This window comes from Leptidea sinapis, chromosome 20 (assembly GCF_905404315.1).
Source record: "Leptidea sinapis chromosome 20, ilLepSina1.1, whole genome shotgun sequence".
Classification (NCBI taxonomy): domain Eukaryota; kingdom Metazoa; phylum Arthropoda; class Insecta; order Lepidoptera; family Pieridae; genus Leptidea; species Leptidea sinapis.
The window spans coordinates 6,903,930-6,976,018 of NC_066284.1; the positions used below are offsets into that span (position 1 = coordinate 6,903,930).

Consider the following 72,089-nt stretch of genomic DNA (forward strand, 5'->3'; position numbering starts at 1 on the left):
CAAAATGAGCAACAAGCTCCCGTATAGAGGTTTATGCAAGCAGAGCATTAGCGTTTGCAAGAGAATCTTGAATCTCACAGCCACTTTGTGGAAACAATTACCGGCTGCTGTTTTCCCGAACCGATACGACTTAGGGACCTTCAATAAAAGAGCATACTTCCACCTTAAAGGCCGGCAACGCATCTCTTGACAACTGTTGTTGCGGATGTCCATAGGTGGTTCCATCACCACTCTCTATCCCGGGAGCCCTTAGCTCGTTTGCTCATACAAAAAAAATACAACGATTTATGTCATAGATACCTTCAAAAACGTAAAAATTCAGAGCGGCACAACAACTGCGCACATCATCTTGAGACATAAGATGTTAATTCTCATTTGCTCAGTAATATCACTTGCTACGGCGCTCTTCAGACCGAAACACTGAAATGCTTACACATTACTGCTTCACCGCAGAAATAGAAGTCGTTGTGGTACCCATAATCTAGCCGGAATCCTGTGCAAAGGTGCCTCCCACTGGTGAAATAGGGGATGATATTTCGTATGGAAGTCCAAGCAAAGTCACGCCTAGCTGTCAATTCGTAATTGATCATATGCTTATAATTTAGGAAAGGATGAATAAACAAAATTAATTAGTTTACAAGAATGTATATAAATAAGCAATTTATAATGAACCGCAGCAGTTTGTTTATGTATTTTATTTGCAGTTTTCTAAATCAATGCTGCCTATAGAATTTTTAAGCAAATTATTACAAATACTAGGACTTAAAATTGGTAAACTATTAACCATGTGACAATATTCGAGACTCAAGTCAGTCTCGGGCCAGAGTTTGGCGAATCACCATCTCCTGAGGATGCCTCGTGTATAGGCGAAACACGTGTCGAATTGTTTGAAGACGAATACTGGCGGAATTAAGACCCAAGAATACTCCAAACGTTTAGATTATTATGGATTTCCGCAAAATAACGACTACTTCTAAAAATTGACTTGACACTTATATTATATTAACTAATACATAAGAGCCTCTACTGCCCAAGTTATGTTATGTATAAGTGTTTGAAGTGGGAAAAAATACATGTAAATGTGAAATTTTTATTTTTAATTTTAAGTTTATTTAATGTTAAGGTCATTTTTGGAGTCGGTGTCAGCAAAGGTAGGTTTACAGCTAAATTATATACATAGTTGTAGGTGAGATGTGCTTGTGCCGCACGCGCAACGTGACGAGAGGCGCGGCGGTATGACACCGTTTCCAAAAATTACATTTACTTTTTAGTGCATATAATATCTATTATTTTGGAATTGAGTTTTTTTAAGGTTTTTGTATTTTTGTTAAAATTTTGTAGATGGCAAATTTTATGTAAAAGTAATTGTAATTATAAGATATAAATTAGGTGTTCAACACACCAACAATTATTTATCGATTGTAAACGAACCCTACGTGGGCGACGTGGCAGGGCGCACCTCATCTATAATTTAGGGTCCTCCAATAGATGTGCTCGATCTATTGCAGTTTATTGCAGGTACAGATGTTAAATTTGAAGAGAGTAGTTACTTATTTATGATGAACATTTATTGTCAAACAAGAGCTCACTTTAAGGCAATCGGCCATAATCAAGATGTTATCAGACAAAGTATCATAAACTTTACAGCAGCTAATATTGTTAATAATATAAACAGGCACTCACTTTAAGGCAGGTAATATTATTGTTTTAATATAAACAAGCATTCATTTTAAGGCAGGTAATATTATTGTTTTAATATAAACAAGCATTCATTTTGAGGCAGGTAATATTGTTGTTATAATATAAACAAGCACTCATTTTAAGGCAGGTAATATTGTTGTTATAATATAAACAAACACTCATTTTAAGGCAGGTAATATTGTTGTTATAATATAAACAAGCACTCATTTTAAGGCAGGTAATATTATTGTTTTAATATAAACAAGCATTCATTTTGAGGCAGGTAATATTGTTGTTATAATATAAACAAACACTCACTTTAAGGCAGGTAATATTGTTGTTTTAATATAAACAAGCATTAATTTTAAGGCAGGTAATATTATTGTTTTAATATAAACAAGCATTCATTTTGAGGCAGGTAATATTGTTGTTATAATATAAACAAGCACTCATTTTAAGGCAGGTAATATTGTTGTTATAATATAAACAAACACTCATTTTAAGGCAGGTAATATTGTTGTTATAATATAAACAAGCACTCATTTTAAGGCAGGTAATATTATTGTTTTAATATAAACAAGCATTCATTTTGAGGCAGGTAATATTGTTGTTATAATATAAACAAGCACTCATTGTAAGGCAGGTAATATTGTTGTTATAATATAAACAAACACTCATTTTAAGGCAGGTAATATTGTTGTTATAATATAAACAAGCTTTCATTTTAAGGCAGGTAACATTGTTGTTTTAATATAAACAAGCATTAATTTTAAGGCAGGTAATATTATTGTTTTAATATAAACAAGCATTCATTTTGAGGCAGGTAATATTGTTGTTATAATATAAACAAGCACTCATTTTAAGGCAGGTAATATTGATGTTATAATATAAACAAACACTCATTTTAAGGCAGGTAATATTGTTGTTATAATATAAACAAGCACTCATTTTAAGGCAGGTAATATTGTTGTTATAATATAAACAAGCACTCATTTTAAGGCAGGTAATATTGTTGTTATAATATAAACAAGCATTCATTTTAAAGCAGGTAATACTGTTTTCATCGTGAAATAAAAAGATGGAGAGATTAAGCCCCAAGACTGATATGTGGAATCAGCACCTAACGACACTTACAGTACTTCAATTGTGAATTATTCTGTATTGCTTCCAATTTTATGTTGTTATTTATAATATTTTTATGAAAAAAAAATTACTATGCTAAAGATACAGCCGTGTAACTTGTTTGTGTATTATATATGAATGTTACTAAAAATAAACGTTTGTATTTTGAATTCATTTATTGTAAACATATTATGTCAAGTTTGTAAAGAAGGTATCGCTGTAGTTTTTAATTCTCAGTATAAGAATGGAGTTGCGTATGTGATGTGAGAGAGCCGGGCTACGGGTGCGGAATAGGCGAGGGTTGGGTGGACCAGTGGACCACGAGCGATGCTGACGTGGCTGACGGTGGACAGCGGGCTGACGAGGGCGACAGAGCGCTTCTTCAAGAGGTGAGCGCCGTCGAGAGCCTTGGCCGTGTAGTGAGCCGCGCGGTCCAGGTTGACGTCGAGAGTATCGAGGGGCCTGCCGTCAGCAGCCAGGATGTCGGCGGGCTGGCCGGGCGCCAAGGACAGGGGTCCCCGGTAGTTGTAAGGCTGGAGCAGGGGCGTGGAGTAGGCCAGGGGGGCGACGAGTGAAGCGTAGGGGGTGATGAGTGTGGACCGTTTCTTCAGTAGGTGCACGCCGCCGTCCAGAGCCTTGGTGGTCAAGTGCGCCGCGCGGTCCAGGTTGACGTCGAGCGTGTCGAGAGGGCGGCCGTCGGAGCCCAGGATGTTGGCGGGCTGACCTGGAGCGAGCGAGAGAGGTCCTCTGTAGATGGAGGGCCGGTAGAAGGGCGCGGCGTACGCTATCGGGGACAGCCACTGGGCAGAAGCCGCCACCAGCACACAGGATAACACCACCAGCTTCATCATTGTGACAGGTTGGTCTGTGTTACTCTCGAGATCACACTGATGCTTTCACGATTGTGAATATCGTTTATATACACGCCAACTTGTATCATAATACTATTACTAGGGCGTCACCGGAACACACATATTGTTGACCATGAAGGGAACTACTTTTGATAACAAATAAAGATCACTTACTTGATCAGTGAATTCACAACCGCACATTCAAGACCACTGAAAGTTCAAATCGCTTATTATCCAGATTAACAAATAATTATTAAGTAAACAAAATGCTGTTTCATTTTCAACCAACTTCAAAAAGCGCCTCCTGTTCTCAATAATGTATGTACACTGATAACGCTGAGATTAATAATCCGATTTACATTTTTTTAGTCCCAAAAAAATTTGATATGGTTTGGCCCAGTACTTTTCATTTTATGAATATTTTTGTTTACGTGGATGATATAATTAGAGTTTGTGGACGGTTTTTAGGAGTTTTCATTTAATTAATTATATATTATTATTAAATATCATATGTATATATATATATATATATACACAACCCGTGTCCCGATAAATGGGTCTTAGGCTACCTGTCATTCAAAGCTAACAAACGTTCTTCACGATATTTCAGCGTCTCACAAGAACGTGAAATAGATGACAGAAAAACAAAATATCTTATAACTATATTTACAATGCTATGAGTCTATCGGTTCGGAGTAGTGTACCAAGAATACTGGTAGCACTTCCGCGTTGGATAGCTAGACTGATCCGATGACCGAAATAGCTGCCAGCGCTTGAGTTTCCAGCCCTATATGCAGTCGAAGCAGCAGCCCCAGCACCAACTGACGTAACTTGGACATGAGAAGGATGGCTCCTTCTCACTCTGGCGAGTGTCGACGCAAGTAGCGTCCCACACCAGCGCCCTTCCCCTTGCCCAAGCCACCAGTGCAATTCAATCATTCTCTTATAAAGAATTTTTACTTTATAAATATTTTTTAATTATATCTAAGATATCTTAAATAGTCTGTAAACTATATTATTGTAACTTTATTAAAAGTAGATATTCAAAGTATTCGTATTATGGTGTCATCCATATACGACTGAGTTCACATAAAAGAAAGCTTTGTTATTAAAGACATATGACTACCTGGCTACATAAGTCGTTTTGTTCAGAACCATTTGTCTTGGATGTTGGGGCGCCCTAATAATACTGGCGATTGGTCAAAATTTATCGATTCGAATCGAATGCCATCACATTCTGTATATGTGACGATCATCCTGAGTGGCGTCTCGAACAACAGGAACTTACCACAACTAATCGGTACTCTGTGCAAATACCAAACTGTGGGATATAGTTTGTATGAAATTGTAATGTTTTATGATTAATATAACTGCTCTTATCAGTATTAAATATTAATTAATAGTGAATATTACAATTTGTTTTTCTGTAATAAGTTCTTCTGCAATAAGTTTACAAGCATTATCACGGTTGGCTGTCGTGCCCTTTTAAAGCTATGAAATTGAAAATATTTTCGTCAATTCTCAATTCCGAAAAATATGGCGTGACCGTAACATCTCACGAAAAACTAAGATGAGGCTAGTCAACACTCAAATATTTTCTATCTTTAGCTATGGGGCTGAGACATGGGCACTAAAAAAAGACAGAGATCGGATTTATGTCTTTGAGATGTGGTGCTGGAGGAATATGCTTAAAATCCCATGGACAGCATTCCGCTTCAACCAATCCATCCTTCACACTCAAGCTGTAAAAAACAGACTCTCATCCATCAGCCTCCGTAGAATCTTAGAGTTCTTTGGACATATCACCAGAAAAGATAGCCACAACTTCGAACAACTGATCGTCTGACCAAATCCGCACATCTTTGGGTACCTTCATGACGCACTGCACGTAGCTAAAGACACACACAGATGGCGAACTATTGTCAAAAAGTTGAATTAAAAGGAACATACCTAACATAACATCCTCCATGTTTCGTCAATTTACATGCAAAATATGTTATCGAGTTGTCTACATAATAGTTATTGACCCATTAAGAATACCTACTTCCCTTTAGAGATAGAGTGCTAAATTCTAGTATTCATTACTTACTGTGAATTTTAAGTGGAAATTCTGCCCAAATACAGTGATTACAAGAGTTATCAGAGACTTTACTTCCAAGTGCTTTGAGAATTGAGAACATTTCCTAGAAGTGAGACTTTGTGGAGATAAAGAATTATTACAACTGTCATTTTGGTACAGGCTCCATACTAATGCTTAATTGTACCGTAATTGTTACTTTATTTAAGAGGCGCAACGTGTATTGAAAATGAACGGTCTTTAAAGGGAATTCTCACAAAACACCCACTTTTGAGACTTTTTTATAATGTGTGCAGATAACTTGGCAACTGAACGCTTAGTGGCCAAGGTAAACAGATCTATCCTTTTCCGCTTACTTTCATTTCAATAACCTATTTACGGATAGCATTGGACTATAACTAATAACAAACTATATTGGACATAACTATGGATAGATAAGATCTTGTCATTTAACGGTGATAGCAATTTATCCGTTACTAGAGGTACGTTATTAAAAACGGCCGTAAATTAATACGTCTAGATAGACTATGACAGCTGTGAAAACGTTGAAAAAATAGACTATAGAACTAACCTCTATTTTGAGCAATTCACGCACACTAACACAAAGCGTCATACAAATCGCGGGTGTGAGTCGTAGCTTGTCAAATAGAATTTAGCATACTTAATATACGGACTAGTAAAAAAAGAAGGACTCCGCGCCGTGATATTAGCAAGTAAACCTTTATGGTAGCGTGTGTGCGGTAACGGGGTATACCAGTTACACAATTTTTTCTCTCTTAAATAATTATATATCTACAAATACTTTCATATTATTGTTTTCACACTTTTTCACAACGCACGACGGCATTTTTAAAATATTTTGTTGCGACGCAAACTGATCTGTCACAGACGATGGCAAATCTCATAATGGCGGCCGATCGGTTTGTATTAGTGTATGCGTGGGGCTATGTATTTACACGTTTACCGGCTTGTTTTGGTGCCTCACTGTTTTGTAAGGTGACACGGAGTCCTTATTTTTTTACTCGTCCCTGACTTAATGTTGCAAAAAGGTGATCAAACATAATATGTTAAGTCACAACTTTTGCAGCTTAGTCAGAGACTAATTACATCTTCTATATTCTGTTTGCAAATTAAGGCCTACAGCGATAAGAAATGGTATTGTTTAATTACTTAAATATTATCTACTTTGTACTTTGAATTGTCGGGGACCCAGTGTTCTGTGAACGGCTGCATCACTTGGTGTTGCGTAGAGACGTCGCGTCATTGTGTGTCTTCTATCGCATTTATCACGGGGAGTGTTCCGAAGAGCTGTTTCGCCTGATTCCTGCCCCCGAATACCACTTTCGCACGACAAGCCACAATTAATAATTAGGATATCATCCCCACCATCTGAATGTGTGGCAGTACTTCACAGTGCGGTTTTCAAGGAGCTTTCTTCCACGTACTACAAAGCTGTGGAATGAGCTTCCTTGTGCAATGTTTCCGGGACGATACGACATGGGTACCTTAAAAAAAGCGTACGCGTACACCTTCCTTAAAGGCTGGCGACTCTCCTGTGATTCCTTTGGTGTTGCAAGAAAATGTGGGTGGCGGTGGTCATTTAACACCAGTTTAAAAAAGGCCAATATTTACAATGATATCTACTGATAATGGCTGGACCAGCCATCGCGTCATGCTCGTTAACGGGCGCTTATTGTAGTGCCTGGTCGATGCTGTCTATTTTTTTATGGAAATGGACTACAAACGAGCGAGTAAAACCATATGGGTCACGTTCACTCAAAAATCACAAACCATGACGGTTCTATGTCAATTCGAAGTATCTTTTACAATAAAAGGGCAATTTCGTACGTTACCTACTATCTTAATGATAATGCATTATTGAGACGATCTATTAAATTCTTTCAACCGAATATGCTCAAACTCTTGTACCAATCTAATATGGTCATGAAAATAAGGTGCAAATGCCGTGTTAAAACCACTTTTACAACTGCTAGCAATATATTTTGTATGTTCGTTGGTGTCAAATCATGCAACTTAATTTTAAATCTGTTATCTTCAACCAAATAAGCTAAAATTATAAATTTCTGCTCAGATAACGGTGATAATATATTGTTATTACAAGAATGGCATGGACTAGGATAAAAAAAATTGCTGATTTCTCTGATGTTGTGAGATAATGTGGACAGCGGTGATCACTTTACTTCAGGTGAAAAGGATTTGCAACACATAAATGAATGATTTTGTTTTTTTTTATATAATGAATATTGTATATTATTTAATCAAAACAAATCTTATAACTATATTTACAATACTACGACTACATAAAATTAAAACTATCATTACGTGGAAGCGTACCAAGAATACTGGCAGCATTACCCCGTTGGATAGCAAGGCTGATCCGTTGACCGAAATAGCTGCCAGCACTTGGGTTTCCAGTAGCCTTATTGAGGCGCGAAGATAGTATTTTGAACATTCTCCGCGCCTCTGGGCCCCACGGGCCAAGTGTCTCGACACCAAACGGCACAAAGATGTATGACTCACTGAGACCAACATATTTGCGACGCTTGCTGTCTTCGGCAGTCGAAGCAGCAGCCCCAGCACCAACTGACGTAACTTGGACATGAGAAGGAGCCAGAGTGTCGACGCAAGTAGCGTCCCACACCAGCGCCCTTCCCCGTGCCCAAGCCACCAGCGTCATTCCATCAGGACGCTTGCCATCGCGGCGGGTAATACCATTTGGCTCTAAAACAGCTGGTATATTAAGAGCGGCAAATGCCCTGCGGATGACTTCATTAATGCTGGCGTGACGACTGATACGGCCTGCCGATTTTAGGCAGGATAACCCGTGGCGTCCAAGAGCATCTACCTGAACGCCACATCTACATTGATGTGGTTCATTCAGTTTTATACCTAGCCGGAGTGATACGCATATTGACAATGTCATATTGTCAAGTAGCGTTCCAATCGGCGCAGAAGGCAAGGCTTGTAACCAAAATCCCGACTCATTTTCTGTCACGGCCAAAAGACGAGCACGCTCTGTTATGTCAGTAGATGAGATCAAAAGATCATCAAAGGCTGACTTACAAAGAAGTGCGTCCCATGCTTTTTGACACTTTAAATCGTCTGGAAAATTTTGAATGTTTGCAATATTTAGCCAAGCATTTTTAGCTTCGTTCAAATACACAATCTCTGAGTTACCTGGTACATGATTTACAATTCTAGTAACCAAAGGCTGCGCACTATGAACTGAAGATAGAAATGCTGGTAAGGCAACGCCCGAAACTTTGCGAGTACCCAAACCACCAAACCGTATCGGTAAAGAGGCTTGAGACCATGCACGATCTGTAAACGCGCAATTCAAAATGGTTTCTAAAATATTTTTAAGTGAAATATCAATCACATCAAGCAAATTTGGAAATTTCCATAACGGGCTAGACCTTAAGAGGTACGTAAATTTTGGAACAAATAAACAAGACCGAATAATAGTTAAGGCCATATGAGAATTAATTAAATGAATTGTTCATAAATTAACAGCACAAATATAAATAATTCCGTGTATATTTAATTAAAGATGCCGGTTTTATTGGTCAGTCTGACTGCGCTCAAAGTTGGCTCTTAATGAGGGAATCCCTCAACCTCTAAAAGCAGACAATTTGAATGAATCTCTTAGCTTTGTTTAGAAAAACGAGTTTACCAATAGGAGGCTCCTTTGCACAGGATGCCGGCTAGATTATAGGTTGCCACAACGGCGCCTATTTCTGCCATGAAGCAGTAATGTGTAAGCATTACTGTGTTTCGATCTGAAGGGCGTCGTAGCTAGTGAAATTACTTTGTATATGAGACATAAGATGTTCAGTTTCATTTATCCAGTAATTTCACTAGCTACGGCGCCCTTCATACCGATACACGGTAATGCTTTCACATTACTGCTTCACGGCAGAAAAAGTCACCGTTGTGTTACCCATAATCTAGCCGGCATCCTGTGCAAAGGAGCCTCCCACTGGTAAAATATTGGTAATAAGGCATTTGATTTTATTATTTTTAACACTGTTTTCTCATTAAGTATAGTGTCTTAAGTTGTACACAGACAATTTTCTAAAACTTCAGGACAAAACTGAACTTAAGTTTAATTTGAATGGAAACAAGGTTTTCTTATTTAATTTTGCAACTGTCATGGTACCAACGTTGCTCTTATAAAAAATTATCTCTATGTATTAAAATTTGCTATCACAGTACCCAAGTATAAGGTTGGTTAAAAACCTTTCAATTATTGAAAGATTAGCCCCCTTATTCATAATAGTCTTATAACTTAAAGCATTGCTAATTCTCACTCTGTCTTCTTCTATTGACCTCAGTTAGAATGAGAAAAAACACTCCTTAGCGGCTGTTTTAAGTTAGCGGACCATTATGAATAAGGGGGTAAATATTTAAATAATATTTTATTTTATTTCCCGTATGATCAATCAACTTGTCCCATCGCCAGATTATCGTTGAATTTTGGGACACTTGAATATATACCTCTATATATTGTGGGTTGTATTAGTTATTAACCGACTTCAAAAAAGGAGGAGGTTCTCAATTCGTCGGTATGTTATCGTTTGATAATTCTTTTTTTATTTCAAAGCTGGTGCTTCCTGAGTGGTCCCATTGTAATTTGGTCCAGATCTGACAGTGGGATGCATGAGAAAAATCATAAAAGTCTTAATTTTACTTATAATACGTGTAGCAACTTGAATGATAAATTTACGAATAACTCAATATCGCGCCGACGGATTTTGATGATTATTTTTTTATTGGAAAGGATATACTTCAAAGATAGTTTGGTGAGAGTTTGGTTAGGTTCTGATTACGAAATCCGTGGCAAAGTAACGGAACTCTTCAATTAAGCGCTTACGTTCATTGTTGCACACAAAAATTTAGTATATCTGCACATATTTAGACAAGTTGTTAGTTAGTGTACTTCAAATTCACTAAAAATCAAAAAATGAAAAATTTTTAACAAAAAAATAACCGACTTCAAAAACACTACTCCAAAACAATAGATATAATATGCACTAAAAAGAATAAAAACAATTGCGTATTTTTATACAATCTAATTCTAGTTACGATAATTATAATTTTTGGAGTCGATGTCATCCAAGATAGGCTTGTAACTACATACATAGTTATAGGTGAGATGTGCTTGAGTCGTGAGGAGGTGAGAGGCGAGAGCGGGGCGCGGCGGAAGGACACCGATTCCAAAAATTACAATAATCGTAACTAGAATTAGATTGTATTAAAATACTCAATTATTTTTATACTTTTTTGTGCATGTTTTAACTATTATTTTGGAATAGTGTTTTTGAAGTCGGTTTTTTTTTTGTTTTTTCTTTTTTAGATTTGATATTATAATAAGAGATATGTTATATTAATTTCATCAGTAGGTTGGAAATTAAAACAAATAAGATTTTGTTTTTAAAGTATATTACAATGTGAATATTATTTACATCAGCTAATTTTCAATTGTTGTAGTTTCAGTAGATGCGACCATAGGGAGTTGCGTATGAGATATGAGAGAGACGGGCAATGGGTGCTGAGTAGGTGATGCCGGGGTGGACCAGTGGACCCCGAGCGATGCTGACGTGGCTGACTGTGGACAGCGGGCTGACGAGGGCGACAGAGCGCTTCTTCAAGAAGTGAGCGCCGTCGAGAGCCTTGGCCGTGTAGTGAGCCGCGCGGTCCAGGTTGACGTCGAGAGTGTCGAGGGGCCTGCCGTCAGCAGCCAGGATGTCGGCGGGCTGGCCGGGCGCCAAGGATAGGGGTCCCCGGTAGTTGTGAGGCTGGAGTAGGGGCGTGGAGTAGGCCAGGGGGGCGACGAGTGAAGCGTAGGGGGTGATGAGTGCTGACCGTTTCTTCAGGAAGTGCACGCCGCCGTCCAAAGCCTTGGTGGTCAAGTGTGCCGCGCGGTCCAGGTTGACGTCGAGGGTGTCGAGAGGGCGGCCGTCAGAGCCCAGGATGGTGGCGGGCTGACCTGGAGCGAGCGAGAGAGGTCCTCTGTAGATGGAGGGCCGGTAGAAGGGCGCGGCGTACGCTATCGGGGACAGCCACTGGGCAGAAGCCGCCGCCAGCACACAGGATAACACCACCAGCTTCATCATTGTGACAGGTTGGTCTGTGTTACTCTCGAGATCACACTGATGCCGACTGATAAGTGCAATCGTCTTTTATACTTGCATCATATCGCTAATGAAGGGCGTCACCGGAATACATCGTTGACCATGACAGGACTACTTTTGTCTCAGTGTGACAGTTTCATTATGTATCGGCCACTTTTAAATCTTTATCTTAAGTTATATTTATGAGCTATTTAAATTACTGCACTAATAATATCTCTTGCAAGTATTTTGTATGTGTTGAGTTATTTAGCAACATGATTGTTATTTTATTTTAATCTAGTTTATTTACTATTTATTTACTAGAAGTATTATATTTCTTTGGTTTTTGGCAGTGTATAAGAAGTGCATTTTTGGATTTCCATATCCGGCTGTGTATCAGCGGGTTATATCTCATTAAGCACAATAGTAAGATAGCAGAAGTTTTGATCGAGTACATAATAATACTACCCCATAATAACATTAAATTAAAATAAGTGTCTCAAGTTCCGAATTAGTTTAATTCAAGTCCAACAGACATTCGGATCCACACCCATTATCTTAACCAATTAAAACCTATTTGAACTGTACTGGGGCATCACACAAGGACAGTGTCATAATATGCCTAAAGAATGATTCACGTTACACCGTCAAACAAACAATGTCAAAAATAGTATTTTTGTAGTGTAAACTTCTTTAGCGGCGTTGAGCACTTTTCTTAGGATGGGTATAAAATGTTAAACTCGCGCGCAAAATTCGTAAGACAGCCGTTGAAATTATGGATGAAAGTTGATTTAGCTGAGAAATAGACTTTACATTAAAAAGTTTATCTAGTAGTAGTTGAAAATAGGTTCGGTAGGCCATAACAATTATTCGATATTTTTTTTTCGATTTTCTGTTCAGATATTCTTATTATCGCTTCAAGTATCTATTTATAGCGTCGCTCCTTGTGAATATTGAATGCTAGTAAGTGTTATTTTAGTATACAATTTATTAAGTGATTCCTCAACTTGTTGCATGTATTTTGTACACAGAGAATGAGTATCGTGAGTAATAAAATACTGTTTAAGTTGTTATATGATTTGAATGATGGTCTGGGAGTTTCTTATCAGTTCTTCTCCCCATGTCAAAGTCCCTTTACGAACTGATGTAGTTTCATGACATTTACCAAGTGTTGTTGCAATATGTTATGCTATTGCCCTATGGTAAATAAATATATTTCTAAAACTATGATAGTTTAATTTAATATCAAGGTTAGATCATTTATTAGATTATTTTCATATTCGATTTACTTGTAATTTCTATTCCCTATACTCTATTATTTGCAGCTAATCTAACACGCTCATATCGCGTGTGGGTGGGCGCCAAGTATAGTGAGAACACAGAGGTACGATGCGGGGTTCCGCAGGGATCCGTCTGCGGACCTGTTTGCTACTTGATGCACGTTAACATCTTGTGCCACGTGCTGCGCCATTGCTCATCACACACTAAGTTCGCGGATGCCTGTGCACACTGTGCGCCGTTACATAATACGTATCTATAATTATTTAATAATATAGTGAGACTGTACGATCCCTCACTCAAACCTTCTAGACGGCTTCAGAGGATAATGTATATTTATGAAATTGTTTTTATTATTATTAATTAAGAAATAAACAATAATTCTGTGCATTTATGGTACTTTTCAATATACTATATTATGATAAATGTTATGCCACAATAACGAAATACCTAATTGACACAGTAACGAAAGCTTTAGCCAGATCTAAGGACTAAACACCTAAACTCCTGGATTTACTATCTAAACAAGAGAAAATAAGGTTAACTTGAAGTTAGAGGTGCCTAGACCCGAATTGTCTATCACATAGAAGACCGAAATGCTCCAGGAGCAAGAGCTGAACCTGGAGCATATGAGCCATTTCGGATTTTGTGAAATCGCAAGTCTTGAGAGTACATATTTCTGGGCTGTATTGGATGCAATACAGAAGGATATGGTAGAATCTTGATTATTTGTGACAACTTTTGTTTTAATTTTCCTTTACTACCATGGCGTTTCTCGCTTCAATAGGGCAACTGGCAACTCAAGCGCTGGCAGCTATTTCGGTCAACGGATCAGCCTAGCTATCCAACGCGGAAATGCTGCCAGTATTCTTGGTACGCTTCCCCGTAGTGATAGTTTTAATTTCATATAATCATAGTATTGTAAATACAGTTTTATTTTGTTTGAATAAATTAATTAAAACCAATGTAAATAAAACAAAAATGAAATTTAAAACTGTAACAGTTTAGTAGTTATAACAATAAACAATTAAGATATTTTGTAATTAAGCCTTATAAAATTCTCGCTCGAAGTTATTTTCGTTATTGCGTACCCAAAGTTGCACTATTTTTCGGAATTGTTTAACTACCGAAGTAGTCAAATTATTTCGCATCGCATTTGCTGCGCTTATATTTCTTGCTTTGAGTTTTACAGGGGATAACCCAGGCGAAACATCGTAAACTAGAAATTTCATGTGAACCCAGACATAGAAATCAACCGGCGTTAAGTCCGGACTCCACGCAGGCCATGTAAAGTGTGCTCCTCGCCCTATCCAACGATTACACGCAATATGTTGTATCACAAATGTATTGCGACGCTGATCTTCTGTGACAATTAAATTATAACTTTAAAATTTTATAAGGCTGACACTAACTACAACATAACTAAACATAATGACAAACATACGTATTAAAACATTAAAATTGTGAATAAAACACTCATACATTGATTGATAAACGGCGTAGCGGCACTTTTGAACTTTTTAGAAATTTAGTGAACTTTCCCACTCCAATAATGTTCATTGTGGTAGCTAGTAATCCTATCTTAATCGAATTTAGACAAATCGGTCCATAGGACTTTTCAAATAGATGCGTCTTCCAAATCTGTATTTAATATGAATCTACAGAATGTAACTTTATAGAAAAACTTGCACATGAATATGAAGGTAGGGATAGAATCCTTCATTACGCACTGTAGACCACGCTTTATACTGTGTTGCAGAGAGTCGTACGGCGACGGGTGTTTGTCGATATTTTTGGTTCATCGAGAAATTATTGCTGGCTAATTCTTCGTAATCAACAACATGGACTGGGGTCTTCTAGCATTAGTTGGTAGACTCTGAACAATACCAGTTTCTTGGATTTTTGATGAAGTTGCTATTTAACCGTTTTTAAAATTCAGAAGAAAAATTGATACTTTTTTTTAATTAACCTTGGATGTTACAGTTTTGACTTTTTTTGGCTAAAAAAAAAAACATAATAATTCAAAGGTGGTCTAATTTTACATACTGTATATGGGGTTAAAATTATAACAAATAGTAACCCCTATCACCTCCTAAAGGAAATAGGTTGATTTAGCAATCGTGCTGTATTTGTGACGGTTATTGGATCTCCTGGCTCCTGGTGTTGCAAATGTCCAGTAAACTCACTAGTTGTCATCACGTAAGTCTCCTGCCAGTTTGTCTACTGTTATAATATAATATAGTAAATAACTAACAGGTACGTTTAATAAAGAAGACTATCGCTAGCTTGGAAATTAAACTAAATCAAATTTTTGTTTTAATGTATATTACAGTGCGAATATTATTTACATCAGTACGTCAGTAGTTTCAGTAGATGCGAGCGTAGGGAGTTGCGTATGAGATGTGAGAGAGACGGGCTACGGGTGAGGTGTAGGTGATAGCGGGGTGGACCAGTGGACCCCGAGTGATGCTGACGTGGCCGATGGTGGACAGCGGGCTGACGAGGGCGACAGAGCGCTTCTTCAAGAGGTGAGCGCCGGTGAGAGCCTTGGCGGTGTAGTGAGCCGCTCGGTCCAGGTTGACGTCGAGAGTGTCGAGGGGCCTGCCGTCAGCAGCCAGGATGTCGGCGGGCTGGCCGGGCGCCAAGGACAGGGGTCCCCGGTAGTTGTACGGCTGAAGCAGGGGCGTGGAGTAGGCCAGGGGGGCGACGAGTGAAGCGTAGGGGGTGATGAGTGCTGACCGTTTCTTCAGGAGGTGCACGCCGCCGTCCAGAGCCTTGGTGGTCAAGTGCGCCGCGCGGTCCAGGTTGACGTCGAGGGTGTCGAGAGGGCGGCCGTCGGAGCCCAGGATGGTGGCGGGCTGACCTGGAGCGAGTGAGAGAGGTCCTCTGTAGATGGAGGGCTGGTAGAAGGGCGCGGCGTACGCTATCGGGGACAGCCACTGGGCAGAAGCCGCCGCCAGCACACAGGATAACACCACCAGCTTCATCATTGTGACAGGTTGGTCTGTGTTACTCTCGAGATCACACTGATGCCGACTGATAAGTGCAATCGTCTTTTATACTTGCATCATATCGCTAATGAAGGGCGTCACCGGAATACATCGTTGACCATGACAGGACTACTTTTGTCTCAGTGTGACAGTTTCATTATGTATCGGCCACTTTTAAAACTTTATCTTGAGTTATATTTACGAGCTTATTAAATTACTGCACTAATAATATCTTTTGCACATATTTTATGGGTTGAGTTAATTAGCAATATTATTTTAATCTAGTTTACATTAGAGAATTATCATATTTCACAGTGTATTAGAAGTGCGTTTTAAAGGTTCTATACTCGAAGTGAAGGAAACTCTATTATTTTACTGTTACTCTTCTTTCCGTCCGTATTTTTCTAGTAGCATATATACCAAAACAGTATATATCCAGGGTGGTTTGATAAGGGTGGTGATGGCCAAGTCGGAAACTACGAGACTTAGAGGAAATTCGTGGAAGGAGTCATGCCCTCGATTAATAAGAAACCAATTACTGCATATGTACTAGTAGTACTAGTTTTTAAAATTTCTTGAACTTTTGACGGATATCGACCCGAATGAATATTCAAAAAAATTACAGACTGTATTATTGAACCAATGGATTCTGTTGTTGATAAGGATCAATTGAAAAGAGCAGGTGAGACCTGCATCTGTGAGAAATCTGTTAACTTTGAATGGATCTTGCGATCTAGTACCAAGTGTACGTATTCTAAAATTTTATCTTGCAACATTTTCGGAGTGTTGAGCAAATTTCGAATAATTTTATAGAACGCAGTCATGTCTTATACAAGTTCCATATATTTAGTAGATACAAATACGGAGAAACGTATAAAAATTATAAATACATACTTTTAAATTTAAATGTTGAATTAAATGCTAAAAATTAATAAAAATGAAGTTGTGAAAAAACAAAAATCAAATATTTTTAAATATGTATTGTTTAATAAAAAACTAATTGCTATATAAATAACTCTCCATATTTAAATATGATTCTCAACGGTTTACACGATTTAAATTTAGTGCTTATACTATACTTTTAGAAATTAATTACTACTTAGCGTGCATTAAACAACATAATCGTGCAATTAATATATGAGAAAAAACTTGTAAAAATAACCGCTGGTAATATTATGTAAGGTCAAGTCGCGCATCGTCTTTACAAATTAATAATTCATGAGAAATCTCGGATGTTCGTTCGTCACTTGAACGTAATGTTCGGTGACCCAAATGTCGACTTCTAGCACGTGTATCTATTTCTACAGCTTTTTGTTGCGAGCTCGGTGCTGCGAACAATAACTTCCACGTTTTTCATTTGTGACGTTGATTGTATTTTAGTTCAAAGGCTTGTCGTCTGTCTTACATATCAACAACATTTTGTTTACATTAAGCTAAGCGTGGTGGCGTAAAAGGTTATCTGTTGACTCACCATGGAGCCTCCGGTTCGATACTCGCCCTCCACGTACCAATGTGGCTTATATCAGTTTTAGAATTCTTATTAATGCTGATTCGGCTCCTCTAATCTTATAATTACTTGAAATTGTAAAAGATAGAAATACAGAAATATATATCTAAGTATCTGTTACTATTTTATTTATAATATTTTTTTAATTTAATGAATAATGCTGTATTTAGACCATCGAGCATATAGCTTAAGACTTCCATGGTCCCAGCCATGATTACGATATCGTCTGCGAATCGAAGGTGAGTGATGTATTCGCCATTGATATTGATGCCCAGCCCGTACCAGTCCAAAAGCTTAAAGACATCTTCCAATGCAGCGGTGAGCAGCTTCGGCGATATAACATCGCCTTGACTGACTCCCCGCTGCAGTCAGATAGGCTTGGAGAACTAATCCTGGCGACGGACTGACATGGTTGCGTTTCCATACAAACACTCCAACCCTTCGATATACCCATAATCAATGGCACCGCCCATATCTCGAACGAAACACTTTCTGATAGTTAACAAACACGAAGCATATTGGCTGGTTATACTCATCCGTCTTCAGCAATACATCTGTAATACCGCATCGTATTTGTGTGGACTAAATACAGCTTCCCAAGGAGTAGGAGGAGAGAACATGGACAAGACGAAGATTATTTCTAATAGCCATGTACTCCCATAACAGTTGGTAACTGTACTCTCGAATTTGTTGACGAGTACAGTATCCAGTTTGATGGAAAAACATTCCAGTTAGGCAAGTCAAATTTCGTGAAAGAATCCACCAGTGTCTAAAGACGAATGTTTTTAACCACTGTTGCCAGTGATGACGGTAGACAAGTGTGGTCGCTAACTATGGGCCTAATGAGAAAGCTCATGGCCGCTCAGTGAGCAATGAAGAGGGCTATGCTCGGAACTTCGCTGCGAGATCAAATTAGAAACGAGATCAGTGGCAAGGCACATAGCTCGACGGACAGATTGCCGTTGGGGCAGCATAGTACTCGAATGGCGGCAACTTCCCGGAAGACGCAGTGGTAGGCCCCCAACAAGATGGACCGATGATCTAGTTAAGATCACTGGAATGCGTTGGATGAGGGCAGCGCAAAACCGATCGTCGTAGGATCATTGGGGGAGCAATTTGTCCAGCCGTGGGCGTCTTCCGGCTGATATGATGATGATAATGATGAAGTTAATAATTATTTAAATATTACGAATTCCGAATCGTTTCGGAATTCGGCAAGTTAACATGTCCAGAAGATGCTTCGTATAGAGGCGAAACACGTATCCAACGGATGAAAGACAAATATTAGTGGAATTAACACTCAAGAAATACTCATAACATTTGGAAAATTACAAAAGAGGTTTTAGTAATTATCTACTAATATTATTGTAAAATTTCAGTTTTGTTCAATTCAGATGTGTTGCAGCTGTATCTTTTGAAAATAATTATCAATGAAAAAACAAACAAATAAAAAACACATACTTATTTTTTTTTAAAGATAACATTTAAGGATATCAGCGCCAGTGAAAGCGCGGGTTAAAGCAGTTATTAAATAACTTAGATATTATTTAATACATATTTTATGTTGGTGGCGGTTCTTTTTGTGTAATGCCCACCTCGATCCTTATTCTAGATCAAACCCAAAAATTCTAACCTAAAAAATCGTTTATCAACAAAGAAATAAATATTTTGATTCGATTGTAGCAGCGTATGGAGTATTTAAACACCTACTTACGCTTCTTCTCTCTCAGAGCGCCATTTGTTTCCGAAGCGGTGATCAATTTTGTCGTGTTGTATAACGAACGACCTAAAAAAAATATATATCTCTTAGTAAGGGCGTCTTACTTTGGCTTCTTTTATTGTCATTCGTGAACTTTTCTGTTTTTGGGGTGAAATTAAATTTTGAAGCGAGTTGATCATTTATCCCACTTTTTTCGCATCAAATCTAAGTAAATTTGCATTAATAATAATAAGTTAGAAGGTAATGAAAATTATTTGATTTTAAATGATGGCTTCATTTGTAACCCTTCATGTATATCTAGCACTCATCAATATATGAATAGGTAGCTGTTATTATATTGTGATGCAAATGACCACGCATTGTTCTGCACTGCTGGTCTAAAAATAAAAAAAATTTGCTCCAATCAGTTCACTGTGATGTCCAGTTAAAGTAATCACCTGGACAACCTTTTATGATCTAAATATCAACATCCTTGATGGCCTTCTTGTACCGGTTTATAACAAAAGTCTCTTCTTATTTTTATTATGACTTTCTATAAATACAACGATTCAATTCGGAATGCATCAGTCGTTTTTCATCCGAGCAACGCAGACCAAGATGTTCAAATTGGTGGTGTTGTCCGCTCTCTTTGCCGCGGTTGTGGCTACCCCGGATATCTTGTTGACTTACAAGTCTACGGTGATCAAGCCAGCGACAACCACGATCTCGAAGCAGGCCAGCAGCGTCATTCATCCATCTCCAGCGTTCTACTCTCCATTGGTCTATTCAGCAATCCCGGAATACGCTCACTTGATCAAGAAACGTTCTGTACCAGTTGTGAGCTTTGTTGCACCATCAAGCTATGTTGCCCCTGCCCAGTTGACGACATACGCAGCTGCGCCTATTCTATCTACGCACTTAGCTTCACCTATTACTACTTACTCATCTCCATTCTTCTCAACTTCACCAATTTACTCAACAGCTCATCTGATCAAGAAACGGTCTGCATCTTTCTTGGTTCCATCAACTTACACCGCACCAACATTTTACTCAGCAAGGTCTTATTTACCAACCTACACTTATGGAACTCACGAAATCGCAAGACATATCGTCCCTTCAACGTCTGTCGTGTATGGAGCACATTTCATTAAGAAGTGATTCGCAGTAGATTTCCGGTCCGCTTCAATAACACCTACAATTACACCTACAATATTAAGCGACATTTTTATAATTCCAGGCCAATTTTCGGTTGATCCAAGAACCAAATGTAATGTAAAATTGACATCGGAAGTTCCATTGAACGACATTTCAACATATATATTTGTAAATTTCAAAATGTGAATTACCTGAATTAAACGGACTGAAAATAATTTTTGTTTTATTTGAAAAATACCTAACGTTAACAGACTAATTGTAACACGTTGTGTAGAGCTTTTGTTTAAACAAACTATATTATGCTTTAATTACCTTTAAGTAAGAGTGTTTTTAATATTACATACCCGAAGAGCAACTCTATTACTAAGACGTTGTTCATCAGTCCGTCTGTCTGTCAACCGGCCGACAAAGTGTGTACAATGTTATACTATTGCCGCTATAACAACGAACATGACTAAATTAAAAAAATTTTGAACATTTTGAAATACCTTTGAAAAAAGGTTATCTTTCTTATGGACTGAGCCGGCCTTGAGGAATCGAGTGGAGCTGTGTTACCTTCTCTCGCACAAGATCGCCATAGTTTTAATTCATTGCTTAATATATTGCTTCTAATTCTAGAAGCATTTATAATTTATTACAAACATGATACAATTTTCTTTACAAAATTATATTGTAATGTTAAATAGAATTGGTGTACAATTAATAAAATTTCTTTCAATTTTATCTAGACTGAATGATTACTGATTAGCATAGCTCCAACTGTAAAAGTTAGGGGTATATTGGTGATGTTTTTTCGCACTGTCTATAAAAAAAAAAGAAATGTAAAGAAAAAATTATTTATTTTGTCATATTCTGTAGATATATAATTTTTTTGATTAACTGTCATGAAATGGTTTCAATTATGCGCTATTTTACAATAGCGGCCTTGATTTAAATATTCACGAAGTTTGCTCTTTTGACGAGAAAGTCAACTATGGATAAAATATTTAAAATATATCTGTTACGATTCAAACAATATAATTCCCAGCACTTGAATTCGTAACGCTTTTAAATTTAATTTTGTGATCCATAATATTAATTATCTATAGCGCAATAGAAATATCCACGACGATTGTTTTTATTTGTTGAAGTGATACCTTCTTAAAAAATAGAATAGTAAAAAATCTTAATAAGCAACAAATAACACACAATAAAAATTTGTTTTTATCATTTCAGTCACAGATCTTGAACTTATCTCAATCGCGATATTTTTTTTAAATCGATTCAGGACTTTTACCACCAAATTAAATACTATATACAATATAAATATGTATGGAAATAATGTTAAGGTCAAGAATATGTTTGAAGACACCACGAATGTCGTTTAGTGGAATAACGGTAATACGATTACGACAGACAATTCAAGTTCTCGGCCAATGATGACGAGTTGTTGCGTCACAGAGAGCATTGACCTTATTTGGTAACACGACTTGGTTATGTAATTTTGATGGTATGATTATAGGTCCGAGCGGTGGAAAAATAGACAACCACTCAAGAGATGCGTTGCCGGCCTTTAAGGTGGCAGTGTACTCTGAGCTTATGTTAGATCGGTTCGGGAAAAGTGCAGCTGGTATTTGATTACACAAAATTTTAACAAAAAAAAACAACCTACTTTAAAAACACTATTCCAAAACTATTGATATAATATGCACTAAAAAGTATAAAAATAATAGCGTATTTTTATACAATCTAATTAATTTATCTAATTCTTGTTACGATTATTGTTCTTTTTGGAATCGGTGTCCTTTCGCCGCGACCCGCTCTCGCCTCTCGCCTCCTAACGACTCAAGCACATCTCACCTATAATTTACAAATCTACCTTGGCTGACACCGACGGTAAAAAGAATCATCGAAATCGGTTGGCGCGAAATTGAGTAATTCGTAAATTTGTCGCGCACATACTTACGTAGTTCACACTAAAAGTTTTGCGTAACTTAAGAAAACAACATGTTATAACCAAAATATTACGTTAAATGCTTTTCAAAATAGTTTATTTTACATTTTAAATATTTTTTTATGTGATCGAACCATTTTTTAAAACAGGAGGACCACAGATATCATGGTATGTTTTCTACGTGCTGATTGAAAGCTATCACTGCCTGTTCAAAACAATAAATCCACGCTTCGTCTCCTGTGACAATGTCATAAATAGCACTAGCAGTCCGTGGTCGTACTTCATTAACATCTGTGAACACCATTCCATGCGAGTCCGCTTCTGCACCGCTGTCAGTTCGTGAGGGGCTCATACCGACTAGTATGAGCAAAAGTAAAGATTCCCAATAGTCCACGAATTGTATCATAGGTAATCCGCGGGTTTTCTTCAATTAGCCGATTAATAGTAGCCACATTATTTTCGATGACGGCAGTTCAAGGCCACCCTTCACGAAATTCATCATGTAAAGAAACCTGACTTCTCTCAAATTCAGCAAACCATCGCCTCACGGTGCTCAAGCAAGGTGCATCTCTCCCAAATGCATTTTAAAGACGAACAAGCAGCACAGTCTTGCGGAGAGAGAGAGAGAACTTTTGAAACCATAAAAAATCATCGCTCTTACATCTTTTCGACTAAATTCCATTTTCGTTGCGTACGTAGAACTTTGATTTATAAAAAAACAAATGAGAAATGATCCCGCCAATTGTTTTTTTTACCAACTGTTAATATATCCTTGCACACAGCCCTTTTTTGTCACTTTACATAAGTCTTCTCCTGTGTATCGGACCCTTACCTTACTGTTACTGAGGTAATCTATACTTTCTATAATTCTTCTCATGTTCAAAGGGCCTTTTTCTCAGCCAGTCGGATTCTTATTGCTGGCCACCACTCTCTATCGAAGGCTTCCTCTATGTCAAGGGATATCAGTTTTACTAATTTACTAAAGTAGAGGGAGTCTTCGGTGGCATGAATCCGTACTGGCGAGTACTAATTTTTGACAATAAATGGAATTTGAGGCGACGCACCAGCATTTTCAACGTCTGACAGATTTTTGAAATGTCTGCCAGAATGTGATACCAGTAGGATGTCCAGCCCCCCCCCACCCATAAACATCGCCCGCGGTTATTAGTAACAAGGGGCCACCCGCGACTTTGCCCGAAGAATACGAGTATCTTAGATTTTAATTCAATAAATAAAAGTATGTTATCTTTAATTTATAATTAAAATTCAGTCTTACATTACATTAAGCGTCGTATGATTGACTTGACACATCTTTTATTTAATTTTTATATTAAATTACTTTTCAGAGAGATCCGCCCGTTCGATCCCGGCACGTACCAACGTGTTTTAGATTTTTCGTATTGATTTTATGTAGGTTCATAATATCATACACACACAAACAGTGCTCTCTTTGACTTCTCGCTTCTAACTGATAATCAAATTGGTCGACTCTTGGACAGTCTATGCCTAGTGTAAGAACCAAATTTTGTGTTATACTTATGTGTTGTCTTATATCTTTGCTTAAAACATTATTATTTACTTGAAGTCGCTACCATTATAGAGGTGAACTTTGATTTGTGTTATATTTTATACATATTTTGTCAAAACAACCAGTACACCATTGTTGGAAAACCTGTATTTCCAATTGCGTAACAATTAACTAAAATCTGAGTTTTTGCTTACATTATTCAATAACGTGTCGAATTTTCTATAAGAACTTTGCACTTGTCACTGCCACCGTGAAATATCTCATTGGTATAAAAGTACGGGCACGTCGACACATCTTTTAGTTACGTCTTCTAAAATGTTTTCAAACGCGTTTCTTGTCTTCTGTCTCGTTGCGTATCAAGGCATTGTGCAAGTATACACTGCTCCCTCAAAAGAAAACTATGATATGGATAATATAAGTGACAACAAAAGGATTGGACTAGAGTTGTTAACTAAGCTTAAACATCCTATTCTGAAGAGGTCCCCAAGTCTTCTGTCTCCGATTACTGCATTCATACCGGCGTTATCTCACCAATCTCGGATAGACTTACATGCAGCTGAAGAATTAGTTCCTGTTATTCCTGTAGTAAAAAGAATTGTGACGCCGATTGTGCAATCTATTACGTATCCTTTATCGGTATTAACAAATATTTAATGTAAAAAAACATATTGTAGTAAAAAACCGGTAGTGATACTTGTGTGTTTTATTTTTAACCGACTCCAAAACGGAGGGGGTTCTCAATTCGATTGGTATATTTTAATGTGTATTTACAATGATTACACTCAATGTCACGCGTGGCGGGTGTAGGTACCTCTATCACATTTTCCTTGCCACCGACTTCAAACCTATCAATATGTAGCGCATACAAATAATAAAATTTAATTAATATTAAAGGTATTACGGTCGCATAAGAGGTGTATATTTTAATAAATAGATATGTTGTACTTTTAAGTTATTTTCATTGTTATTTTTCCAAAAATTTTACTAAGGGTCGGTAAAGTTTGTGTGGTACTATGACCTTAATTACTGAACTTATTATTTTTACAGATATGCCCCATATATCAGCAGCTTTTTCATTTCTAGAAATCTGTTAATAAAACTTGAATTTGAAATTTAGCTTACATTATTTACCATTTTTCACAAGAATTGACTCAGCAACTCTGGTGGAGGAGACAAGAGTGCGTATGATAGAAACTAGAAAATTCTCAAAAGCAGAAGCTACTTCCTGCTCAGAGTAAATATTAGTATTGTTTGTTATTAGATTATATTGAAAATTATTGCAGTCTTTCGCTCTTCCAGTTTCCCAGATAATAAATATTCCAAGTAATGTTTACTTTTAATTGTTAATTTATATATTTTCTAAACCTCTGTTCCGTGAGACATAAAAATTGATTATTTTCATTATTCATTAGTAACTCCAGTTCAATTTCTTTACTACACAATCCTTGCATGTTTTGGTGCATCAGGTTTATGATTTTACAATTATTACGTTTACTAGTACCTGTAACTGTACATTGTGTATTTACACTGACTAATTTAAATATTTCAAATCATAATAAATTTCCAATCATATAGGATACATATTATGACGCTACATCCAGGCATTATTGTTGCCGCTTTTATTTGTCCACGTGGACGACATCACAGCAGCAGCTTGTATATAATCTCATATGTATAAATATATACAGGTGTCCCAAAGTTATGGGACATGAAGGGAAAGTACCTTAAATATCGAAGATAGGTTATTTTACTGAAAGAAGACTTTATGTTATTTTTAAAAGTTAGTGCTTTTGCATTCAAAGATTTTCTAAAAATTACTTGCCTCATCTGGGAATCGAACCGACTGAAATGTAAAAAAAACACCTCTACTTTTATGATGCCAATCGAAAGGATGGCCAAAAACTAATAACTCTTCTTAAGTAACATAGTATTTTAAAAGAAAGGAACAACGTAAAATGAATGTTTTCCTACTTGGATTGGTACGAATGGACCGATTAGATGGCCGGCCAGATCCCCGGACCTTACACGATTAGATTTCTTCTTTTGGGGATACGTGAAAGATATGCTATACAAAAAGCGATACGAGAACGTGGGCGAGTTACAAACAGAATTGTGCCATATCATATCGAATATTTACCATAAAATGATTAGAAAATCAACAGGCAGCGGACTCATTAAAAGATTGGCGATTTGCGTAAGACAAGAGATATCACATTTTGAGCATGTAATTAATTAATTTACAAGTAATACCCTCTTAATTGACTACTTTCTTTTAAAATACTATGTTACTTAAGAAGAGTTATTAGTTTTTGGCCATTCTTTCGATTGGCATCATAAGAGTAAGGGTGTTTTTTTTTAGATTTAAGTTGGTTCGATTCCCAGACGAGGCAAGTAATTTTTAGAAAATCTTTGAATGCAGAATTACTAACTTTTAAAAATAACATAAAGTCTTCTTTCAGTAAAATAGCCTATCTTCCATATTTAAGGTACTTTCCCTTCATGTCCCATAACTTTGGGACAACCTGTATATATATATATTTATCAATAGCATCATAAACTCTATGAGTATTTTACTATTCTTTTTTATTTTATTTATGGAATAGGAGGACGAACGAGCGTACGGGTCACCTGGTGTTAAGTGATCACCGCCACCCACATTCTCTTGCAACACCAGAGGAATCACAAGAGCGTTGCCGGCCTTTAAGGAAGGTGTACGCGCTTTTTTTGAAGGTACGCATGTCGTATCGTCCCGGAAACACCGCACAAGGAAGCTCATTCCACAGCTTAGTAGTACGAGGAAGAAAGCTCCTTGAAAACCGCACTGTGGAGGACCGCCACACATCCAGATGGTGGGGATGATATCCTAATTTGTGGCGTGTCGTGCGAATTGGTGGAATTCGGTGGCAGGAATCTGGTTAAAATTTTATTTATTTAAATGTTTTTTTTTTGAATGGCTCTGTCGTAAATCCTACTACTGCACAGCTGAATATCTAAGTGACTGCCTGGGACCAGATTATGATTATTTTATAGAAATAGCAATGACAGTACAATATTATATATTTTTATTAAAAAGAACGCAAAAAAAGAATGCTGGGAGAGTTACTTGCGCCGCTTCTTCTTTCTCAGAGTGCCATTTGTTTCCGAAGCGGTAGTAGTATCTAGTATATTTAACATAACATCAAAAAGAATTCTAAAGGTATCAATTTTGAGAAAATAAATGCCTTTTATGCCTTTTAGTGCCTTTAATGAAACGTTAAGATAATCCTGGATATTCCTTTTACCTCCTAGGTGTCTGCTAGTACAAGTCTACAAAGGTAGTTGCATTATTTTTACTAATATCGTATATTCTAAAGTAAGTTTGTTAATCTATTTGTTTGTTAGTCTTTCACGCCTAAATTACTCAACCGATCGTCATGAACGTTCGCACACATGTTGTCAGAGATACAGAGCTCCCGTTGCGATATAAATTTTAAGGTGAGTCCACATTGAACTAATGACGGCGAGAGAAATCTATCTGTCGAGGTGTATCAAATTGGAAACGTGAAGTGAAGTAAGTAATGATTTTTTTAAATTATTTTGCTTCATCGTTTTTATTTGTATTCAGTTTAAGTAATTAAAAAATTTGAATATTAACTGAGATTGAGTTTAAATTTACAAAGTGTCCTGACAGCCAATGAATAAAATTTCTTTTAATATTTATAGTTCTGTTCATAATAAAAAAAAAAACTCTTGCGGTTGGAATTTCGTAAAATCCGTAATCGTAAAATTCTTAGCTGACCTCTACTTGGTGAAACGAATATTGCTACCAAATTTCAAGTCTTTAGCTCTAATGGTTCCAGAGATATCGTGATGAGTGACTATATACGTGGAAATCTCTTATATAGATAATAGTTTGACGCCATAAGAAATGATTTAGCTTAATGTCAAGTAAACTACTCTAACGTAAGTGTTATACATAATTAATTTATAACCAAACTAGTTGACCCGACAAACGCTATTCTGTCTAAAACTATAGGGGTCCCGGGTTCGAATCCCGGTATATGCAAATATTTATATGATGAATATGAATGTTTGTATCCGAGTCATGGATATCAGTAAGTATATTGTATTAAATACTAGCTGACCCGACAGACGTTGTTCTGTATATAATAAAGATAATAATGTTTTTATATGAATTTGTCAATAATATATCATAACCTCAACATATTACAATTACTTCGTAAAATATGCACCCTGCTGTCGGAATGAAATTGTTTCAAAGCAGAACTGTCAAACCGTGCGTCAATAAATTCTCTCATAGAAATTATGTATGGACACATCAAAGGAAAAACAAATTTGTTGTTTTTATTTAATTTAGCAGCATTTTCCCATTTATTCACCTTTTAAACCTTCTCTGGACTTCCACAAATAATTCAAGACCAAAATTTGCCAAATCGGTCCAGCCGTTCTCGAGTTTTAGCGAGACTAACGAACAGCAATTCATTTTTATATATATAGATAGATAGATATTGTTGTCTTGTGCCCATAGTACAGGCTAGGCCTAGTTGGGGGCAAGATAATTTGTGTAAAAGTGTCTCAATATTATATTATTTTATATTATAACAAATAAATTTAAAAGAGAAATATGTTATGTAAAATACATATAAAAAAAAGGACAGCATAAATATTTTAAAATAACATTAAGTAAATAATTCAAACGAAAATATTAAAATGAAATTTGTTTATTGACTGGAAAGCGCTTTATAACAGAACATCAGATTTACAGAGTTTTGTTGGGTAAATGAAGTATTTACCAGGGGTGGACTGAGAGAGCTTTGGGAACATATGAGTAAGGAGATACTACTTGAGCACCGTAGGCGGGGACATATGACCCTGGGTAGGAGTAGGTCGAGGGGTAGACCGGAGACACGACGGAGCTGTAGGCGTAGGGGGAGACCGCTGCCAGGGAGCGCTTGGCAATCACGTGGGCACCGCTGAGGACCTTGGCTTGGTAGTGGGCGGCACGAGCAGCAACCACCTCGGGGGTGTCGAGCGGCACTCCGTTGACAGCGTCAAGGACAACGGCGGGTGAGCCAGGCGCCTGGGCTATCGGGTACACGGCAGAAGCGACCGGGGCGTATGCAGCGCCGTACACAGCTGGAACCACTGGAGAGCCATGCACCACGCTGTTACTGTACTGCGACACGGAGCTGACTCCAGGAGTGACGACGGAGGTGACCGCCGGACCAACCACGGCGCTGTAGGCCCATGGCTCCACGTAGCTTGGCTTGGCCGCGGCAAGAGCGAAGGTACAAAACAACACCACCAGCTTGAACATATTGTGGTCTGTGTGTTACGACGGTCAACTGAACTGGATCAACTGATGCCAAACATGCCAAGCCTGATGCTTATATACGCGCCTCGTGCAATTATAAGATGAAGTAAAAAAGGCCACTGAATCACCTTCAAATTTGATCAACGATAAAATATGTCATCTAATGCTTGTTACACAGAGCGCTTGTTTTATTGTTTTATTTAATAAGGAAGTATTTGGATCGGTTTTGAATTATAATATAAGTTGTCCAAGCACGCTTAGGCAACCGCTAACTTAATGTTTAATGTTGTGATGAACTCAAATGATATACTTACATTATTACTAACAACGTTAGTTCCGATTTTTTTTAAATGAGAATAAGGGACGAGACGAGCAGGACGTTCAGCTGATGGTAATTGATACGCCCTGCCTATTACAATATAGTACCGATCAGGATTCTTGAAAGACCCAAAAATTATCAGCGGCACGACAACTGCGGTCGTCACCTTGAGACATAAGATGCTTAGAACCGAATTAAGTAAATTAAGTAAATTAAGACCGAAACACAGTAATGCTTTCACATAACTGCGTCACGGCAGAAGTAGGCGCCGTTGTGGTACCCATAATCTAGCCGGCATACTGTGCAAAGGATCCTCTCACTGGTGAAGTTCATATCTAATATCTTAAATACTTATCACATTTGCGATCAAATATACTTACTTATTTTTAACAAGAAGATCTTATGTTGTAGAAGAACATACAGACAAATATGTATAAAAGAGAAGAATTTGTATCAGATAGTTAAGAAAATAATTTTCAGAAAACTAAAATAAATACTATATATTCTGTTCTTAAGTATGTAAATAAATTATAATAATTATATTGGTATTTAGGACTAGCTTATTTGAATGATTATCATTTCCGTACAAACAAACCTGCATTTTTTGCTTTATTTTTTTGTGGAAGCTATTATAAAGGGGCCAATAAAGATAAGAGACTCCTCGCGTACTCGTAACAACAGACGCCAGATTCATTATGAATAATGAATACGAAATATATTATCGAAACTACGTCGGAATATGCGGAGATTAAAATATGAGGCAGTATCTAATCTGAGTATGTCTGATGCTGTGACAGCAATTACCAGTTTTCACCACCACTAAGATAAATTTTCAAGGAAAAACATCTATCGAAAAAGAAATCTTGCAAAAAAGCTCGAACAATTAAAAGACGTGGCTTACACAGAGATTAGCTCTAAGAGCTTCATAAAGATGATGTTCTAGAGACGTGTAGTTCTTTTAGTCCTAAAGTAAGCGGAGTCTACTTTATAAATTATTAATATTTAATTAAGCTTCACTAGCGAGGGTATCCAAATATTTTTAATCACTATACCTAAGTAGGGTGATATAAAGGAATTATGGAGGGTGTTGTTCGTGATTACTGTCTCAATTAGTGATTGCATCCAACAAATACAATGATTTATTAACTCTAACAGTTCAATCCACTGAGCTCTACGAAATATCTGGACTGGACTGGCAGCTGTCAAAGTGCTTTTGTGCCTGTTTGATATTCGCCATTTTGGCGCTGTTGGCCATGTAGCGAGAGTCTGCGGTACTAAAACTAGTGATGACAACCTCAGCAAACACCGATAGATGGTGGGAAACTATTTACAAAAAAAAAATGTGTACATTATTACGTTGAGTCTTGAAGTATAAATAACACGGAAAATTTATTCAGAATGCAAAAATTCTGAGCATTGTACGTTCCTTCGCAGCCATTTGTATTATACGTCAAAATTAGTTCTATGGACGCTCGCGTGTGACGCTTCCAATAAGCACAAAAAATTTGCTGTCATATGGAACAGCCTCTCCAGTGGTAAAATACTGTTTTTTATGAATTAGTCAATAATATTTCATAGCAACAAGAATTATTTTGTATAATATGCTCCCTGTTGTTACAATGAAATTGTTTCACAACAGAACTGTCAAACCATGCGTCAATAAATTCTTTCATAGAATAGATGTCCATAGAAAACAAATATTGGAATTAAAAATAATCATGAGTCCCAAATGGAAATAATAACTAATCTATCGAAAAAAAGGGCGGGAAACTTAAGATCGGTCGCACGTAATTTTGACAATTTTTCATTTTATTTTTAAATTTCATGTAAATATTTAGATATTTTGATCAGATAAGTTGTAGTTTGTATATATTTTAGTAGTTAGTTTTTATTAAATTGTTAATTTGTGTAAATTTCATCCTATTGGTAAGTCTTCTTTTCTTCACTTTTCTATGATATGATGGACCCCCCGGATGATCCTGGGGGGACAGCCCCTGATATAGGTCATGTAGTGACAATTTCTAATAATGACGAAGGTAGCACTATGGATACAGATGGTTCTGTGTCTCAGACATCTAGTGGCCGTAAAAGAGTGTCAGCTCGACCCAGAATATGCAGACACTGTAATAAAAGACGACGAAAACACCGTGGTGATAAGAAGGATATTAAGGAAAGTGATTGCAAATGTGTAGACATTAGTGACAAACAAATTCTTTCCAAAGTCGATTCCTGCAACAATTCTTCTATAGTAGTAGAGACCATACAAAAAAATAACACAGACACTCCACAACAGCCACAGCCCCCTGTTGCAAGGCTGTTATATAACTATAAAAAATATTATTAAAAAGGATAGGCCGGAATAGGTTATCTATTTCTTTTTCTAAGTACCAAGATGAAAATCCTTTGGAATCCTCAGTAATTGATTTAATTATTTCTCTTATAAAATCTCTTAGTCAATCGAATGAATTTTCACCGTCCAACGCTGCCTTATTAGTTTCTGCAATTACTCAAATTTATAAACCAAATAATGGACAAAGTTCTTCAATGGAATTGTCAAAGCATCACTCCTAAAAAAAGTGATCTTATTTATTTATTAAATAAATATAAACCTTATATCTGTGCTCTTCAAGAGACATGGTTGAAACCAGGATCTTTATTTAAGATTCGTGGTTATTCATGTCTCAGAGAAGATCGTGTGGATGGGCATGGCGGAGTAGCCATGCTTGTGAAACACCCTCTTTCCTTTTCTCTCTTCTCTATTCCTTCTCACAGTAATGATTTTTCTATTATTGCTGCTTTAGTTGAAAATATCTGTTATGTATCTATTTATATACCTCATCCTTCTTCTGCAATCTTAAATGAAATTAAAGATATTATTTCCATTCTTCCGGAGTCTTTTATGATCCTTGGTGATTTTAACTGTCGCCATGAATCCTGGGGTTACTTATCTTCTAATAGTTATGGTAACACATTAATAGATATATTTGATTCAGTGAATTTGAGTATATTAAATGATGGTCGTCCTACACGACGTTCTCATCCTGACGAGGGCCCAAGTGCTCCAGATTTAACAGTCACTACACCTAATCTTGCTTCTTCTTTGTCCTGGGATCCATTACGATCTCACTACTTTTGGTAGTGATCACTTCCCACTATTATTATCATTTCCAACCTGCAATAATAACAATAAAGTATTACATAAAACTTATTCTCCTCGTTTAAAATATAAGCTTAATGATGTTGATTGGGATTTATATAAAGATCTAATAAAAAACAAAATTATTACACTTCCAACAATTAATCCAGGTACAGAATCTCAGTGTGCAGATTCTTTAGCAAGAATCTTTATTGAGGTTGCCAATGAGATATTTCCAAGTAAAAATAGCCCTTTTGATTTTATTCCTTCTCCTCCTTGGTGGGATAACGAATGTACTGAGGCAGTAAAGAGAAGAAAATATGCTGAAATTACATACTGTCAATGTTCCACTGATGAGAATTTTGAAATTCTTTCAAAGAGTATGTCAGAAACTTCAAAATTTCTAAAGAAAAAGAAATTTGATGGCTGGAAAAATTTCTGCTATTCAATATCACCTGATGTCAAACCATCTCTTGTATGGCAAAATATAAGAAGGTTTAGATCTGCATACAAAGATTCATCCCCAAAATCAATCCCTTTTCATTTAGTTAATAGCTTTTTAGATAAATTGGCTCCACCTTTCGTTCCTGAAGACTTAATAATTGGTTACCCTGTAATAAATATAAATAATGATAACTGTTTTGGTTTAAACAGTATATTTTCTCTCACTGAACTAAAAGGTGTATTGTCTCATGTTAAGGATTCTGCTCCTGGACTGGACGGTATTCCGTATTCCTTTATCTCTCATTTAGATGATGATGCTTTATTTTATTATTTATCTCTTATAAATTCCATAGTGACATCTGGTAACATCCCCTCCACGTGGAGACGTCAAGAAATAATTCCCGTACTGAAACCTAATAGGTGTTCTTCAGACCATTCTGCCTATCGCCCAATCGCACTTTCTTCTGTTTTGATGAAAATTACAGAACATCTTATAAAAAATCGTTTAGAATGGTTTGTTGAGCATAACGGTCTATTATGTGAATCCCAATTCGGTTTCAGACGTGGGAAAAGTACTATTGATAGCTTAAGTATATTCATTTCTGATATTCAATTATCATTTTCAAATAATAAATCAGTAATAGCTGCGTTCTTAGATATAAATTGTGCCTATGATAATGTCGTAATAAGTATTTTAAAGAGTAAGCTTTTACAACTTAATATACCTCTGCTATTAACAAATTTTATCATAAACATGCTTTCCGAAAGATACATAATCCTGAAACTAGATGACAGGAAGTCAATTACTCGACTTGTTTCAAAGGGCCTCCCCCAGGGATCAGTACTGAGCCCAATATTGTATAATATTTATACACACGATTTAAAATCATCACTTAATAGTGTAAATGTTCTTCAGTATGCTGATGATCTATTAATTTACTGTCGTGATATTTCTATTGAAAAAGCTAGTTCTTCTATAACACAACCGCTGATAAATTTAAAAACTTGGTTGGGCTTAAATGGCCTTGATCTATCACCTGAAAAAAGTACAATAGTTTTATTCACGAGATCAAGAACTCCTCCTCCTATTTCTATATTTTATGAGGGTTATCAGATTCCAGTTAAAGATAATGTTAAGTTTTTGGGAATTGTCTTAGATTCGAAACTAACTGGTATCCCACATTGTGATTACCTAAATGCTAAATGTGAGCGTACTCTTAATATTTTAAGATGTCTGTCAGGTGTTTGGTGGGGTGCGCACCCTTTTTGCATGAAATTGTTATATAATGCTCTTATAAGAAGTATATTAGATTATGGTACATTCTTGCTGGAGCCTGGTAGTGTTAAGACATTTAAAAAACTAGATCTCATACAGTCCAAAGCTTTACAAGTAGTTTCTGGTGCTATGCGGTCAAGTCCTATCAATGCTCTTCAAGTAGAATGTGGTGATACTCCACTACATCTACGTCGTCAATATTTAGCAGACAAATTTATATTCCGATCTTTTCAGTTTCTTAACCACTCTCTTTATAACAAACTTCAGAAACTTTCTCATCATATAGATTCATCTGCATATTGGTCAAATAAAAAACCACCTTGTCTAATCAATAGTTTTAAGAAATTTATCAACATAAAAGCTCCTATTCATCGATCCATTAATTATCCTCTTTTCAGTACTAGCTTTGAAGCATTAATGTTGCTTCCAGAAATTAATGTTAACTCAGATTTAAATAAGCACGATTTTAGTACAAATTTTTCGTTTAATCTTCTTAAAAATACTGTTTGGGTTGATTACCACCATATTTACACAGACGCGTCTAAACATTCCTCCTCGGATCCCGTTGGTGTAGGTGTCTATCACGCTCAATTTAAAATATCACAGAAAATTAAACTACCTCCGGAAACATCGGTGTTTACTGGGGAATGGTATGGTATTTTTAAGGCTATTGAATATATTATTCTATTTAAACTTCCAAAAAAAATAATTTTCTCTGACTCAAAAAGTGCCTTACAGTCTCTCAATAGGTTCCCATTTAAATCAAAAAACATTTCTTCTGTTGTCATAGAAATAAGAAATCTATTAAATAAATGCAATCACTTTGGTCTTTCTGTATTGTTTGTATGGATCCCCAGCCATAGCGACATTCCTGGTAATATAAAAGCAGACCAACTAGATAATGAAGCCGTGGTCGATGGCGACATTTTCCCTTATAAAGTTTTTTGCCAGGATCTAGGTGCTCTTCCTATAGTTCACCTTCAGGATTGTTGGAATAGACTTTGGACTGAAACTGGTCACTCAAAAGGCAGGAAATATTTTAACCTTCAGCCACTTATTTCATTTAAACCATGGTTTTTCCGTGCCAAATGCAATAAGTTAGTATGTTCTTCTATCATAAGAATGCGTTTGGGTCATGTTTGGACTCCTGTTCATCTTAATAGATTAGGCATTGTATCTACTGACATGTGTGAATGTGAATCCGATAAATGTGATCTAGATCACATTTTCTTTTCATGTTCTCTATACGACCGCTCCTCATTCCTGAATGATCTAATATCTCTTAATGTTCCTTTTCCTACCTGTATATCCTGTCTAATTATGTATCCATGTAAATTTTATAAAATATTGTCATCTTTCATTCTTCAGAATCATATTAAAGTTTAAATATTCGTAATGTTGTGTAAGTAGCAAGTATATATGTATATTTATGAAATTTTTAATATCCGTTTCAATCCTCTTTCTACTTATCTGATCCTTTCTCGTTTTCCGTATCCTTTTTTAACTTAGTTTCCCAATCTTTTAATTTACGTTATTGGCAAAAAGTAAACACTATTGCCAAAAGAAGAAAAAAAAAACTAATCTATCTCTCAAGTTGGACTAAACTGCACCCCATGAAGAAACCCCATTAAAATTCATTCATTAGTTTAGGAGTTCACTGGATTTATATTCATTATAAGATTTATAGAAAAGCAAACTTCGTTCTTGTGATAAATATAAATATCATCTGATAGTGTTTCTATGGTATTTGTTATATGCAGTATTTATTTGATACAACGCAATATAGCACAACAAAATATTTAAAAGATAACCTTTATTTACTATTTTATTTATATCTTTGTTAGCAAATATAATTAGAAATTATAATTACATAGGATGTAGATAACTAATTAAGTTCAAGAGAATAGTGTGAATATTTTAATATAATATTCATTATAATATTTTAAATATAATAAGAAACATTGTCTAACTTGGTTGCTCAAGAATGAATTATTGAAATATTTCATATTATTTGCTCGGCAGTGCGCAATTTCGCTCAATTTCATTTTATTTAGTTGGCAATCATACCATTTAATTGTATTCTGTTTGAAAATTCAAATATTCTTGGCGTTATACAGCAATTTAGTGTTTAGTGATATTCTAGTCTAGTGATATTATGATTAAAGATAGATTGTCAATCGAATTAATTTCGTCCATTTTAACAGCCTGGTTTTAGTCGCATTGTAACTATAGTGATATTGTAATCCAATGATATTTTGAAAATTTTACTGGTTGTTAGTTTATGGGGCCTGTTTGTTTCTTATATAGTCATTATTTTCAGTTATACATTAGTGTGATCAACTAATTGTTATCTAAGCGAATCGGGCTTTGTTCACTAGTAAGTCCCAAAATAAAATTTACGCTGTTAATCACACCGCCGTATGATATAATGCCCGAACCGAATCGACCCTTGTTCACTACTATTTCAGATAGAAAATTGCACACACGGTCTAAGGTTTACTATTATTGTATGGCAAATAGCGTATGAAAAAAAAATTACCAATCAGAACGCTCCATGTCTCACACTGATAACTTTGTTATATACCTAGATTTATTACAATATCACTATAGTGTACCCGTGACATTACAATGTCACTAATACCAGGTCATTAAATTGTATGAAATGAAGTCGATTGACAATTTACCGTTTAATTATAATATCACTAGTGATATTATGTCACGGCTTTGACAAAATACCTGCGACATCTATAATAAAATAAGCTAAGTTAATTCTTATAACTTGAGTTACTTATAATTTGCAATTCCGTCAAGTTACAGACAGACACAGTATGTAAAATTTAATTAATATTCAGGTAATTGTAAGAACCTGCTAAGCGTGTTGTTATGGTATTTCCAACAGGTAGTTAAGTTTTATTTAGTGTATTTGGATAAAGATTAATTGCGTACTTAGTTTAAATACAAATTTTTAATGCAAGATTTATCAGCTCGACTTATGAGTCGAGCAAGCAACACTTCCTCACTCCTGCCTACGTTGTTTGATACCATGAGATAGGGTGCTCTGTTTAGGAACAGAACGTCAAAATTATGATACTAGCTGATGCCCATGACTTCGTCCGCGTAGATAAAATGTTTTCAAAAATAATAAGCAAGTTTGGAATTAAAGATGTCCTATTCCAGTTCCGGTGCGCATTTTCGCCCCCTTTCCCAATATATTATATGAATCTTATTTCGTGGTAGATTGCTATGGCAAATTACTATTGGTTTAGTTATAGCTCATCCACGTGAATTTCGGTTTTTCACAAATCCCGCGAGTACCATGGATTTTTCCGGGAGAAAGTTAAGCCTAAATCCTTTCCTAAGCTCTAGTCTATCGCTGTACCAAATTTCATCAAAATCTGTTCAGTACCTCCGGCGTAAAAACGTAACAAACTTATATTCACATTTATTATATTAGTAGGGATATTTGGTGCGCGTACTACGACAAAATGTCCGTTAATTTTGCCACTCGTATCGCTTAGTCACGAAACTTAACTTTAGCAACGAAACCAGACAAAACTCGGTATTTCTATATAAAAGTATTAATAGGGAAAAAACTGAAACTGAACATTAGAAAAATTAACGTTGATAAACTGAACAATTAATAATTAACGTTGATATTAATTAAAAAACAAAGAAAAAGCAATATCAATATATAAGTTTGCTATACAAGTATAAAATGAAACGCCTTGCTTTAATAACAGCAACGTGTTGCGAACTAATATTAGATGCGATGTTTTTTTTAATGAAAATAAGGGACGAGACGAGCAGGACGTTCAGCTGTTTGATACGCCCTGCCCATTACAATGCAGTGCCGCTCAGGATTCTTGAAAATCCCAAAAATTCTGAGTGGCGCTATAACTGCGCTCGTCACCTTGAGACATAAGATGTTAAGTCTCATTTGCCCAGTAATTTCACTAGCTAGGGCGCCCTTCAGACCAAAACACAGTAATGGTTAGACACATTACTGCTTCACGGCAGAAATAGACGCCGTTGTGGTACCCATAATCTAGCCGGCATCCTGTGCTAAGGAGCCTCCCACTGGTTACCCCTACGTTTAAATTATTTCACTTTACGTCGCGTCAAAACATTAGAAAAATTTGTTTTTTTAAAGTAAACCCTCATTTCTGGGATTAATTACACAAATTAAATTTGAAAACAAAATTTTATGAAATATGCGGGGTTCGAACCGCGACCTCTCGCGTTACTGCGAGCGCTCTTTCCACTGAGCCAAACGTACACATTAATCTTTCCAAATTATCTTGCCCCAAGTTAGCATATATAGCCTGTGTTATGGGTTACAAGACAATGATATATTTAATACAATATACTTACTTAAACATACATAAATTAATATAAACAAACATCATAACATCTATGACTCGGACACAAACATCCATATTTAGCATATAAATGCTTGCACCTACCGGGATTCGAACCCCGGGACCTCTAGCTTAATAGGTAGGATCGCTAACCACTCGGCTATACAGGTCGTCAAAGTGAATGGGCGACATCTCCTGTAAATTTCCTAAAATGCAATGATTGGGATTGAGCATGTTATCAACTGTAAAGTAGATCTTGTAGATGAAGCCACAACCTGAGAGTTGAACAAGACAAACAAGATTTATCAACGACTCGAAAGAGTGCGCAAGAAAGCGGGATCGAGTCCCGCATCGTTAATAAATTTTGTTTTCAAATTTAATTTGTGTAACATTATTGCAATCAAATACAGTCCATTCTTACTACACACCCACATTTATTAAAGTCAGTTAAGACTTTCTTGAGTTATTAAAGGACTCAAAAAGCTGTTATCAGGACAGACAGCGTGCAGTGAATTGCTGTATAAAATAAATTTCAAAATCCCGCACAGATATCCACGAAATCCGATTACTAACATACTTGTGGCACCAGTAAGTAGGACAAATGCCCTTAAACATTCTCCATTATCAAGGATGTGCTCTGAGTACAATCGATTTTCCGCGTCCATAAAAGATTTTGATATTTTTCATGACACAGTGACAAGTCTGAAAAAAAAAACTAACCGCACATTTCTGTTTGTAAAAAAAAAATATGTTAGTTGATATTTATACAAACTATTTCTTCGTTATATTGTATCTATTATTGTTAGTAATTTGCTTAAAATCCTTGTTAAATTTGTAGGTCGAAATGTATTTTGTATTTAAATTAATGTATTGCAATGAGAGTGGTGTATGCACCAGTAACTGGCATTCATACCAGATTATAAACCTATAAGACCATAATTATTTTTAATGTTTTGTATAAATGCTGTTGGTGTGTCAATAAATAAATTAATTAATATTTTTAGAATTAACAAAAGTAACTAGAATTTTTTCTGTAATTAGGCATTATGATTACAATCGTTGACAATCTTATCAAGGTCACGCTACACCTCAAACAAGGCCCTGGCCGTCACGAAGTGTGCAACGTTCTCACACGTAAATGCATATCTTTCACAGTTCACTCCACTTATTAGTACATTAGCCGGACTGGGTCACACGTGCTTCTCTGAAACAATGCCTGTTTGCTCACAGCTCGTGATTCAGTTCAGATTGCAAGGGTTGTCTTGTATCTATCTTATCACACAAGTGTCTTTATGTCCTCGTGTTTTCTTTTGAAATAATGCTATGCGACGTTTGACGTCATCGAGTTCCACTTTTGTTTTAATTTATTAACTAGCGGTCCCGACTGACGCTGTTCTGTCAATAGAACAAAAATTATGTATGTATTCGGGAATAATGAAGACTAACGGACATTCCCAATATTCAGTCTATCTCTTACTTGAGATAAAAATCGTAACTATAGTTGACTTTTCCGTCCCAATAAACTTATCGACCGTAACTCACCTTATCCGTACACGCTGTCTGTCAATGGGACGACTTATCGGGTATATTGGGACAGCTTCAGATTATTGACAGCTAATTACTGAGAGTAGTAGGTGTAATTTATCTCTATCTGTAGATAGTATATTGAGAGCGGTAGTAAAGCCATCGGAAATGTGAAATCATAGTAAATGAGTTAAAAATTAAACAAAAACGTATTTCTGAATGATTTATAATAATATATAGCAACAAAATAAAAAGGATTAATAATGTATTTGTGTAAACATATTTTACATTACCGATTATTGGTTTTTAAAATTTTTAAAACATTAAAATGGATATAGTATGTTATACTTAAGGTCTTTTCTGCAGGCCTACATAAGATACACAATTCCAATTCGATACATAATTTTGTTGTATCTCTAAGGTTTTAGACAGCGTTTTCTTTGAAAGCTTCTTTGAAGGCTTATTTTTTTACGACACCCCCAACAAATATCGTGAATGTATACAAATGTGCATACAAAAACAAATTACACACTTCCTTGAGAAGAACGTAATCCATCGGTGAAATCAACATGACAATTGGTGCAGTGGTTTATGAGTTTATCGCGAACAGAGAGACAGACGCGGCGGAGGAGTTTGTTTTAGAAGTACCGTCAATCGGGTCCACATTTTTGTAAAGGTCAAATATAAATTCTGTTCAAAATTAATTAAATTCAAAATTCGAAGAAAATTTTTATAATAATTTATTTAAAAATCACAAAATGCAAGTATTATACTGATATAGAGTTAATTACTAGAATTGTAGAGGTCAGCTAAGAACGGATTTTCCAAAATTCCATCCATACGAGTTTTTTATGATTATGAACAGAACAACGTCTGTCAGGTCAGCTAGTATATAATATAATAGTAAATTTATCATTTTAGAACACAAAAAGTAGCGCGCTAACCAATGATATTCTATATATATATGTATTCGTCATTGGCGCTAACATTTAAAGCCAATGAAGTAGTGAACAGTGTAATAAAAAGGCGAACTTCAAAAGAAATCTGAAATTAGCGAAGCGACATTTTCATGTGTTTTCATTTTCTGGATTTGGTGATTCAATAATTAATCGATCTACGAAATTTCAATACATCCATCAACGGCATACCGTATAGTATGTATTTTTAGATCTTTGTTTGTATGTATGTGATAAGCATGCGTTTCTATATTATATTATTATATGATTCAAGAATGACATATAATCTGGATTATAAATAATCTAAGAAACTGCATATTGAAATCAAGGATTAGGCACACTACTATGGGTTTTCTTACATAAATAATTATAAAAATAAACAAACAAATATTTGATTATATTATATTTTAGAATCACGATTGCTCGATGTAGTCTGAACCGAGGAGACGAACTCCTCACTTCCGTCATGGTGCTCAAAGTACGCTATAGTATGGGGTGGGGACACCATAACGTACGTGAGCTAGTGGAGAAGAGTATACGTAAGGAGATGTAGCGTAGTGGGAGATCAGTGGCCCAGCGGAGTAAGTGGTGACCGCCGGTGTGGCGACCAGACCCACCGACCGCTTCTTGATGGAGTGCTCGGCTTCAATTTGAGCTTTAGCTTCCTCGTGAGCAGCACGAGCAGCGGCGACCTCTGGTGTCTCAGCTGGCAGAGATTGTGAGGATTCACCCTCTTTCAATTCAGATGTTACAACCTTAGCAGAAAGATCGTAAGGGGTTATAACTGTCCGGGATACACTTGGGATGGAAGCGATGACGCTTGGTGCGAATGCGGGGCCATAAGGAGCGGAGTAGGCGAAGGGTCCGGCAGAGTAGGCGCTGAAAATCGGACCTGAAGCTACCGTGCTGATGAGGCCTGGGCTCGATTTGATGTCAACTCTAGATTGGTGCGATACTGCGGCTGCTCCAACAGCGACTGGGCCTGCGTATGCAGATCGGATAACGGCAGCTGGCTCAGCAACAACACCAACAGTCCGGACTTCTGGTGCTGAGATCGTCTCAGACACAATAGCTGGGCTTGACTTGATGTCGACTCTGGATTGATGAGATACTGCGGCGGGTGCAACACCGACTGTAGCGGCGTACGCAGTTGGAATAACGGCAGCTGGCCCAGCAACAACCGTCCGAACTTCTGGCACTGAGATCGACTCAGAAACAACAGCCGGGCTTGATTTGATGTCAACTCTAGATTGGTGAGATACAGCAGCACCGCCAAAAGCGATTGGTGACGCGTATGCAGTTGGGACAATAGCTGAAGGCCCAGAAACAACTGTCCGAAGTACTGGCGCTGAGACGGTCTCGGATACAACAGCTGGGCTTGACTTGATGTCTATCCGGGACTGTTGCGAAACTGCAGACGATCCCAATGCGAGTGTAGGAACACCGTAAGTGATGACTCCTGGAGAATGCAAATAGCTTGGTGCGGCAGCGGCGAGCGCCATGACGGAAACGAACACCACCAGCGAATTCATCGTGGTCTGTGTTTGTTCAGTGAGCTGTGATACGAACTGATCAACTGATGCCTTCTTCCACACATTGGACCTATTTATACGATGCAATCCGAATATACAATTGAAAAGTCAAGTCAAACGTGTTCCTCATCGTATGAAAGTCAATCATTGGAGGCAAGCTGATAAACAAGTTTTATTTCAACGCGTAGGATCACAAGACGACAAATAATGTCTTTGTTTTACCTTGTATGTACTTTAATTCCGTTCCCCAATAAGAAGAGTCTTATTTTAAAGTAATAAGCCTAGTCATAATAATGATTAATAATCGATAGTTGAAATCATAATGTTGATTTGAGATCAAGTTAAAGAGCACTTCCTGAACTATAAATACTTACGAATACAAACTTTCAATGTTTTAATTTATTTTGTCAATCGTGTGTAGTGGTTATTTAATGTCGGTCTTATAAATATAATTATTATGATGATAAGTTGCAGAATATTAACTTTTGACGAAATAACGATTATCATGTTCACGAAGCATCCTTACACAAACACTAAATTCAACCTCTAAATGTTGATGCATCCACAGTTTATACTTTATTACTGTTTATGAAATAATTTATATTATTTAAACAAGATTAATATATTGATACCTTACAAATTAATTTGTTTTGGATATTAGAGCCATTGTATAATACTCTATTTGATTGAAAAGAGTGGCCGTTGAGTTTCTTGTATGTTCTTCTCACGAGCTTTTTTCGAACATATGGTAGATTCAGTAATTTAAATGAAATATTTATAATGACGATTTAAAAGCGCTTAATTTAATACAGTTTATTTGACTTTATGAATATTATATCAATATCCAAATATTTATTTCCTGTGCCGGTGAACAGGCATAACTCGCTGTTTATACTATTTTATAGAATGTATCTAGCATTGCCCACATACCTTCGTAAATAAGTTAACATAGAATGTTCTATATCTTTCTGCCTTTGCACTTTACAGGTGCAAAACTTCCTTGCTTTGCAAACTTGTTTTTGGGTTGTTACGAAATATTTTTAGGAAGTATTTGGAAAAGAAATAATTTACTTTATTTTATGTTAAGACGTGATGTTAAGTGATTACCGCCGCCTACTTCCTTACGCCTTCTTCAATACCAGAGGATTCACAGAAGCATTGGCAGCCTTTTAGAAAAGTTCGCGTTCATACTAATATAGTAATTAATTTGTCATTGATTGCTGAGTTATCTTTTGCTGAGAAATTTGCAACTACAAACATTCCTACCATAAAATTCATTTTCAAATATTTTTATTCAAAACAAGATATAAAATCACTCATTGAAAGACAAAAACTACCATCAAAATGTATTAGACCTGAGAATAATTCAGCGGGCTTCCAATGTGAAATCGTAGAATAAAATTAAGTATTTAATTCCCAGTTCCAATATAATTATTCCAATTCCCAATCAGTGGTATCATTATCATCAGTTTTTATCCCACAGTTACATGGCTTATGGTGACTAAAATAAAAAAAGAACAATTTTGGTTCAGTCGTCGTTACAGTCGTTTAACTCATGCGGTCAGTGCTATTCATCTGCCTCAAAAAGTTGTTACATTAAATTTAATAGAAGGTCGGGAATGCCAAGGAAGCCCATGTATAAATGCTCTTCTAAATAAGTATAAAAGTCTCCCAAGGGGGGAGGCCAGTATTATATATATCCCTACTATCTAATATATAAAATTCTCGTGTCGCTGTGTTTGTTACCAAACGCCTCCGAAACTGACTGAACCGGCAAAAGAGGCTCTACCATGCATAGATCAGAGGCTCTCTCGTAAGCTGGTGAAATTCACACGATCAAGGTTACGTAAGATAACTCATGTAATAACGGGTGACGGCCCCTTTAACAAGCATCTGTTTAATATAGGTGTCACCGACAGTCCCCTGTGCAGGGCTTGCATGGAGACAGAAGAAACGGCCACACACCTCATCCTGGAGAGCCGTAGTGTGGCCACATACCGGGCCAAACACCTGGGGTCACCGAGGACACTCCCCGAAGTCATGGGTGACATCAGAGGTTTGAGTAACTTCCTTGAGGAGTTGGGATGGCAAGATTAATAAGTTGGCAACCCAACCTTATGACGCAAAATAGGCGCATAGCAGAAGTCGAGTTGCGGAAAGTAGCCTGTGAATACCTATACCTATATACCCTATACTGGCTGAATCAGCTAACATCTATTTTTCATACCCCTCAACGATAAGGTGGGTCCTTATATATTTATTTATTTGAAATTTTTATTATAAAAAAAATTTCGACGAAAAAATGTAAAAATTTCGCCCTTATACGATCTACAACTATTTTTGTATCGCAATTTTAATATTATTCTATTCCATCCACAGATACGCAATAGAGTTGCAAGATGGCAATCGAATATAATGATTATTGTAGTACTATAAATTTTATGCACGATATATATTTTTTAAACCCCAATAATTTTAATTATTGAATTTTTTTTACTAACTTAATTGTTAACGTTATATAAAACAACGTTTGCTGGGTCAGCTAGCAATAATTATAAATGTGAAATTAAGTTTGTTTGTTAAGCTTTCACGCCTAAACCACTCAACCGATGATGGAATATAGTACAGTGATAGACATGAGCTTGGGAAAGGACATAGGCTACCATTTATCGCAAATAAAAGGCTTGTCAGGGTTGAAATAAGGGTGGAAGTGTGTATGGAAGATCGTCATTGTCAAAGTTAGCACTATGAAACTTTGTACTTAAGCACTTGATAAAAAATAAGTAAATATTTGTATTGTATCAAAATTTACAGCTAAAGCTGCTGCTGTAGCTAATAAAAATGTATTAACAACAAAGTGAGTATATTAAAAAATAAAAAATGCTGCCTAAAGTAATTATTGCACACGCGGACGAAGTCGCGGGTAATTGCTAGTATATATATTCAGTCTGGCCATAAATACTGTTAAAATTAAAAATAAACAAAATATTACATTTGAATTTGGAATCTGTAATTTTTATATAATTGTTCATTCAGTTTTCTCATTGTACGAAGATGTATGTTTGGAGCGAACTCTCCTATTCCTAGGCTGTGCAAATAGTAAACATGTTTAGTGACGTCATCGATACGTCCTCTCTCGATACAGTTTGTAAATCATTTGTATGTGGTTTAGCGAATAAAATCTTTCGACTTTCGACAATTTATACAGACACCAGCTGACGCTGTTCTGTCAATACTAGCTGACCCAGCAAACGTTGTATTGCCGATATTAAAATCGCGATACAAAAGTAACTGTTGATCGTAGATGGGTGAAAATTTGAAGTTGTATGTATTTTTTAATGCTGACTCATAATCAAACAAATTTAAAAAAAATGTCAAAAAAATTTCGTGTGGACCACCCTTAACATATAGGGGGATGAAAAATAGATTTTGTCCGATTCTCAGACCTACCCAATATGCACTCAAAATTTCATGAGAATCGGTCGAGCCGTTTCGGAGGAGTTCAAAGGTTTACACCATGACACGAGAATTTTATATATTAGATTAGTTTAAAATCAATACAATTAACCATTAATTTAATTTAAATATATACTTTTTGAAAAACATTGAATGATCTACCACATGAAGGTACCTGTAACTGTTTGTTGAATTAAGTACAATATATTCTGTCTGTATCTTAATGTTAACAATGTTAACAAATTTTGTTATAAAACCTTCATTTACTTCTCTGGTGTAAATGTTTTTTGGTTTATGGCCCTAACAATTGATCTAATAAGGCTCACTTTAAATAATAATTAAGTTAATGTTTAATAATGTCATAGATGTAGACGAAACAAAGACATCCCACGGAATGTATCCCACGTCCTTTACATAGCGGCACGACAGCCGTGGGGGTTATTTCATGGTTGTTATTATGAATAGGCGATAACAAGGTAACGACGTCAACTAAACTCGCTAATTGCTAAGAAACAATTCGCTTGAAGTGGCGTACAGACGTCGCGCCATTGTGTGTATATGATGAAAGCTATGGCATGCCGGGTGCGACACTTACAATAAAACTAATTAACCACAAGTTATTATTTAGGCAACTTATGGCCACCGCAAGATCACACCGCTTACACTCTTGTTGCGGGGCGTGGAAGGGGGGGGGGAAGCGAAAATACGGACCTGTTGCCGCCTGCGCTTAACTTACGAATAGGTGCGATGATGTACTGATACTTCATTTATTAAAAATTTTATTGAAGTAGGCGTTACTTTGCGGAAATCCATAATTGTCCAAATGTTTTGAGTTTTCTTTAGTGTTAATTCCGCCAATATTTGTCTTTAAACAATTCGACACGTGTTTCACCTCTACACGAGGCATCCTCAGAAAATGTTGACTCGCCAAACTCTGGCACGGGACTCTGGGCTTGAGTCCGACGAACAGGTGTCGAATTGTTTAAAGACAAATATTGGCGGAATTAACACTAAAGAAAAATCTAAACATTTGGATACTTCATTTAAAAATAAGGAAATTGTTTTTTTTTTTGAAAATTTTGGGTACACAACTTCATTGCATAATTATGACGAGAATCGAGTATCGAGCAGTCTTCTTAAATATCGTTAGTAAGACAATACAACTGGTACAACGGAGCGTGTGTGTGACACCGAATACCACAAGTCCACATATCATACAAATTAGGATATCATCCCCACCATCTGGAAGTGTGGTTGTCTTCCACAGTACAGTTTTCATGGAGCTTTCTTCCACGTACTATGAAGCTGTGGAATGAGCTATTGTTAATAGTATTTCTTATAATATTTAAATACCTTGGCTATTTAGAAATAAAATTGTCTGCATAGTAATAAACACTGATCATAATATACAGAATATCATTGATATGCAGAAGAAACAGTGTAGGGGATAGCACACAGCCTTGCGGGACGCCAGCGTTTATGGGTTTTAAGTACGAGCATGCACCGTTTATAATAATGCTCCGATCAGCCAAAAAGCTAGTGACCCATTTGCACAAAAGAATGGCAGTTTCGCTATAAGTGCTTTATGCCCCACCCAATTCAAGATCTTTGCTATGTCTAAACTCATCGCCAGCGCTTCTCCTTTTTGACCTAACCGCTTACGCCCATGAATAGGTACGATATGCAAGAATATCACCAGCCGAACCTGACGGAAACCGTACTGGTAGTTGCTGATCAGCTGGTGCTCCTCTGGGTACCTCAAAAGCTGGCGGTTGATAATCGACCCGAATCCATAACTTTGGAGAATATGGAAGTAATGATAATAGGGATTGGGTGTACTAAAACCGCATTCCATAATTTTGGTACTATGCCTGTGGAGTAGGAGGGCCGGAAGTGACCGTTGAGGACCGGCACCAACTCCGGAACACATGTCCGCAGCACTATTGGGGGAATACTATCGGGCCTGCTTGATTTATCAATTTCTAAGGTGAAAGTGCCATAAACACGGTGCCATGTCGGAATATTACCAGCGGCATGTATGAGTTACACCGCTTAATATGAAGTGGTATCGGTACTGCACCTGGGTCATTACGCCACTATCAATAAAGATTTGAAACACGCAAATATAGACGTATTCAAAAGAATATTGACGACAAACGTGTTACAGCGAGCAGATGGCTCCACAGAACAACACCTGGTGGGGATTGCCCCACTACATGCAAGACCCCTGGACGAAGACGGTAAACGAAAAATTAGGGCTTATTCAAGTGACTGCATAATTGAAGAGGAGGATGACAACAACGCCACAAGACCCTGAAAATGAAGAAAACTGACAGACTGACTGACTAAGCTACAAGCTAAGGCACAACGGAAAAAAAATCACAAAAAAAATATCGTTGTGACCCGAGCAAGTAGCGATGACCCCAATCATACCAAACGACTCTACCAATGTCTTGGGGGAAGAAGTGCTAGGATATAGGACTACGCCCTGACACCCTCCTTTCACCCTCACACAGGGGGTGAGATGAAAACTCGACGACGACCTTGATCATTCGTATGAGTATAGAGTCGTATTGGTCGCAAAATGGGAGCTCATGAAATCGGCTTTCTCTTTCGGATCACTGGACAGCACCGTGCTGTGCCGAGGTGGAATGGCAAGCTGGCACAAAATTCTTAGGCGAGGGACTAAAACGCACGAGTTCCTGGCAAGGCGTGCAAGTCTCTTGCCAATTCTGAGAATATGTTTCGACTTCTCCTAGGAAATAACTCTTGAGGGATCTGGAGGCCTGATTGTCCACATCAGCAACAACGTCAGTAGAGGCATCGGAATCAGACAGAAAAACAGATCTGCCTCACGGGTAGGTAAAGTAGTTAAAAAAAATGCTGACCTATAGTACCATATGCGGCGGCAACCTAAAAAGCGGGGCAGTGTTAGACGCGTGATCGGTATGGTACTTCCGATCAGGCAGTGGTTCGACTGCCCCAAAGGAGTTTCAACGGAAAAAAGGTAGCCTTCCGGACGTGAGGTCAACAGAAGATCTACCAGTGAAGAACCAATTGTGTCAGACCATATGCTAAAGTGAACTCAGGAACATATCTCCCCGCATGATCGTACGAGAGTAAAAATAAAAATAAGGCCCAGTTTCTAACTGCTTGAAATTCAATAAATTTTTAAAACGTAAGATATAGTTTTTGTAATGTAATGTACAGTCCGGAAAGCGATAGTTTTGTTTAATTTTTTTAATTAAGTAAATGTCGTACCACTTCAACTATAAATTGTCGGTTGGATCGTTATTAACAAAATACTTGTAGTGTTTTTTGCAAGAGGTGGTGATCTATAAAACAAAATGTTAAGGTTTATTCAACGCGGCCTTGAGCAGCTTTCATACTGTGTTGACCACAGGGCGGGGCTTTATCAGTATTTATTGATCTCTATAGAGCTGCTCGCTATTTTTTTATGTTTTGTCGTGCAGTCTCTACAGTATTATTCTTGTTAAGGATAATTTAATTAGAATTATTGTTATGTAAATTTCAGAATTTCGGGCCTAGTGTGATAAGATAGGGATTGTTTGGCATTACGCTACGCCTTAGATAGATGATCTACTTATTTTACAGTTTCATTATGTACACAAATGTGTATATCTATGTAGGTATAAAATATATATTGTGTTGGTAAACTATTACGATTTTATTGATTTATTCATACCTAATGTTAAATTTAATAAAAGACATACATAATTAATTAATAGTATAATATTTTTTGGTGGTATAATGAAAAAAAATATTCACTTCTTTACTTGTTTTCTACATTATTTACTATACTTTCATATATGAGTGAATGAACATTTAACCTCGACATTAAATTTTATCGACATAGTGTCAAAATGTACTAAGCTTTTTTTGGTCTTAATTAATTTAAAAATGTAATCTATAACATTAAGACATACTATCTTTACTTAGAAATTTTTCGACCGGGTAGGTAACGTGTTCTAATAAATGTAAACTTAAATGAATCTTTAATTTCCCTATTTTCACCAATAACCTTAAAAGTATTCAGCTAAAATCAGAAGGCTTAGGGGTAAAAATTTTATGTCAAAAATGCAATTTAGAAATGTAAAATATTTAAAATGATTTTGAATTTATTGCTCTGTGTTAACAGCTCTTTGAATATATGTAACAACAAATTACTTGTTTATTGTCGGTATGCGGAATAAGTGGTTCCATAAATGAACGGGCTTATAAGTAAGTGTGTTCATAATTTACTCACAACTGTACCAACGGCAGCTATAGGCATCTTTTTAATGTACATTTTATCTCTCAATATACACGTAGGGCCATAAATTACACTGCCTTTAATAAGATGTATTTTGCTTTCGACTTTCGACAATTTATACAGACACTAGCTGACGCTGTTCTGTCACTTCAAAAAAATGTGAAATCTATTGTTATCTACAGCTGGTTCAGATTGTTAGCTATTGCTGGTTGACATTGTCAACTATTGCTGGTTGAGATTGTCAGCTATTGCTGATTGAGATTGTTAGCTATTGCTGGTTGACATTGTTAGCTGTTGCTGGTTGACATTGTTAACTATTGTTGGTTGGGTTAGTTAAAGTTAATGAGTTAAATATTTAAAAGTTAACATGTTTCTGAATGTTTTTATTAAATGTAGAAATAAGAAAATGATAAGGATTAGGTAATATCGTACATGTTTTATAATTGCTATTTTTTTAAAGTATTAAAATGGATATAGTACGGTATCCTTAAGAGATATACATATGCCCTAGAGGACTTTTCTGTAGAGATACATAAGATATATAATCCCACCATACATTTTTTGTTATTTCTCTAAGGGTTTGGACAGCGTTTTCGTTGAAATCTCCCAGAGGGCTTATTTTTTTCTAACACCTCCAACAAATATCGTTAATGTACATACAAACATGTATACAAAAAAGTTCCTCGAAAACTACGCTATCAATTGTTTTTTTTTAATGAAAATAAGGGACGAGACGGGCAGGACCGTCCAGCTATGGTAATTGATACGCCCTATCCATTACAATGCAGTGCCGCTCAGGATTCTTGAAAAACCCCAAAAATTCTGAAAGCACTACAACTGCCCTCGTCACCTTGAGACATTAGATGTTAAGTCCCATTGCCCAGTAATTTCACTAGCTACGGCGTCCTTCAGGTCGAAACACAGTAATGCTTACACATTACTGCTTCACGGTAGAAATAGGCGCCGTTGTGGTGCCCATAATCTAGCCGGCATCCTGTGCAAAGGAGCCTCCCACTGGTGTAGAAAACAGCATGAAAATCGGTGCTGTAGTTTTTGAAATTATCGCGAACAGACAGACAGTCGCGGCGGAGAGAGTTTGCTTGTTATGCACATTAGCTCGATACTATTATAAAGCAACTATAGGAACCAGGTTAGGTACAACGATTCACCTATATTAAATAGGCTTAATTTTTTATAACTTCGCAAATATAGCTAGGGATATTGAGCTTACTAATAGTTGGATAATTACTGAAGTAGAATAATTATTCGGGATGCGTAGAGGAAAGTTGACTAACAGGAATATATTATTACTAACACTCATATATTTGTCTGTCAGTCTGTGTGTCCCCGGATCGTTTCTTATTATTTTTAATTCAAAAGAAATGACTTGAAATCCTCGTTGAAATTAACAATCCAAAGTTGCAAGTTATCAATTATTATCAAATTTCACTAAACTTAATATTATATAGTTTCCTAAGAACCAAATTTTAATACAAAAACTGGTATTTCATAATGTCACCCTTGCTATGTTTTTGGTAGGTGGTGGTATCTGGAACTCCCTACGAACTCTTACCTAGATAGGTATTTTTTTTATGTAAATAAGGGACGAGACGAGCAGGAAGTTCAGCTGATGATAATTGATACGCACTGTCCATTACAATGCAGTGCCACTCAGGATTCTTGAGAAACCCAAAAATTCTGAACGGCACTACAATTGCGCCTGTCACCTTGAGACATAAGATGTTAAGTCTCATTTGTTTTTATATCCTATTTTGAATAAAAATATTTGAATTTGATTTTGAATTTGAACCCTCGTTTGTTCTCCTCTTTATTATTTTATATACTCCCCGAATCACCTAGTTTTAAATGTTATCATCGCTGTATAATATGGACTACATTATAATGAACTCAGTCGTAACGCGTAAGCAATTGATCTTAGACGTAGTGCACTGCGATCAGACCCGAGCAAGTCGCATGTCCGTCCATAACACTTAAAGACACTCACAGGAAACGTTTCCCTATTTTGTATTGTTATATAACGACTTTTTTTATTAAAATAAGGGACGAGACGAGCAGGAAGTTCAGCTGATGATAATTGATACGCACTGCCCAATACAATGCAGTGCCACTCAGGATTCTTGAGAAACCCAAAAATTCTGAGCGGCACTACAATTGCGCTCGTCACATTGAGACATAAGATATTAAGTCTCATTTGCCCAGTAATTTCACTAGCTACGACGGCCTTCAGACCGAAACACAATAATGTTTACTCATTACTGCTTTTGTTGTGGTACCCATAATGTAGCCGGCATCCTGTGCAAAGGAGCCTCCCTCTGGTATTAAGGTATTAAGATTAATATTTGTAGTTAAAAAAAATATAATAGGTTCTAAAAAAGGTATCCACTACCTACTTACTTTATTTCTTACAATAATATTTAACTTTTATTGCATACCTCATAGCTATTCATCTCGCCAGTTGTTGTCACAGAAAATATATTGAGAGAAGAAATGATAGTATTACTTGTGAACTACTACGCTACTAATCTGAATAAATGAACCTACACAAAAAAGTACAAGCTATAAGAATAACTTTTATGAGAGAAGTACCAAAAAAATGCGTCACGCCATGCCAAAAAACTTGTTTAACTTCAAAGAAAAGTGGTAGTTCAAAAAGGCTCGGCAGTGTTACCAACAGCAAACATTAGCAACCTACAAATAGGACTAAAGGATATGTGTAACAGGATTAAGTAGTGATCATAGCTCGAAATGTTATACTTTCACCACAAAACTTGTCTAAAAACACCATGTTTGCGTGTTTTCTGCTTACTCTTCGCCTTAAGGACGTACTTTTATAGCCCTTATTATTTATTAACCGTTTTGACACGGTGTTGACAAGTATTAGGTAAAATGTAAATATCACTAGAGACTGTACTCTGACATATGACTTAATAATAATACTAATATTGACACACTTTTACACAAATTATCTTGCCCCAAACTAGGCATAGCCTGTACTATGGGTACAAGACAACGATATATTTAATACAATATAGTTACTTAAACATACATAAATACATATAAACATCCATGACTCGGAAACAAACATCCATATTCATCATATAAATGATTGCACTGCTAGCTTAGAAGTCAGGGTCACTAACCATTATTAGGGCTATATGGGTCGTCAAACTTGGCGATAGAAAAACCGTTTTGAACTAGTTATTCAATAAAACCATTATAGTAAACGTGCTTCATCGTTAACCGACCATTCCAAGTATTGTCCAAAAGCTCTCCAGCATCACATGAAATAATTAAAATTGAAACACATTTTATAGAATACTATTTTATTAGAAATCAATCAAGAGGTTACCACTTGATGTTTATAATAAATAATTTGACTGTTGCGTTTGACTAAATTCTGACGTTGCAAGAATGTTGTGTCCGCTGCTGTCAAGATTACCAACCGTGGCCATATGATGACACAACTGGGCCGTGGGCAACAACTGGGGCGTGGGCAACGTACGAAGCTGGGGCAGCGACCACGGCGGCGGCGGGAGAAGCGATCTGTTAACATAAAATCAGGTTAAAAGGAGTTAGGAATTATTTCCTTATAAAACTGTCATAAATGACAAGGAAAAGTATCTGTCAGTATTACAGATGCAATGAATAATAAAAAAAAACATTGAAATCTGTATACACAAATAGGTACATCTGTAAAACAAACATTTTTGTATTTCAGCCGTTTCGGTTTTTGTTATTAGATATATTTTTTCGTTATAACGGCAATTTTAGTACACACTCTGTCTAAATATCAGCTGTCTAGCTATTGTGATTATAGATATAGCCCATCTAATAGACAGACGCTGACAAGCAATAAGTATGTGTTTATCCATAAAGTTAACGACCCGTGTATCAAATAAGATGTTCCCATGTGATTGAGTTATAAACAGCGATATAAACTGTTGCATTTCTACTATAAATATTACAACAAATAATATCTCAACTCCAAATAGATAAAACAACAGTTTGATATTCCATTTATTGTTCAAAATAAAGTATAAAATAAATTATCTACATCTGAATACCACGAAAACACCTAAAGGGTTTATATGGGTAAGTTGTAGCTCGTGATTTCAGTGTTACATTGTAAAAATTTAAATATGGTATTTCATAATAATCTCTCTCAGATCGCCATTTGTTTCCGAAGCGGTAATAGTATCTAGTATATTAGAAGTGACATCAATAAGAATTCTAAAGGAATCAATTTTGAGATAAAATAAATGCCTATTCAGATAGTACAATTTACATACTATCCCTAAATACCTATCAGTATTTGTTTGTCTATTGATAAAGGCCTCTTTTTCTCTTTTCCACTCATTTCTATCTTTAGCTTTCCTAGACCATGTCTTGCCTGCTATCTTCCTTAGTTCATCTGATCTCCTGTATTGTCACCCCCGGTTAATTTTTAGGTTCCTGGGATACCAGTCTGTGATACATTTGCTTCATTTGTCTATACCCCGAAGGGTGTGTCGCGTCTAGCGCCATTTAAGTTTTCTTATAGCATAAGTGACATTAGTGATTTTTGTTTTCATGTTTGGTATTTTAATAAAGATCATTAATCTCTCAATTTTTTATTATAAACGAATTTCTTTATTCTGTTGTCAAAGCCATCACACAGAGTAACTATTTAAGTGTAGTGATTGACAAAAAAACGAATCAAAAGTATTTTGAAATGTTTATCGATGCAATACACTTAATAAACTTTTTTTTTATGGCATACGAGGACAAACGAGCGTACGGGTCACCTGGTGTTAAGTTATCACCGCCGCCAACATACTCTTCCAACACCAGAGGAATCACAGGAGCGTTGCCGGCCTTTAAGGAAGGTGAAAGGTAATCTAATACTTACTCTGACGCTGTTAGCGTAAGATGTGGCAACTGGGACAGCGGCTCTGACGACGGGAGCGCTCACAACGGCCGGGGCAACTCCGTAGCCGTGGCCCCATGGGGCCGCCACTGCTGGGGCAACGCCATAGCCGTGACCCCATGGAGCCGCCACTGCTGGGGCGACGCCATAGCCATTACCCCATGAGGTGACCGCTGGGGCGAGGTAGCCTGGGGCAGCCGAGGCAACGGCTACCAGAGCGGTGAATACGACCTGTTTAGTAAATAAACTTACTTTATTACTTGATAACATCGTACGAGTGTGGTTCATGATAAGAAGTGAGATGACGAGCAAGACATAAGTTACCTAATAAGATGGCAAAGTCGGCCACTGTCAATAGTGCTTATCACGATTCCTTAAAACACCAAATTCTGAGCAGAACCGGTGTTGCGCTTGTCAACTTTTAACATTTAGTAACAAATTTAATTCTCTGTAGTCTCGCAATTTCTAGTTTGCGCGCCCTTTAAATCGACCAAAATATTGCCGGATTTGGTAAATGTTTTATAATTATGTTACTATGAATATTGACGTGATAACGGGGCCGAATGTGCGTCATTTATTACGTACAAATAGACAAACAGGAAACGTCTTGTACATGGGGCACACTAAAAGTTTTGCACTTCTAGCTAATCAGAACTATTCGAATTTCGAATATTATATTTTTTGAAATGTTGCAACCTTCTTAGTAATATAAAAAATAATTGGCGGGAAATCATCATTTTTAATCACACCTCAAAGTTCTACGTACGCAACGAAAATGGAATTTGGTCGAAAAGATTTTAGAGCGATGATTTTCTACGATTTTAAAAGTTCTCTCTGTCCGCAAGACTGTGCCGCTCGTCTTCAAAATGCTTTTGGGAGAGAAGTACCTTGCTTTAGCACCGTTAGGCGATGGTTTGCTGAATTTGAGAGAGATCTGGTTTCTTTACATGACGAATTTCGTGAAGGGCAGCCTTCAACTGCCGTCAACGAAAGTAATGTGGTTACTGTTAAGCGGCTAATTGAAGAAAACCCGCGGATTACCTATTAGACAATTCGAGGACTACTTTGGAAAGGTATGAGCCAAATTTAGAAAATTTTACACGAATAATTGAAAGTTTGGAGTCCTTGTTGTCGTTGGATACCTCATGAACTGACAGTGGAGCAGAAGCGGGCTCGCGTGGAACGGTGCTTACAGATGCTAATGAAGTACGACCACGGACATTCTAATGCTGTTTATTGTCTCTGAAGACGAAACGTGGAATTTTTGTTTTGAACCCGAAAAAAAAACAGCAATCTTGTGAAAAAGCCACGCTCTCCTACATCACGTTTAAAATGTAAATGAGAGTATTTTAAAAAGCAATTAAAATAATGTTCTTGTTATAACATGTTGTTTTTTTAAGTTACGCAAAACTTTTAGTGTGACCTACGTATGTAGATCCATTGCAGAAGTGTTCTTCATTCGTTCAGCTTTTGAATGTTTTGACGGAGTGTTCATATGCGTCATATTGTATTCAGGATTTAAAATATTATTTAACTAGTGCATCAATTATACGCGCCAGGGACACAAAGCTTCCCTTTTGCCTCAGTTGGATTGCAGCCTAGCGAAACTCTTTAAGAGTAAAGCGATTGTATGAAACGTGCAGTCATCGATAGATTGACAGATGACGGCTATAATATTATAAGAAACGGAGATAGCTGCAATCCACTTAGTTTTAAGCAAATGTTGGCTTTCAAACTTAGCCGTATTATACTACATCGTCATAATATTGTTATTACTATTTCAAACTTTTTTTCAAATCACTTTCATACTGAACTAAATTTCAATTTGCATCTAGGCAGTCCCGTCTTTTTGTTGGATTGTTTGACATCGGCAGTTAACATTCCGTGTTGTTCTATTTTATTAATTTACAGTTAAATTAATCTAATTCGGGTGTATTGAGACATTCGGCTTCACCTCGGGACTACAAATTTCACCCTCGTAAGAATCGCTATCATTCTCTACTTGTCATAAATAGTATTTTATCTACTTTTTATGATTTACCAGGGGAAGATCCTTTGCACAGGATGCCGGCTAGATTATGGGTACCACAACGGCGCCAATTTCTGCCTTGAAGCAGTAATGTGTAAGCATTACTGTGTTTCGGTCTGAGGGGCGCCGTAGCTAGTGAAATTACTGTGCAAATGGTACTTAAAATATTATGTCTCAAGGTGACGAGAGCAATTGTACTTTCGCTCAGAATTGTAGGGTTTCGCAAGAATCCTGAGCGGCACTGCATTTTAATAATAATAATAATTAGGAAATTTATTAAATTAGGCATATAGCCTATGTTATGGGTTGCATGACAACGATATATGTAATGGGCAGGGCGTATCAATTACCATCAGCTGAACGTCCTGCTCGTCTCGTCCCTTATTTTCATAAAATGCCGTAAATATTTTTTTTATATTACCGTAATGACTTGTTTACAACCCAACATTTACGATAGATTTTCAATTATTATCAAAATTATTACTTCATTTCGATCGATATAAATTTGAAACAATTTATTGACATTACAAGTAATTATTTGTAATGATTCATTCGATCGAAGTAGGTTTAGTTTAGATATCAATGTCTATAAATAGATCCAATTCAATCGGAATGCGTATCGAACCGAATAACGCAAATAATTGATAGACATTAAGCAATTTTGTATAAATAGATTCCTATATTATATTAACTATATTTAGTATTATTATCTCTGTAATTTAATGTATAACTCAAAGTTACAGTCAAAGTCAAGTAAGCTTAATTCAATTAGGCTTATATTAAGCGCTTTGAATCGTCACAGTAAATATTTAATTTAAATTACTGAATCTACCATATGTTCGGAAAAATTTGAGTTCGTCAGACGATCATACAAGAAACTCAATGGCCACGGTTTTCACTCCAATACATGAATACACCGTAACACAGTAATGCGTCATGTTTAAGCTTCACGACAGTAATAGGCGCCGTTGTGGTACCCATAATCTAGCTGGCATTCTGTGCAAAGGAGCTTCCCACTGGTAAAGATGTGTTGATATATAACGATATAATATTATAGTGTCTAGCCAACCATGTGGGTATACGATTGGAGTTAGGCTCAGAAACAAAGAGGGTGTAAATACTACATAATACTCAGAAACTCCAAAACTTGGAGATATATGTGCCTCATATATTACCTTTTGCTGTTTCACTGACAATGAGTAAACAATATATCTAATACATATTATGATCGTAGGTTCAGTATTAAAGAAAGGCTCAAAACGTATTTATTATACCAGTTGCTGATAATGTAACATCTTTTAATACTCATACAATATTACATAAATTTAATATAATCATTAGTTTATATGTCTTTTCCGGACATACCTACATACAGACAAACCGACGATTTTGTTATAAACTCCATTGTTCGTAGACCACAGGAAGTATTCATTAACAAACTTCAATGTAAACCTTTTACGATCTTATTACTTATATGTTTATATTAATAGATATGGTTGATGCAATATTTTACAAAGTTAAATAAGATTCCAATTACTCAAGCATTAAAGTATTTAACAAGCTGGTGCTAATAAATATAGACCAGTTATAATAACGAATAATGTGGCTTGAAAGTAGTCCAACAAGTACACACAGAAGGCTGTGTTTATTGTTAACACTAAGTGTGAAGGTGGTAGTTTCTTGCACAGCCTATATGTGTCATATTTATCAAAAATATCTGGACGACTGAGCCTTGCTCGAATTTATAAAAAAGAATAAAACTTGAACAAAAAAATACTAATAGGACATCTGGATTCGAAGCGGGGTTTTCCGCTTTCCGGATCACCCAATGTCCCACCTGAGCTATTAAAGTCTTGTATATAGTGCGAAAATTACCTTTGTATTCTAATATTATTGTAGCTGTTCTCATTAAAACACGGATAAATCTACATTTTTAAAATTATAACCTAGCTAGATCGATTTCTCGCCCCCGAAACTAACTGTATACTATAGTTCATTTAAATTCAGATTATATATATACAAGAATATAATAATATACATCGTTAATTAGTCATAATCACGGCACCCGTTCGATGACATCAGGCAAACTTGAAGTACCAAGAGTAAACAATTACTTTGGCGATAGAACTTTAAAGAAAATAATACCATATCTGCTTAATAGTTTGCCAGACCACATCCGACGGGAACCAAACAAAAATAAATTTAAAAAACTATTGAATCAATATATTTTATTGTTGCAGTAACATTTGTATAATACGCTTTAAGATTTATTTTATGAGACTCGCTCGAGTCTGTAGACAAACTGTGTAAACAGTTTTACAGGACTTTGTATTATTTTAAGAAGAAACTGTATGTTTATAATAAATAAATAAAAAAAATAAAAACAAAAGAATTGCTCGTTTGAAAGTATAAGATGTATAGATATATGAACTGTTTTATAATCGATGCTCTTTAAACTTTGCAGTTTCAATGGTTTCCTTAATATTATATATGCTACTACATCATAATCATCAGTCGGAAGGCGTCCAGTGCTGGACAAAGGCCTCCCCCAAAGATCTCCACGACTATCCAGAACTGCCCTCATCCAACGTATTCCGGCGATATTGACTAGTCGGTCCATCTAGTGGGGGGCCTACTAACACTGTGTCTTCCGATACGTGGTTGCCATTCGAAGACTTTTATACATAGCATCGCCATCGAGAACATAATATTTGACAAAATTTACACCACCGCCGACTACATCCCTGATTTTGTGTAGATCTCTTTATATCTGACAATTGTGAAGCAGCTTGACAGTCACTTGACAGTAGTTGCAAGAGGCTTAAGTGAAGGTTCTCGTGCTTCATGTAACCCTATATTTTAACTTTGACGTTGACGATTCATCACGATCAGCTTGATCAACAATACGTCATATTTTTTTTATGATAATAAGGGACGAGACGAGCAGGACGTTCAGCTGATGCTAATTGATACGTCCTGCCCATTACAATGCAGTGACGCTCAGGATTCATGAAAAACTCAAAAATTCTGAGCGGCACTACAATTGCGCTCTTCACCTTGGGACATAAGATGTTCAGTCTCATTTGCCCAGTAATTTCACTAGCTACGGCGCCCTTCAGACCAAAACACAGTAATGCTTACACATCACTGCTTCACGGCAGAAATAGGCGCCGTTGTGGTACCCATAATCTAGCCGCCATCCTGTGCAAAGGAACCTGCCACTGGTAAGCCATGACTTCTAACAAATATGATGAACCTTTAACTGATACTCAACGGCCGCGTCAAGTTATCAAAACAGCATACTGCTGTCTGACCGTATCGTTACAATAACAAATACACCCAGATGTGGAAAAAAATACGATGACCCCAGAAGAAGTACAGAAGCTTTAAGATTGATGATGAGACATGTATCAGTTGTGAAGGTATAATCTTAGATTATGAATTGGTCTTCGCTGCGCTCCAAGTAGATACCACAGGCGTAGTCGTAAAGTACGTCAACTAGTACTACTCCTAAATGGGCGTACTCGAGCCAATTTCGAACAATGTGTGACGTTGACGTGCCGCATATTCTGTTAAACTTTGCTAATAATACTACAAGAAATGAGAAAGCCACTGGGGATCACATATCATCAGTAAGTATTTTGTATTTTATTAATTACAATGTAAAATAACACGAAGCGTATGTTACGAAATTTGAAAGATGTCATTGAGTGTCAAGATGCCACGCACACAAACATCTAATAGTTTCCGTAATAAAAAAGCTATTGTTCTTAGGTAGTGCGGTATCTAGTTGGAGCGCAGAAGATACACCCTTAATCTATGGGTATACTAATGAAGATTCAAATCTAAGTGACAAAATTATGATAAGTTATATGAATTTTAAAATCCACATCGGATAAAATTGAAAATTTTAAAGATTTATGGAAAACTGTCATACCGAACGTTATTGGGAATAATAAATACAATTCATAAAGTGAAAATGTAAACATGTTTACAAAGTATAAGCAATAAAGACAAAAGTGAATTTTAATAATATCACGATCGACGCAGAGAGAGAGAGAGGCAAATTATCTTTTTCCGGATCAGATATTAAGCCTTGAAAGGTCGTTGCCACACGTAATGTCAAGTTCAATAAAAACGATAATAGGTAATGAAAAATACCCCGCGGCTTACGATTTGATTCTTATATTCAATTTATCGTCCTTGATGATCCAGACACTAATATTAAAGGCCAATGACGTTCTATACATAACATAATTGTTAAAGGGTAATAAAATCAGAGATAAGACAAGCGGGACGTTCAGCTGATGGTATTTGATACGCTCTGTCCATTACAATGCAATGCCGTTCAGGATTATTGAAAAACCCAAAAATTCTAAGAGGCACTACAACTGCGGCCGTCACTAATAAATTTACGATAGTTAATAGAATTTACGATAGAGCCATTTTTATAATACATTTAAATTTATTTATAGATAATGCCTGAACACTGGCTGGGACTTTATTATAGAAGTGTATACATTTACCCTTAAAGCTATTATGTATCTTATGAAGCCTACTAGAATTAGTTACAAGCAATCCCTTGTTTATAGTGTTATAATAATGAAAATCACTATTAAGAGCGAAACTTTTTTTGTGAACGCATATTAAATTTTCATAAATGTACTGACATTTGTTGGAGGTGTCGGAAAAAACAAGCCGTCTGGGAGCTTTTTGAAATATAACAAAATAATGTATATTGGAATTGTGTATTTTATATAGGACTACAGAAACGTCCGTGAAGGCATATGGAGTAACATACTATATCCATTGTCTTATTTTTAACTGATTAAATAATGATACCACATTTCTGATGACTTTAAAATGCATTATTACCGAACTCGAACATCATATTTTATTACATGCTTTTTACTTACTTCACCAGTATGAATGATTGTTTGAAACCACAATAAGTCATTTAGGCGCGATTTTGACCCAATTTAAACGGCCAGATTTCGTTAAAACTTCCTAGATTTATCGAAGTCTTTTTTTCGAAGAATTTTAATTTATTAAATTACCAATTTTTATTTGTTATTTAAAAATTCCTGAAGATTTACTGAAATAATTATTTATTGATTAATTTATGCAATAATGGACAAATAAATGTTTCTGTCCACCTAGCTTGTTCCAGGCGGTTCACTATGCGCCGGTTTCATGTGTAAGTGTGGTTCTAATCTGGTCGCTTCCGACCCGGTCTTACTGTCGTCGTTCTTAAGATATGACAGCGTGACTTTATCGATTCTAAAAACACCCATGACACGAGGACGTTACTAATCCAAAATGCTCTTCACTTAAAACAACTTAAAACGAAAAGATAGACAAACAGGATTTTTGATTATAAAAGAAAAAGAACAAAATACTCAAAAGCAAAATATAGTACACGATATTCAAACTATCACATAATTTACTATTATTTTAAGTGTAAAGGAATTAATAAAAGTTCTTACCAGTTTATACATTTTGATGAAGTAGTTGTGTTGTTTGTTAAGAATAGAATATCAGACCGAATGTGCTTGAGATATTTTACTGTGTGCTTTTATAGTACTTGGACACATGGTTAGACCAAATTAGCCCTACCTTACACTGGACCTAGGTCACCTATAACTAAATGCTATAATATAAAGGTACGGTTAGCAAAAACATACATGAAACAATTTTCTTTATTATAGCTACGATATTGATCTCCGTTAAGTACACCATTTAATTGTTATTAGGGATGATACAGTGGTGATGAATCCCATTGCGTTTAAGGGCAAGCTTTTATTGGCAACGATAGGTACATTTATTAATACTAGCTGACCGACAGATATTATTCTGTGCATGAAATGAAAAGACTGCATAAGCTACTACTAAATTATTTCCCGTTGTTTTTTTAATGTACTCACAATTTATATAATATATTTTATGCAATTGAGGCAATAATTACACTTAAAATAAAAACAAAAATATTTACCACTTGCCTGCTGCCCTGCTTAACATTTTCGTGCCAACCTGGATGCTTAAACACTTATAAAATTTAAAAAATAACATATCAACGAGGCTCGGAACGCAGCATGTTAAATATACGTAAAATCCATAAAAAATACGTCACTCTAAAATACGTAGCTATTCGAAAGCAACAGATGCCCTGGTATACGCACAATCCTTGAAATGGAAATTGGCGGGACATGTGACCAAAGATGGACTAAAAAGGTGACTGTATGGATAATACCTTAATGGGTTCGTAAAAGAGGCAGACCTTATGCTAAATAGGAAGACGAAATTATTCAGTCCGCTGGCAGTTATTGGTTTCAGCTAACACAAACCAGAGAAGACAGGCAATCCTTGGAGAAGGAATTCCACCTGTTGAGGGGTTCTTGCAAGTATAAACTAAAACAAAAAAAAACTTTAAGTATGTACTAACAATTAGTTTTACGAAAGTTAGTAACCCTAGCAATTCAAAATTTCTCATAACTCTTAATCTCTCTAAAAACTCTAATATTACTCCATTTACCTACTCTGTCAATCATACTTCATCCTTCATCTATCTGTCAAATACAACATTCATTCATTCACTCTTCTACTTCAACTACTTGCACACGACACCTCAACTACACAATAACTATTTTATCTAATCCTGTTAAGACAGACGAAATATAAATCTTTAAGAAGATATCAATCTTTCTTTTGTTCATCGCGAACACTCTTTATTGTAAGAAATACAATAATTTTTATTTTATTTTTATGCAATTGAGATTCAATTATCTGTCAAAACGTAAAAGTCAAGCTTATTATTTTTAAATTACATCTGAAGGATTATTTTTCTAACGCTACTTTGAACACTTGCTCTGAGTAATATTAAGGCCTGCAACCACATGACCGTATGTCTGTACTGTACTCTCGATAGCTTAACCGTAAACGATTGATTTTGATCATTTATTACTATTCATTTAATTATACATATAAGCTGAATACAAAACTTACATTTCAATTATAATTGCTAAAACAAAATGTTCTTGCCTCCTGTTCATGTCTATCTCGTGCGTGACGTAGCGTCACTACTTCTAATGACTTTATACAATAGACTTTTAACATTACTGAGACGAAATAAGGTGTTAATTTGAATGATCGCTTAAATGTTATCAGTAAACGTTAATACAACTCTGCTGATACGTATATGCTCTATCTGTAAGAGCCTTGTAACAACCCAAATCATTTTAAATTAAATGATAATCACACATTTTAGAAATAACATGACTCAATCCCCGTATCTTCTACACCGTTATAGATGATCGAGTTGCAACCACCCTAGTGCACGATGGGAGCCTTGTACCTATTGAAACATACAAACACTTTGCGCCTGCGACGTGCTGTTTTAGCTGCAAAGTGAAATATAACACACTATAAATATATATATAAATGATCAATTAAAATAGTTTAAATAACAGTTTAAACGTCTTAAGGTCTTATAATATATTACATTACGGATTTCAGTGTTTGATGTTGATTATAACATTTTTGAGACAAAAATAGACGTACGCATAATCTCAATAGTACTTCAAAAAACAAAAGATCATAGTCATAATTATTATAACGTGCTCAATTATTTTAAAACGAAATAATTAAATTTATGATCAATAACAGTTGGTCTTACTATAGTTCTAGAATTTATCTAACAAAATATGTAATTGTTGCAATATACAAGGTGATTTTAGGTATACAGTTGTGCCCAGTCAGTAAGATATGGAGCTATATATAAAACTTGCAGTGTGAAGGAATTTCTAAACAACTCAATAGTGTGGGGCTCCTTACATATATATCGGAAAGTTCTTTGTGCGTTACATATGCTATACGCATAGCTTATAAAACATGAAGCCCTGTGATCGTGGACAAAGAAAACATAGTTTTAAAATAAAAGAAAATCAAGTGAACTGTTGTGTGCGAAGAACTGAGAGGAGCTAGTCTGCAATTGATTTAAGTATCCAATGGTACTTAAGGTGTCCGGCTACGTTACCAATCCACTTGGAGCCCCATCTCAATCCATGGTGCACCCGCTCCAATGTCACCTGTACACTGGAGGACCTAGAGACCACCGCTGATGCAGTTACAGTAGCTAGCTATTGGGCTGGCATTGTATAGAGAGACTTATAGTATACTGGTACTAAATGAGATGCCTTTCTTGAATTATTTAAATAAAAGGATGTAATGGTTAGTTAAAGCATAAAACTTATCTTCATCAGCCGAAAGACGTCCACTGTCGGTTCGGTCGGTTCTGCGCTGCCCTCATCCAATGTATTCCGGTGATCTTGTGGTGGGCCTACTAATACTGCGTCTTCCGGTACGTGGTCGTGGTGGTACGAGGATTTTTCTGCCCCACCGGCCTGACGAACTATGTGCCCTGCCTAATGAAACTTCAGTTTCGCAAACATTTAGGCAATGTCGGTGACTTTGGTTCTCCTCATTTCTGATTCGATCTCGTGGGTAAACTCCGAGTATAGCCCTCTCCATCAGGCCCATAGTTTGTGACCACGTCTGCGTACCGTAAGTGATCACCGGTTGAAAACCTTCCTCTTCAGACACTGTGATAATTAAACTATTTACCACTAGCTGACCCGGCAAACGTTGTTTTGCCATATAAAGCATAATTCATGCGATAGTTTTAAAAATAATAAATAGCCTATGTGTTATTCTGGTGTGTAAGCTATATTATTGTAAAGTTTCATCAAAATCCAATCAGTAGTTTTTGCGTTAAAGAAGTTCAAGCATACATCCAGACATACAAACTTTCACATTTATAATATTAATAGGATAAAACTAATGTTTATTAATTTTTGACAGATTATACAACCTTCATCATGTATATGTATTTTATAATATTACTAGCTGACCCAGCAAACGTTGTATTGCCGATATTGAAATCGCGATACAAAAGTAACTGTTGATCGTAGATGGGTGAAAATTTGAAGTTGTATGTATTTCATAATGCTGACTCATAATCAAACAATTAAAAAAAAAAATGTCAAAAATATTAAAAAAAAATTGGCGTGGACCACCTTTAACATTTAGGGGGATGAAAAATAGATGTTGTCTGATTCTCAGACTTACCCAATATGCACTCAAACCGTTTCGAAGGAGTTTAACTACAAACACCGCGACATGAGAATTTTATATATTAGACTAGCTGACCCGACAGACGTTGTTCTGTATATAATAAATAAAATAATGTTTTTATATGAATTTGTCAATAATATAATATCATAACATCAAAAATTACTTCGTAAAATATGCACCCTGCTGTCGTAATGAAATTGTTTCACAGCAGAACTGTCAAACCGTGCGTCAATAAATTCTCTCATAGAAATTATGTATGGACACATCAAAGGAAAAACAAATTTGTTATTTTTATTTAATTTAGCAGCATTTTCCTATTTATTCACCTTTTAAACCTTCTCTGGACTTCCACAAATAATTCAAGACCTAAATTTGCCAAATCGGTCCAACCGTTCTCGAGTTTTAGCGAGACTAACGAACAGCAATTCATTTTTATATATATAGATATACCTATAGTGATTCAGATAAGCAGATATCTTGATTGTGATAAGTGTTCTGTCACTTAATATAGCTTACAATCCATGTCGACCGTGGCTTCTTTTAATAGAATTACAAATATTTATTTACATATTAATTTAACCAAATTATTCACGATACCTGTCTCCAGGAAACTGGAATATCTTCCTATTATTACAAAACTTTCTCCAGGAAGTAATGAATACGAGTACATTGACTTCATCTTCCCCGGTAATTTGTATTACAGCCGGAATAAAGCTACAAAATTTAAGGAAGAACTCTTCAATCAGATTGTGTCGTGGAATATTTCTCGTAAATAACAAGGTATAATGAAATCATTTTACAACTTCTTAGAATTCACAATAAGATTTATTATTTGACAATGATTTCATTTATTATTGTAGGATAAAATTGCGGTCGTTGACGTCAAATTTTCCAATTCGTTGGTTTGTTTCCGGAAAGGAATCTTTTATCAACTATTGTTGTCACAAGAAGTGTGTTTTTGTAATAACTAGTGGCTCGCCCGGCTTTGTTCTGAATGATTTTATAACAATTACTAATTAAAAGGTTTATTTGGTTCAAAAAATTTACAGAAATCTTATTAATAATAACAATATGGACACTAAAGAACCAAAATGGTGTCTAGTCAGCATTATGTTCGAAATTTTTCGAAAAACCTAATTTGAACACTAGAAATAACTACAAGCTTATAGTGCCCCCTACTAGGCTCTGTAAAATAAACAATTCTTTTGCATGCGATGGTATAAAATTTTACAATAAATTACCAAAAAGTGTATCTGAATTATCAATAAATAAATTTTAATCTTTTATTAAACGAAGACTTATGTCGAAGGCTTATCACAGTATTGAAGATTACGTAAACGATATTATAATATGGAATTGAATAGTATTATAGTTGTTTTTTTTTTATGGATTTTATGGTTCAGCCTTGTATTGCTATATTTTATCTATCACTGGATTGCTATATTTTAAAAATATGTATATATTTAAGCTTTTGTGTAATTAATATGTATTTATCTGAATTGTATTTTATGTGATTGACGTTGACGAGCTATCTTTTGATTTTATGACAATAAAATATTTTGACTTGACTTTGACTTTGACTTTACTTCTCAACGCTGGTATTCTCTAGACACCGTAGAAGCTAGTACGGATAGTATTAGAAGCGAAAAATGAAACGCCTCGCACTGTTTACAGCAAAGTGTTGTAAACCAACATTGGCTCGACTTAAACTTTTTATTCGAAACAATGTGACAGAGTGACCAGAATGTCATAAATATCTCCGTTATTTATATTTAATATAATATAATATGATGAATAACAAAATCACTTCGACATGTGTTCTGCATCTACACGAGAACTTTTACCTTGCCAGAACACTGGAACAATAGAACATGAAAAACTCACATTTCGTACAAGAATAGGCAAAACAAGTATTAAAGTAATTTAGTGAAACTCAGCGGAATAGTAGAGATCATCAGTTATAACATTTTAAATTGGTTGTTTTACCAATTTTTCATTTTTGCATTGTGTGCTGGAAGGAGGTGCATCTCAAATTTACTCAATTTTATCTATAGTGTCGATGCCCTTTGTTCGCAACATATTGTTAGTTTCGAATATTTGTTTCTTATCGCTTCTTGAGGATAAAAATATGACAGTAAATGAAATTATTTATACATTTAGAGTTTTGTTTTCACAATACGAGAAGGTTTTTATTACAGAGTTGTTTGACTTGTAATCGTTTCATATAACTAACATTGTTGTATGTAGCATAGTGCTATCTAGGGCCACTTTATTGAGGTCAATACATGTATATTTATCACAATTTTTTGCTTATAATTGCTTGGTATAGAGTTGGTTTAATGATCGGTTTTGTGTAATGTTTATTATCTAACTAGTTTCTACTCGCGACTTTGTTCTTAATGAATGTATTTTGCCCACTCTCGGGAACTTTACCAGTGGGAGACTCTTTTGCACAGGATGCCGACTAGATTATGGGTACCACAACGGTGCCTATTTCTGCCGTGAAGCAGTAATGTGTATGCATTACTGTGTTTCGGTCTGAAGGGCGCCGTAGCTAGTGTCGTTACTGGGCAAATGAGACTTAACATCTTATGTCTCAAGGTGACGAGCGCAGTTGTAGTGCCGCTCAGAATTTTTGGGGTTTTTTAAGAATCCTGAGCGGCACTGCATTGTAATAGGCAGGGCGTATCAATTAACATCAGCTGAACGTCCTGCTCGTGTCGTCCCTTATTTTCATAAGAAGCTCTTGAATATATAATCTCGGTATAAACTGCACACTAGACTCCTGTCTGTCTGTACCTCTGATAACGTGTGTGCAATATTTTATGTTGTTGAGTTGAGTAGTTAAGACGTGATATCATATCTTCCTGAATACATAAAGTTGATTCTAATTCTAATATAATCTATTACTAATATATAAAGCTGCAGTGTTTGTTTGTTTGTTTGTTTGTTTGAACGCGCTAATCTCTGGTACTACTGGTCCGATTTGAATGATTCTTTCAGTGTTGGGTAGTCCATTTACCGAGGAAGGCTATAGGCTAATTTTTTTTCAAAATTAGGGATCCGTAATAAAATTGCTATTTTGTAACACAAGGTGTAAAATCGAAATCCTATTTTTGCGTGCGCTGCAAAAACTATTGACAATAGAACAAAATGATGTACAGGCTATAACATAGGTAATATTTTATTACTTATAAAACTATCGCGTGAATATAAAATATTTAATAAAAAGTAATAAATAATAAACTGTATAAATATAAATGTTTCTATATTGGATGCATCAACCTTTAGAGCTTGAATATATTGTTACTGTAAGGATGATTCGTGAACATGATGGTCGTGATTACTGTCATAATTAGTAATTGCAATATAGAACTTATATTTACTTAATATGGCAAAACAACGTTTGCCGGGTCAGCTAGTCTATGATAAAGAGATAGGCTTATTATTGTTGGTTCTATATTGCAATTACTAATTATGACAGTAATCACGACCATCATGTTCACGAAGCATCCTTACAGTAACAATGAATTCAAGCTCTAAAGATTGATGCATACAATATAGAAACATTTATATTTATACAGTTTATTATTTATTACTTTTTATTAAATATTTGGTATTTAAAATGCTTTTAACTAACACAATTCATATATTGGATGTAGCACCTTACACACTATACAAATGATTTAAGCCTTCTTTAGTGTTAATTCCGCCAGTATTTGTTTTTAAAAACAATTCGACACGTGTTTCGCCTCTACACGTGTTTTTTTTTTTTAATAAAAATTTCCTTACAAACTAATTTGTTTTGTATATTGTAAAATACTCGATTGATTGAAAACAGTGGTCGTTGAGTTTCTTGTAATATGTTCTTCTCGCGAGCTCTACTTTTAAATAAATATGGTAGTTTCAGTATTTTAAAAGAAATATTTATAGTGACGATTCAAAAGCACTTAATTTAAGCTTAATCGAATAAAGTTTATTTGACTTTGAATATACGTTTCCATGTTAAGTAATATATAAACTTTTTTAGAAGCTCTATCATTTTTTGAACCGACGATTGTGACTCGGTGTTAATGTACCATGAATTTTCCAACAAGACTCTGCACAAGGTCATCAGGTACAAGGCTACTCAAACATAACTGGTCGTCGATAATCTGGACTTCATAAGAGCTGAAAATATTACCTACGGGTCGCTTATGAAATCTACAGAACAAGCAACGCTAAATTTCGCATGGAAACAATGAATTGATTCGTAGTTAGACGGATAAAAAGGCTGCCATGTGGGCTCGCATTATGATGAGACTTCAAGAAACATTATGAAATAAATAAATTATAATATAATAATATTAACACACTTTTTACACAAATTATCTTCCCCCAAGTTAAGCATATATAGCCTGTGTTATGGGTTACAAGACAAATGATATATTGAATACAATATACTTACTTAAATATACATAAATTCATATAAACATACATAAATACATTTAAACATCCATGACTCGGAAACAAACATCCATATTCATCATATAAATGCTTGCACCTACCGGGATTCGAACCCGGGACCTCTAGCTTAGTAGGATCTCTAACCACTCGGCTATACAGGTCGTCATCAATTATGATCACAATTTTTTGTAACCGAGTTCAGTTAATAACAGTTAATAGTTATTATTAGCTAACTATTATTAGACTATTTAAATATTAACCTCAGCGATTGGATGTGCGGTGTTCAATTAAGAAACTTTATTATTGATTAATCAAAGGTTTAAAAATTTAATTCAATGTGGATGAAATGTCTAACGTGTAATCTAAGGCGGACCTAGGACTCTTCCGGTGTGATAGGAGGACAACCTAATGTACGGTTTACCCGACAGTAACTGATCACAACCGCTCATATTCTTCCGCCACACTAGAGGAACCACAGGAGTTGCCAAGCAGAAATGTTCATTGAATCGTGTGTGTGTATTAATACTAATAATATTCCAATGATTCGCAAATATCAATATTTATTTATTTACAAATTTACAGTAATTAATAAGCAAGTCACTTGTCAATGGAATCACCAAACCGCTTAGAAGTAGTATGGAGAGGCGACGTATCTCTGAGCCACGAGTGGAGCAGCAGCAGATACGTATGGAGCCGGGGCAGCTACGTAGGGGGAGTAGGGGGCGTAGGGGGCGGGGGCTGCCACGTAGGGCGCAGACGAAATGACGGGCGCTGCCACGGCGTGGTTGACGGAGTGAGCGGAGTATGAGCTGGCGTATGGGGCAACTGCGTATGCTGCTGGGGCAACTGCTGGGGCAACCAACGCAGCTGGGGCAGCAGCTAATGGGAGCACTCCAGCATGCGCAGCGACGGCGAGGGAAAAAACGATCTAAAACAAACAAATATTTATGTTAGACAAATATATTTGAAAACAATATTTCTGAACGATGCGACACTCGAACCCACGAACTCTCGCG

General features: G+C 36.0%; 4 protein-coding genes and 1 long non-coding RNA gene across 5 annotated transcripts; all 5 read right to left on the bottom strand.

Annotated features, from left to right (window-relative positions):
• Window positions 1-2,959: 2,959 nt before the first annotated feature.
• Window positions 2,960-11,891, bottom strand: LOC126970198 (uncharacterized). The gene is made up of 2 exons (XM_050815982.1): window positions 11,741-11,891; window positions 2,960-3,526 (listed from the first exon to the last, which is right to left on the bottom strand). The coding sequence occupies exons 1-2, from the start codon at window positions 11,865-11,867 to the stop codon at window positions 3,036-3,038; spliced, it is 618 nt and encodes a 205-aa protein (XP_050671939.1). The 5' UTR covers window positions 11,868-11,891; the 3' UTR covers window positions 2,960-3,035.
• A 3,557-nt stretch (window positions 11,892-15,448) lies between these two features.
• On the bottom strand, window positions 15,449-16,157 carry LOC126970197 (uncharacterized). Its single transcript, XM_050815980.1, has one exon. The coding sequence runs from the start codon at window positions 16,130-16,132 to the stop codon at window positions 15,509-15,511; it is 624 nt and encodes a 207-aa protein (XP_050671937.1). The 5' UTR covers window positions 16,133-16,157; the 3' UTR covers window positions 15,449-15,508.
• Window positions 16,158-28,659: 12,502 nt separating this feature from the next.
• Window positions 28,660-29,328, bottom strand: LOC126970202 (cuticle protein 18.7-like). Its single transcript, XM_050815986.1, has one exon. The coding sequence runs from the start codon at window positions 29,269-29,271 to the stop codon at window positions 28,744-28,746; it is 528 nt and encodes a 175-aa protein (XP_050671943.1). The 5' UTR covers window positions 29,272-29,328; the 3' UTR covers window positions 28,660-28,743.
• A 2,661-nt stretch (window positions 29,329-31,989) lies between these two features.
• On the bottom strand, window positions 31,990-33,563 carry LOC126970221 (uncharacterized). The gene is made up of 2 exons (XR_007730572.1): window positions 33,179-33,563; window positions 31,990-32,759 (listed from the first exon to the last, which is right to left on the bottom strand). It is a non-coding gene; the product is annotated as an uncharacterized LOC126970221 (long non-coding RNA).
• Window positions 33,564-41,669: 8,106 nt separating this feature from the next.
• Window positions 41,670-42,849, bottom strand: LOC126970167 (calphotin-like). Its single transcript, XM_050815944.1, has one exon. It carries the CDS (start codon window positions 42,811-42,813, stop codon window positions 41,755-41,757), a length of 1,059 nt encoding a protein of 352 aa, XP_050671901.1. The 5' UTR covers window positions 42,814-42,849; the 3' UTR covers window positions 41,670-41,754.
• Window positions 42,850-72,089: the final 29,240 nt, after the last annotated feature.

Coding starts and splice junctions, on each gene's coding strand:
- LOC126970198 (XM_050815982.1), bottom strand. CDS start 11,867: ATGATGAAGCTGGTGGTGTTATCCTGTGTGCTGGCGGCGGCTTCTGCC. Junction 3,527..11,740: donor ACCTCTCTCGCTCGCTCCAG/GTCAGCCCGCCA, acceptor CGCTCGCTCCAG/GTCAGCCCGCCAACATCCTG.
- LOC126970197 (XM_050815980.1), bottom strand. CDS start 16,132: ATGATGAAGCTGGTGGTGTTATCCTGTGTGCTGGCGGCGGCTTCTGCC.
- LOC126970202 (XM_050815986.1), bottom strand. CDS start 29,271: ATGTTCAAGCTGGTGGTGTTGTTTTGTACCTTCGCTCTTGCCGCGGCC.
- LOC126970167 (XM_050815944.1), bottom strand. CDS start 42,813: ATGAATTCGCTGGTGGTGTTCGTTTCCGTCATGGCGCTCGCCGCTGCC.